The sequence below is a fragment of the Pantherophis guttatus genome, chromosome 1, assembly GCF_059756535.1.
Source record: "Pantherophis guttatus breed Tessera chromosome 1, ASM5975653v1, whole genome shotgun sequence".
Classification (NCBI taxonomy): domain Eukaryota; kingdom Metazoa; phylum Chordata; class Lepidosauria; order Squamata; family Colubridae; genus Pantherophis; species Pantherophis guttatus.
Genome location: NC_142063.1, coordinates 187633589 through 187690553, shown reverse-complemented (window position 1 = coordinate 187690553; position 56965 = coordinate 187633589). Strand labels below are relative to the sequence as shown.

Sequence of the window (56965 nt, the reverse complement as noted above, 5' to 3'; positions counted from 1 at the left end):
AGCATTCCCTAAGTCTTCTGTACAGGGAAATAATGGTGAATATCTGTAGCTTGGGTGTAGGATGAGGGTGAAGGTTTGTTCTCTGAGCTTGTGAGTTAGTTTCCAAACATTTTGTTACCAGGATAAGTAACATCTTCAGCAGAGTTTAGGGGATGTCAGTGTCAGTGTTCTTCTGCTTATAAGGGCTTCAGGTGTGGGTATGTCAAGTGAGGGTCTAGTGATGGGTCAGCTGTGAGTCATCAGTGAGTCTTATGATGGATTTTGTGATGGGTCTTGTGATAAGGAGATTACATCAAGTCAACTCTTCACTAACAAAGCATGCCCAGAAGAAAAATGGCCTCCCCCCCATTATAATTATATCCCATGTTGCAGTTTTCCCCGTCTTCCTCTCTCTAGAAAATTATTGCAGAAGCCCATAAAGATAATCATGCAAGAGTAAGACACTTAAAAAAATTCTGGACAAGCAGGTTTTATTAAGTAATATTCTCATAAATATATATTTACATAGAAAGTCTCCTTTGTTTTTTTCCTAATAAAACAAGTAGCAGAACTGGAAATGTTTCTATAATATAAAAATAAAGTGCTTCTCTTTCTGTAGAGGCTGATAGCACAAATGTTCCAGTTTATTTACAAGGTGATCAGTGCAATTTCATTGCTTTAACTCAGAAGCCAGTCTTGCTAAATTCAATGGAGTTCTTCCCAGGTGAGTATATAATGGATTTTGCCTTAGAAAAGGATGTACCAATGAAGAGAACCACTGAAAATTATATTTACTTCTGAACTGACATCTCTAGGATTGCACTAGCAATTTTTTCACTTTCAGGAAAATAATAAACAAATGCTCCTACAATTTATATGAGCACACATAACTTTTGGGAAGTATATTTGCTCTTGGCAGTGATATGTCTTTCCCATTGGTCCATTTTTAACACTGGATTGGAACAAATATGGCTACATTGAAAGATACTGTAAAATAAATAATGCTGTAAAATAGCATTAGAGCCTGTGTCACAGAACGTCTAGCTTAAAAGATTTCAATTATTTGTCCGTTCATTATGTGGTATACCAGGAAAAAAAAGTTAATTAAAAAGCCACTTCCTTTCCACAATCTGTAAATCTGTAAAGTCAGCATTCTATTATTCACTATTTATTCTGTAGTTATTATTTGAAAAATACTTGAGCTCTTTCAAATATGCAGGTATTTAAAAACTCATGTCAATATAGTATGTGCCTTCGAAGTGCTTTCAGTCAATACAGTTGATGATTCCATAGAAGAGACTTGGTATTTTCCTGTAGAGTAGAGAAGTAAAATGGTAAAAGTCTTGCTTAGTTATTAATTACGGTATAAAGCACAAAACAGTTTCTAAGCCTACTTGCCTTTAAACTGTTCTTTGAGCTCAAGAGGAAACCAAAGAAAACAACAATAAGCCTGCATAAGACCACCAACATTAAAATATGTAGGTTTATAGTAAATTCTAAATAGTCCTCTTCAATTCTTAGCCTGTCAGTTGCAATCAACAACCTTTTTCAAATTGATTTCCAGTGTAACTGCCTGCCTTTCGAGTGTGATAATATCAACCATATCTTGAAAATGCCCAAAGATAATGAAAATACCCACATGGTTTGGCCCAATGGGCCTCATATCAGGACCAATGGAAGAGTTAGCATTGAAGAAGTTACCTAGTTGGGTAGCAAAACATCTTCAAGCAAACCACCAAGTGTAGAGAGCACCAAGGACCCCTCATATCAAGGAGTCAAACCAGAGACTCATTTTATTATCTTTAGCTGTTTTCCAGACATGATGACTGCAGTTATAAGAAACTGAAGTTTCAGAGATCCTGAATGGATTGTTCATTTAAAAGGAACATTTATATTGAATGTATTTGCATACATAACTGAGAAGGCAAATTGTATGCACATTTCAAGGTTACCAAGCCAAAAAGTTGGACTAATTGGATCTTTAATGATTTAATGAAGTTTTTATGTTTCCGAAGGCAAATGTATAAAGAGTTTAAGAATTCTTTAACAGTATAAGTGTTAAGAATTTGACTGCCTATGAAATATATATTTGAGGATTAAGATGATGAAAAAAACTCAAAACAGAATAGCAACAATGGGAAATGAATTGATGCCATATTTTTTCATCACATACCTGCTTTACCAAACAAATTATTTAAAGTTCTTGAAAAAGGTGAATTGATGGAAAGCACAGGAGCCGACATGCCTTGCGATATTGACTACAAAAGGGAAACAAATACTAATAAAAAAGATATCAAAACATGTGCTTGTACATTTTCATTTTGCCAACAATATACACAATTAGAAATAAATCTCTCTCAAAACAACTGCTTTTATTTTCAAATCAGCATGGATTAATTAGTTTTCTTCATCTCCCAACTGCAGAAATAAAGTGACAAATTCTTCTCATGATTCACTTGCAGAGGTGGAATGCTATCTTTGGATCTAAATCCACCATGCCCTGCTCTGGCTAAAGCCAGATACTGTATAGAATAGCCCCTTTATCGACACAAGTCATTTTCTCCATGTAGAAGGATATTCTTTATTTAGAAAGAATATTACCTTTGAGTGTTGTGAACTCCACTTGGACCAAGAATATTTATTCCGTATAGCTTCTCGTACCTGTGCGTTTCAAAGAAAATGAATGTTAATATTTAATCATGTCTGTAGTTGTAGTTGTAATTGTACAATTACAATTATGTGTAATTGTATACATATAATTTTATTACACAATAAAACAATAAACACAAAACAGTAAACATCCTAAAATTATGTTCTTACCTTCCTATCCCAGAGAGTTCCACCCAATAGAATGAATAATCCCTGAAAAATATTCAAAGATTGAAATTACATATTTCAGTTATTACACTACTATACAAAGTATTCAATACATCTGATTTCCTACTAGTATTATTACAGAGGAAAAAGTATGAAATATGAAGAGTATGAAGAAAATTGCCCATTTCAGCATACAGAAATTGCAAACAATCTAAGACAAAATGGAAAAGGGCCGATAACCAAAAGATTGATCCATACTAGAAACGAATTTGCAAATTTTCAGAAAAGAAATGAGCGTTCTGATCACTCCCTGGTCTGGAATATTCAGAAACAATAAATTGTCTCAGGACAGGTAGCTAGGAATCAGGAAAGAGAACATAATTCCCCACAGTTCTTAAGACTCAGAGATCAGAAATGCTACTTTATTTTTTTTTAATTTAATTTTACACTCTGGATGCCATTTAGTTCCAACACTGATTTGTTTAGTTTGGTCATAGACTAGCAAAGTATATGCCAATTAAAATCCAAAGAGATAATTATGATTATTTATTTTGCACAAGGTAGTTTGGCTTATTTCTATGCCAAACCAAAATTCTAGAAGCAGGTAACTGAATTCATTCAGTCATTCAGTCATACAATTTATTCATTTATTAAATTTATTAAAATTTTATGCCACCTATCTCACTGTTACAGCAACCCCGGGTGGCAAAAACTGCTATTAGCTTTGTCATTTTCAAGAACAATGTGTTTTTCCAGAAACTCATGGTTCATCTATAGAATGCTGGTATCAATGACATCATTAGATTGCATGTTATGGAAAGAGCTGCTTGAATCATCCCTCAGTTTAGATTAAGTATGTATTATAACACAGTGAGATACCCAAAGAAAATGTCGATGGTGTTTTTGACATCTAACTATTCCAAATAGCTGATATTATCAATCCACTTACCTGAAAGGCATTGAAAATAGTAAATAGCATATGGAATATTTTGGGACTTCCTGGAACAACTGTGGCCAGTCCAAATCCCCAAGTAAGACCTAACAGTGGTGTCAGTACACCAATGCTCTTGGCAATTCGATACAAAGAACTCTTTTCTTCATTGATGGACTTTTCCCCAATTGAACGTCTTGATATTTTTGCTATAACCACAACAGTAACAATAGTATTAATAGCAACAATGATCATGGCAGGAATCACTAAGGCCAAGAGGGCTTTGCTTTCCTCCCAGTTGAGAAAGCAGCTCTTTTTCCTTGTGTAAGAGGAATATGGAAGGGTACTGGCTACTGTGATGGCTGATATTATTAGAGGACAGACGTATCCCAAGCAGAAGCCAATGGTTTTCATGATAGTCTTGCTTGCATTATGTAGAAGAAAGACCAAGTGATAGAAGAGCATCAGTCCCAAAGCGAGCATCCAAAAGAAAACACAGAGGTAGAAATAGTGAACGAAATAAGTTGCTACTATGCAAAGATTCCCCTCCACTGCATAATTTTGGTCATGTGTCGCAGCAACAACAATGAAGCAGATATCTGCACTCAAGAGAGAAACTGCAATGTTCAGAATGCATACATGGCGCATGTATGCAATTCTTGTTTTAGTGACTGATTTCCACACAAGCAGTTCTATTCCAAGGCAAATAATCAGGCTCACTATAGAAAGGCTCAGGCCAATGTAAGTGATATAAGTCAGTTCATCCAGTGAAGTTTCCTGATTGGAAGACATGAGCATGGCAAAGGAAGTTGTGTGATTGCAAGAGCAAATGACACTGTCCCCATCATCCTTAGTTTCACAGCCTGTACTATCCCAGTCTCCTTCTTCTGCCAAACTGAAATTCCAAAAGACACATTGTGGATTGCTCATGGCCTTTTCACGCTTTGCAAAAGTCATTTTGATCTGGAAATCCTCATTTATTTGGGGATTTATTACCGTCGTCATTACCAAACTATTTACCATTTCCTTTCTATATTGTGGAATGATACGGTCAATTGTCGAATAAGCCACACTGATGATCGTGATTGATTTCTCAATATCAACATTTGCATCCTCAATAAGCACACTTCCCCTGAGGCCTGCAGACTGCAGAAAAGCAAAGCTGCTGTTATAAATGGAGGTACTGCTTTCCCCAAGAACTGTTCCTTTGATTTGAAGACTGTCATGTATGATTGAAGGAACAGATTGATTAATTGGTTGGAGTGATCCTAAAAATTGTTCTACTGAACCAAGTAATTGAGAGCTCCCATTCTGTACATGTTTCCAAGTTTCTGTTGGACTGGTGATAATAGTTTCTACAGTAGATCCAAAGTTCTGCCAAAAAAAAAAAAGGTGGGGGGGGGAGAATAATAATTCTTTTTAATTACCAGGTTGCATTAGAAAATCCTCTTCCTGTCAGTGTATCTCAATCCACTTACCAACTTCCAAAACAAAGATCCTAGTGCTGAAGTCTAAAATTCTTCTCACACTTGAAATATGTTATTAAGTTCAGATATGATAGTATATTATAACAGTGGGGAATTATACAAAGGATTAGTCATTAACCTCCATTAGCATCAGCTAGGCATCTATGAGTAAGGGGCTCCATCAAAATTGGAACCTTGCTCTGATTTTCAGTTTATCATCAAGCTTATCATGAATTTAACATGATCCTCCCCAAATTATCATCATGTCACAGTTATTGTAATTTCAAATGTCCTGCAGTATTTCAAAAAGGAACATTAAATAGAAAGAATTATAAGCACAAAAATCCTATACAGTGCTCTCACTTTGTCATCAGTCAGTCCCAGTCAGGGAGCTTTGACCCACCCAAGAAAATGTGTTTGTGCATGGCCCATTTATGTATCTCTATGCACGTATATGCGTCCATACGTAACCACCAGAAATAGCACTCCAAAAAAGGGCATTGCCAGAAAAAAAAAATTAAATCAGTTTGGGTTTCAGTTGTGTTGACCGAGACCAACTGAGCAGTTAGGAAATTTGGGAGAAAATACTGAAAAGACATTCAGGAGTCCTGGGTGGGAAAAGTTGGTTTAAAAGGTCATGAGGATTGACTCCAGTGGTGGGTTGCTCACGGTTCTGTCCGGTTCTTGAGAACCAGTAGTAAAATCAGTGGGAGGCTCTGCCCACCCGCCCTGACGTCATATTTGGTGATCTGCACATGTGGAGAAACCAGTGGTGGGTTGCTCCCAGTTCGCACCGGTTCACAAGAACCGGTAGTAAAAATTTGTCGTAGTTCGGAGAACCTGTAATAACATTGGCTGTCCACATCTCTGAACCGGTCCCCAGCCCGGTAGCTGCTCGCTTATTCCACCTCATCAGAGGCTTTTTTTTTTTTTTACTTTTAAAAGTATTTTTTCTACAACCTCTTCGGCCGAAAAAATGCTATTAAAAGTAAAAAAAAAAAAAGCCTCTGATGATCCCACGGCTCAGCTGGGATCGGCAGAGGCTTTTAAAAGCATTGTTTTCTGCAACTTCTTTGGCCGAAGAGGTGGTTAAAAAAATGCTTTGAAAAGCATCTGACGATCTCAGCTGAGTTGCCTGATCGGCAGAGGCTTTTCAAAGCATTGTTTTCTGCAACCTCTTCAGCCAAAGAGGTGGTTAAAAAAAATACTTTGAAAGCCTCTGATGATCCCAACCTCTTAAGGTAGAAAAAATGCTTTTAAAAGTAAAAAAAAAAAAGTTGGCCATGCCCACCCAGTCACATTACCCCCCACACACAAGCCACGCCCACAAAATAAGCCATGCCCACAGAACCGGTAGTAAAAAATTTTAGAACCCACGTGCGCATATACTCCCATTGCGAACCGGTAGTAAAGGTAAGTAGAACCCACCCCTGATTGACTCCTTCTGTAGACAGCTTTTCAAGTAGAGCTATTGTATTTCTTATTCTGTTTTCAATACTGATAATAACTCCCTTCAAGTATAAGCAAGTAAAGTACCCCCAAACAGTTTGCCACTTACTGCCATATTCTCTTCATTTGCCTCTACAGGTATGGCTGATACCAAAGTCAGGGTTTCAAGAACAGCATTTAGGTTTGCAGCAGATTTGTTTATTTCCTCCTGTGTCTGCTTGGTGGTTTCTTTCAGTTTTTTAAGGAATGTGGGCAACTTCTTCTGGGACTCTGGACTGGAGGCCAAAGACTAGAATTAGAATTAAACATGTTAAAGACAAATTAGATGGCACGGCTGGATCATCAGCTAAACTGAAGAGCTTTGGCTGCTTGAAAAAAAAGTACTGAATGTTGGGAACTCTGCTTGTGATATGGCAATGAAGGCACATCACTTACATTTCTTCACAAGTTAACAATGCCCAATTGCCACTGAATGGGACAAAGAGATATTCCACTTTGAAGAAGACACCATAGTAATTTACTGTTTTTCCTTTTTGGGCTAAAGAAAAGATAGAATATTTAGCCCTGAATATTCATAAACATGAATATTAACCTGCATACTTAGAAATATGTCTTAATGTGTGATTTCCTTTGTCTGTTAGCTGGAAAGTATGTCTTAAGGCATCGTTCCTGTTTACCTGCACCTTCTGTTCCTCCTACTGAATAGGAACTGAGGTTATGGGGAATAGAGAACTAGGCATTAACAGTACATAGGAAAGGGACACCATTGTAAGATTGTGGTTGGCAAAAGAGCAACGGTGTAACATTGAGGTTGGCAAGAAAACAATGTTGCATAATTATGATCGGAAAAATGGGCAACTGACTCGGTTGCTATGACATTAGGGACAGATCCCAAAAGTCACATGATTTGTGGCTTTAAGGTATAAAAGACAAAGGCAAATAATAGGAAGTTGCCAATCGGCCTCAAGCTGACCCATTTGACTGCTTGTCTGATTGATTGATCCTCATTGCAATGTGATTAATGTAAGTGTTTGATGTTTGCTATGCTTTAAATTCTAATAAACCTCTGAATCCTAAAGTGAGACTTTTTGTGGTGTGCTGTCTGTTCAATTGTTATTACCGGTAAATGAGGCTATGCTCAATAATTAGGTTTTTTTCCTCCTGACAATACTGTTCAGATGCTAGCTCAGTGCCTGTGTAAAAACCTGAGAGGGGAGGGGAGAAACTGGCTGCAACTCAATCCCAGAAAGATGGAGTGGTTACATAATTTTGGCCCCTTAGAGTCAGGACAATTGGTATCTCTGATTCTGGATGGCTCCTCCAAATCTGATGTACAATTTTGGGGTCTTCCTGGACTTATGGCTTCTGATAGAAGAGCTGGTGGCAGATGGGGCCAGGGAAACCCTTGCATAAATTCATATCGTCCACCAATTTCACCCATTTCTGGACTGGGAGGATTTGCTCATGGTCATTTCTGCCTTAGTCACCTCCCATTTGTTTATTGCAATGCATTCTGCATGGAGTTGCCCTCAAAGACTATCCGGAACCTGCAATAGATCCAGAATGCAGCAGCATATAGTTTTGGATGCCTGATAGTTCACCTGAATTCACCAGTCCTGTGTGAGCTTCACTGGCTCCCAGATGCTTCTGGGTGCAATTCAAAGTGCTGGTTATTATCTCTAAAGCTTTACATGACATAGGGCTAAATTATTTGTGGGAGTACCTCATCCTGAAGTAAGATATATCTATCTTACTAGGTTAGGTAGGAAGGGCATGCTTCAGGTCCTTAAATGTTGTCATCTGATATGGTATGCCTTCTCAATGGTCACCCCAATCCTAAAACGTTAGTGGCTACAGTCTGAGGGATCCCTATCCTTTTAGCCTTCCTCCAACATTGAGTTAGGATGAGGATTAACCCAGGAGGCTGTTTGGTCTGTCATCTGCAGAGATGGGTGTTTTTGTTTTTAATATCTATTTTCTTGTTTTGAGACATCTAGAAACATTTAATGAGATAGGCAGCTACAGTATATAAGTTATGTAAATAAATAAAAATGACATGTTAATTAACCCTTAGAGAGAGTGTGATAATGGAACTCTGCTTTTTAACTTTAATGATTCCACAGAGAATCAAAAGGAAAAAGCTGAGCTCACTGATGAACCAGACTGTCAACCTGACACAGACAATAGTCTAATCTAGGACAGAATTCCCGCATATTCTTTAAGAGAGTGGAGATATTTCTTGACATATGCAAATATATGTAAATATATTACTGATATATATGTATGTATTCTTGTGTGTGTGTGTGTCTGTGTATGTGTCTGTGTGTAAAGCCAAATTAATAAAATATGTATCTACATCTAATCTTTATTTATAGCTATAGCTACACACACACAGAGGTAGTTTGCTGTGTAGTTTGCTGAAGTACAGGTAGTCCTTGAATTATGACCATTCGTTTAGTGACCATTCAAAGTTACAACATTGTTGAACAAAGGAAACTTAAAATGTTGCAACATATGTGATATGACACTTTGCGGCCATGTTGTTAGCAATGGCAATTTCAGTCCCATTCAGAAACTGAAGACCACCTGTGCTGTCCAGCTGTTCAAAGACTGTGGAATGAGATGGAAAAATGAATCTATGTTCTTGACCATTAATCAAAGCTACTGAGACCTTGTTCTTTCTAGACAACATCAGTAAAAGAAAGAATCAGTCCTCCCTATGAGGCAGAAAACACTTGGTTCTAACAACCAGGTCGAAGAACCAAAGGGAAGCTCACTCAGGCCTCATCCATTGATCTCAATTCTCAGAGCACTTTGTTTCAACAGACCTCAAATCCCCTGACTTGGCCTGGGTTCACTGTGGAGACTGGAGCATGATTACCTCAGCAGAATTCAAAAGGTCATTGATGGGACCGGCCAAGCAGCTGTTTCTATAAACAGTCCATTTTGTACGTTCACATCTATAAGTGATGTTTCCTCTCACAGAGTTACTTGTCCCATGGAAATTTAAGCAAGGCTTTATGATCTGCGCTTCATTTGCTCCCACACCAATGTCTGAGGAATTGCACACCACATTCTTTGCTGTGGGGAAAAAAAAGGTTTTAAAAATTACATCTTGCTTTCTGAGTCAGATGTCTACTTACATATTTATAAAACTAGCTACAGTTCGTCAGGAATAAGAAATCTTCCATTGCACATATGAACAAAACATCTGCTTCTTAATACATTACAAGGAAACTCCTTTTAACTGAAAAATCCTGTAGTTTATTCCAATGAAAGTGTGTGAAGAGTTGATCATGGATAATTCCCACCCACCGGGGTGAAATGCTCCTGGTTCGGACCGGATCGTCCGATCCAGTAACGATGGCGGCGGGTGGTTCAGAGAATCGGTAGCAAAAATCCCTGTGCCCCCTCCCCCATGCCCAGCTGAGCTGCATGATCATCAGAGACTGTTTTTTTAACTTTTAAAAGCAATTTTTCTTCTAACCTCTTCGGCCAAAAAAATGCTTTTAAAAGACAAAAAAAAGCCTCTGATGATCGTGCAGCTCAGCTGGGATCGTCAGAGGCTTTTAAAAGTTTTAAAAAATACTTTTAAAAGTTAAAAAAAAACCTAGTTGGCCATTCCCACCCAGTCACATTACCCCCCCACCAAGCCACGCCTACAGAACCGGTAGTAAAAAATTTTACATTTCACCACTGCCACCCACCCCCCAATAAGCTTAACTTTTAGATGTTAAAGGAGGATGGCTTTTTTAAGGACAGAATTATGTAGGAATTCAAATTTGGAAGGAAAAGGAAAGTATGACTTCGTATTAAAATTCATGTTTTCCAGTGAGGAAGTACAGAACAAGGTATTTTTGGAACAGAAAAAATATCTCCCCCATTTTTCTACAACGTGAAAGACAGTCTTCAGAGAAAAATACAAAATATAAAAGACCCAGCATGAACAAATTATCCATTATCATTCTCCAGTTATTTTTCAAGCAAACTTGTTCCTACTAGAGCAAAGCAGATAATCCTATATTATAATAAGATTGACTTGCATGCATTAGTGACTGATTTATGCAATGGCATTCTCTCTTACCTGGTACAAAATGTAAGACCATAGCTGGACTCGTCACATTTTGATTGATTTGATTCATAAACATACAATGCATCTGGAGAGCATGCCCTTTGGAATTGCAGTGTATGTCTGTGAAACTTTGTATGGAATAGTAGCAATTGAGATTATTTTTTCTTCTTCTTTCTGCAAAGGAAGAAATTATTTAATGTGGGGTTAAGGTTTCAACATCCAGAGTAAGAAGCTAGTCTCGCACTCTTAACCTAGATATTAGTCAGGTTTATTAAAATAGATGTATTCATATCTAGCTAAGTGAAGACATTTTGTGTTAAATCTCTGAGAAAACAACTTTTTAACTGTTTATAAAAGGCTTGACAGCTTCAGTCGAGACTCTGAGAGCTTAGGCCCTGTTTTCATCCAGTTGCCTTCTATAATGAAGACTCCTGATAATGGAGAATATTTGTAGCTCAGGGTTGAAATGAGAGGTCTTTGGTGCTCTCTGAACTTGGTTTTTTTCTTGCAGACGTTTCATTACCCAAAGTAGGTAACATCATCAGTGTGAGTAAGGAATGGGAATGCTTACTAGCACGGATGATGTTACTTAGTTTGGATATACTACATGAGCACACAATAGATACAAACTTAAAGTGAACCGCTCCAAACTCGATTGCAGAAAATATGACTTCAGCAACAGAGTGGTCAATGCCTGTAATTCACTACCTGACTCTGTGGTTTCATCACAAACCCCCCAAAATTTTAACCTTAGACTGGCTACTGTTGACCTCACCCCATTCCTAAGAGGTCTGTAAGGGGCGTGCATAAGAGCACCAGTGTGCCTACCGTCCCTGTCCAAATGTTCCCTTTAATTGTATTCATTTTATGTATTCAATTCATGCTTATATATATTATCTAATACGTACTCAAATAAATAAATAAAATAAAATAAAGTAAAACAAATAATGAAACATCTGCATGAAAACAGCCAAGCTCAGATAGCACCAAGGAGCCCTTCACATAGACACCTGTACAGATTTTTCCTTCAATACTAATCAACATTAGGAAATTAAGAATGTGGAGATCACTAAGGGAACTGGTGCTGAATCTCAGATTATTCAACCCCTGCTACAAAACTCTGGGACAGTGTTTCTCACCCTTGCTAACTTTTAAGATGTGTGGACATCAAACTCCTGGAATTTCTCGGCCAGCATGAATTGAGGTTCACACATCTGAAAGCTGCAAAGGTTGAGAAACACTGATGTAGAAGCAAACTGTGATTTTCATGGTTGCATTTGACCTTGCCAAACCCCCATTAAGTTTTCAAGAGAAATGGATATCTAGCTATTCATCAGCAGCTCTTCTTCCACCCAGCCTATGATTACTTACCTGCCCTAATCGGTAGAGGCATATTGGGATCATAAGAAAAAAAATAAACAATGTAATTTTCCATCCGGCGTGTACAGCATTCCAGACTTCTTGTTGCTGGACAAGAAATGACCGTCTCTATGGGATCTCTTATGATCTCTTGAGGCCGGAGCAAAGGAATAACTTTAATTGTTATATTTCCAAAGCTGCTCAAAAAACTTTGAGAAAAGTTGCATGTATAGATGCCTAGAAAAATAAAACCAGCAGGTTTAACAAATGCAATGCTAAAGAAATTAACAACAGAAAGTTTAAAGCAGCAGCAACTACCATTCAAGTCCTCTAAAATCAAGGAGTAGAAATGATTGAAAAGGCACTTTAGTAACACGTTATTTCATTGATAAAATTATTTCTCTCATCAATGGGATGGCTGAGTGAAACAATTCATGTTTTGACTCACCAGTCCAATCCTGGTTTGCCCTAGGTACAGTCAGCACAGACGTGGCACCTGTGAAGCTCTTCGTGGTGGTGTACCACATACTATCTATTTCCTTAATAGTCCTGCCATTCTGAATTTTCCAAATGACTGTGTCATAATTTCTCACATCACTCTGGCATGTTAAAAAGAAAGCATCTCCCTCAGAAACAATGTCCTTTGAACTAGAAAGGGTTATTTTTGCTGGTGAAACACAAATAAAGAGACATTATTTAGTATTTCATTATGAGACCAGCATTACAAAAGAGACTTATTGGAGAATTGTGTGATTTGCCTTCCTAATACGAAGATTAGTTCTCATACATTAAGATATTAGTTCTACCACACAACACATGTTCTAATTTTTTATTGACTATTCTAGATCTCAGACCTAAAATGTTTTGCTTCCATCATTTGCTGTGTTCCTTAGCATGGTTTAATAAGGTATTACTCCTTGTATTTTTAAAACAGCTGGCACAAAAATATTTGTTTACGTCATCTTGTTAATGGCTGTGGGTGGTTTTTGATGTCTGCAGTCCAGAATGTTTCATCATATCCTATGAAGATTGTCCATTAGTTAACAGGCATGCTCTAACAAAGATTCAATAGCAGAAAAATTGGAAATCACCCCACCCTTCATCTCTCTCTCTCAATCTCTTTTTTAAAAAAGCAGAAAAAAACCCCCTCCACTCTATAATAGCAGAAGGATGAAAAGGATACAACACATATTTACAAACAATGTGTGGCCAAAAAAAGCAATGTGAAATGAGATGAAAGACTATATGGAGAATTGTATGAGTCAAACCTATATCAAAAATTTAAGAGCAAAGTTTAAAATGAGCAGTTAAAGTTTGAAGAACTTTTAGAATCTAGTGGAGGAACTGAACAAACTTTCCATGGGTCAAAGTCTGGCACTATTGTGTCACAAAAAATCTCCTTCTTGCTTTCTCAGGATCCCGATCTCTTGCCAGAAACTTTGTACAGTTTAATTTTGTCCACATTCATTGATAGTCCATCCCTTAAACTGCAGCCTAGCTAGAAGCATTTATGCAAAAGTGCTAACTTCAATACTGTATTCTAAATCTAGTACTACAGATTTTCTCAAATGATTACTGAATCCATCCACAACAGTCAGAAAACAGGTGCTGTATCCAAAAAGATGCTTACCCACACGAAAATATGTCACTTTGAGTATTTTATTGGCACGAGCACCATAGGTGGTATTTAGCTCACATGTGTAATCAGTGCTGGTGCCAGACTTGTCTACTGGGCACTGAGATTCACTAGCCTGTAGCAAGTAGATGGTACAGTTGTTCATTGAAGTAGTCCTTCCTGCAAAGAAAAGCAATCAATCTGAAAAAGATTGCAAAAAGGCTGATGCTTGAAATAAAGCTATGTAGTATCTCAGTTTCTGCTTCCTATAGCACTTATACATTGCATGCATTGGAATTATGAAGAAGAATGGAAGAGGAATTTGTATGTTGTTGTGATGGTTAAATTTATATCCCATCTTTCTTACAGAAGCTCAAGGCAGTATACATAGTGCTCACTCCTCCATTCCCCCCCCCAACAAAAACCTATGAGATGAGTTGAGCTGAGAATTATGTTCCCTTTACTGAACATGCATACACAGGAAAAGATTGAGTGCACACAAAATAATAGTAACCCGACCTAAGTTACACAAAATAATAGTAACAAATTCAGACATCAGAAAACATTGTTGCTTTAGATAGTGGGATGAGCAGCATATAAATATAATAATTAAATAAATCAACTGTGGGCTCATGACTGCAACAGCAAAGGCTGCTTGGTCTTGCCAAGCTGTAGGACAGTAGGCAGGGGATCCTTTTTTAGCCTCGCAATTGCAGCTCTGGATCGGGTCCAAGTGGAGACACATCGACATAAGTTCAGAGCCTCCTGTACATGAGGAGCCTCCTTCCTCCAAAACAAAGTTAGTATGTGTGGCATTCTGAACAGATAACGTCCATGATCATTGTTAACTTTATAAGCATTTCAAGTTTTAAATTAATAATAATTAAAGTTCAAGAAAGTTCGGAGTACATCCAGAGACGAAGGAAAGAAGGGGAAGAAAGAGTGGTGTCTATCTAAATGCTTTTCATATAATGCTTCCCTCCCTCCCTCCCTCCCTCCCTTTGGAGTCAGACTCTAGGAGTCAACAATGCCTTGAAAAATGTGTGTAACGCATTATTATACCTTTTACTTTCCATATTTTAACGAAGAAATATGTGAACATTTTAACATGTCAATATTGCATGTATTTACAATTTATTCATATACTTGCATTGTGGCACATAAATGTGTCCTTGGCTGGGGAAAAGCTACTCAAAATATATATTTTCCCCACATGGCATATAAGAAATTGGAGGGAACACTGGCTGAGAAAGAATGGTTGGATCAAAACAACCTAGAGAGCTTCAATGCCTGAGGAGGAAGCAGAAATTAAGTTTCCCTGCTTCTCACCGTTAACTCTTGCCCCACACTGGTTCTCTGATCAAAGCATTGGTTTTGATGCATTCAGGAAGGCCTAGAAATAAAGAAAGTGGAGCTCTGGAAACAGGATTATGATTGAACTACTCCAGACATACAGATAATAGAAGTTTGTGTTTGACTGCAATTGACTTTGGGTGTGCCAGTAATATAGAATTTTTTTCCATGCTTTTCCAACAATCGCAAGCTTATAAATTTACTGATTGATGGAATTTATCTCCACTACGAAGAGTCTTGTGGCAGTCTACAACACCCATCAGTCCAGAGTTTAAAAAGTGGTAAAAATAAATCGATAGCCAAGTAAGTCCTAGTGTGTGCTACTTTATAATTGAGGATTCAAACCTTAGAGGTTCAATTTTAACAGCCTGCAGAAGGACAACAGTATAGGGACAAACTGAAACTCTGGTACAGCCAATTCCACAGACCAGGTGCATCAACTGAACACAGTCCCTGCCAGCATCCAGTCTTCTCATTTTCTTCTACAACATTAGGTTTCCCTTTTTCAGGGAGTTATTTGAGCTATTATTTCCTTGAGTGTGTTGTGGGGGGGGATGTCATAAGGAGGTAGTACAGGGCATATATACTCTTCTTCTTCCCCACTTCATAGCCATAACTACTTTACAGTTAACCAGTTGCTCCTAGATGACCAATCCACTGAACATACATATTGGAATTTGCACCAAAAGGTGTGTGAATCTCTATGCAATGTATCTCCACTACCATTCAGGTCTTTTTGATTTCAGAATAGGAATCAGAATAGAGCTGGAAGGACCTTGGAGGTCTTCTAGTCCAGCCCCCTGCTCAAGCAGGAGATCCTATACCAGGAGTGTCAAATTCAATTTGTGTTTGACCTTGGGGGGGTTGGCATGGGCGTGGCCAGGGTGGGTATGGCCAGCTCAACATCATTTGTGTCAGGGACCCCTGTGGTGACCCAAGCATTCTGCAAGCGAAAACAGGCTCCCGAGCTCCGTTTTCGGCTGTGACAGCCTCCTGCAACCCTCTGCCAGTGAAAATGGAACTCTGTTTTTGCTGGCAGAGGCACCGTGGGGAGGTCTTTTGCTGTTTCCAGAGTGGCCCTGTGGGCCAGATCTAAGCACACTGCAGGCCAGATCTGGCCCTGGGCCTTGAGTTTGACACCCCTGTCCTATACCATTCAGATAAGTAACTATCCAGTCTCTTCTTAAAATCCTCCAGTGATGAAGCACCCACAATGTCTGAAGGCAAGCTGTTCCATTGGTTAATTGTCCTCACTGTTAGGAAGTTTCTCAATTCCAGGTTGCTCCTCTCCTTGATTAGTTACCATCCATTGTTTCTTGTCCTGCCCTCTGGTGCTTTGGAAAATAAATTGACCCCCCTCTTCTTTGTGGCAGCCTCTCAATTTTTCAATCTCAATTTTTCTGATAAGGAATGCTACATTTCCCATCAACAGATCAACTACTTTCATTCTCCCCTTTGCAGGCAAATCTGGAACTCTAGGTTTTGTGAAGGAGAAGAGAAAGCAGAAATAGGAAAGCACCTAGTTTTCTGCCCCACGTTTCCAACTGAGATCAAGAGATTGGAGCTCTCCATGACCAAAGATTATTATCTTTTTGGTCTAGGAAGGGAACAAACAGTGAATTTGCTTAACACATAGGCTGGTGCAAGTTAGGCAATGGTGGAGCAAGAGAAAGTTACACAATTTCAATTCAGGTCTTGATTTTGCTTTGATGGAAGAATGTATGAAAGTCAGATTCTGGGCCCATGTTTGTGTCCAGTTTACTGTGAGCCACAAAACAACCCAAATATTGAGAGATAGCTACACTTTCTATATAAAGAGTGCTGGAAAGAGAAAAATGATCAGCTATAATCAGCACTTAGTATAGATGATATTGCTACATACCTGAAATATTTATTGCTCCATTGGGTCTCCAATAAGGAGAGAAAAGTTGTATGTCTCTATCTGTGCAGCAGCTCAGTTCTCTTATGTCCGTACCATCACAGACAATAGAAACATTTTCTGATGGCACAAGTTTAATCTGAGAGACCACTACATTAACTTCAGCTCTGTATATTGAGGACAATTTCGTTGAGTCATCTTTAAAATTGCAACCAAAATTATCTGCAAAAAAGACAAATACGTTATGGGCAAACATAGTTTCCTAATATAACACACTTGTTAGGCACAAAAGCCACTTTTGAAATATAACAATCTTATCACAGTTCTCTAATAAAATAAATGTATGTTGCAGTTCTAATACATGAAGATATATTAGAGAAGTAATCAGTCCCAGACTGAGCATGAGCCAGAAGGGTGAGTTTAAAAAGTATAATGCAGTATTATTTTGCTTTCATAGAATAACCAGTTCAGCTAACATTATAACAGCCAGCAGACCTCTAGTCGTGCAACAGGAATTTGTTTTCCATCCTAAATCTGCTCTTGAGAATTTCCCAAAATAATATAGGCTGGCAGGATAATTTTTGTTAATTTTGCTAAAAAGTTATTCAATAAAAATTATGTAACAGTGACAAAGCATAGCTTGTCTTCATCATTTCAGGCACCACATTTTAAGAATGAGATAAGAAAATTAGCATTGGTTCAAAGAAGGCCACCAAATGATCAATCAAATGAGTGCTGTGAGGAAAACTGGTCAGAAACAGGATTCCTAGGCAACTGTAGTGGGCAGACAAGTGTCAGAGTACACAAAGCCTATGACTTACACATTTGTATTCATCACTGAGAAACAAACATGTAAGGGCAAATTTCACATGTCTTCATTATGTGCCTGCTGTCATTATGTACACTGATGTGGTGCTTATGACTGAGTCTATTGACACTGGACAGGAGAAGGTTGAGAGAGAATGTGTCAGCTCTTTACAGGTCATCTGAAGAACTGTTCCATAAATCAAACCAATAATTCTGAAGAGCAGGGCTAGATTAAATTAGGAAGCACCTTTTAACAATAAGTGTAGGTGGAGCCAATTAGCCAGTGGGGTGGTAGGCTTTCCCTCACTGGAAACCCAAATAACGATTCCCCAGCTATCTGTTGGAATGGTCTAAATTCTAAATCTCCTGCTCTGAGAAGGGAGTTATCCATGATGCCCTGTAATACCTTTCTTTCTGGTCTTTACTGGTTCCATAAACAAAAGGACTGATGTTAAAGTGGCCTAGAGGTGGAGCTCTTGCCTCACAATCAGGAGGTTGTGAGTTTGATCCTAGGTAGAGGCAGATGTAGGGTCTCCTGCTTGGGCAGGGGGTTGGATTCGATGACCTGCAAGGTCTCTTCCAACTCTGTTAATCTGTTAATCCCAGCAAAACCTCCACAGTCTCCCACCACAACTTGGAGACATTGGTTGGAATGACTGACCAAGACCTTTGATATACTGGAGAGGACATGCTGATACTATTGTAGCTATCAGCTCATCCATACATGTTGCTTGCCCTGGCATAAGGCTAACCCATTCACTGTTTTTTTGAGGACAGAAACTCATAAAATAATCTTCAGCCACACCCCAGACCATTACCAAGGCCATCTCCATCCATCTTTCCTTGCTTTGCCTCCAGACTGCTGTTTTCTGACTTTTGCCAGCACAACACAATCAATGCCATGTGTCTGCCGTACAATCAACATCTCAGCAGCCTTCAAAGTTTGCAGAAGGGCAAAATATATTTGGGAAAGGAAAAGGCATGGAACCTGACTAATGATTGGTAGGAAAAATGGAGATCCTGATGGAAATGGAAATGACTAGAGGAGAATAGGAATGCCTAGAATAGTGAGCAGAACACACACTGCACTGAATTTCTGCTTGTTGATTTCAATTCAGCACACAGCTTGGACTGATATTCTGACTCAAGACTAGCTGAAGCTCTGAGCACAGGAGACCTGCAGCTAATCTCACCACTGATGGAGGAAAATTTGCTGAAGCAGGAAGAAAGGTTATTATTGGGAACACATCAGAGCAGGTTCCATGGTGTTGCCAGCATTGATCCAATCTTTTAGTATAGTCTGGCTACAGTTGGTAGACCGGCAGTATTCAAGCGGCAGTAACATTGTATGTCATACTTCAGTAACTTTGCCTAGAGACAGTGATAGCATGTTGTTTTCCCAGCATAATAGAATAAGTGTGTTTGGTTATACTTGCCCAAATTTTAGATCTATGAGGAATATTATTTTCAAACAATCCCAGTTTAAAAAGGGATGTTGTTGGCTCCAACAATGGACAGCAAGGAACATAAATTTGTATCTTCTGTCTGATCCTGCCTTTGTACTGCACTATTTATAAGAAGAAAATATCTGTAGCTTGGGGTGAACTGTGGACTTCTTGGTGCTCTCTGAACTTGATTGTTTGCTTGCAGACATTTTGTTCCCTAACTAGGAAATATCACCAGTGCTAGGAAGTGTGGGGCTTGTTCCCTGTTTATACAGTTTACAATGGCTTACCCTGCTAATGTTGGCGGGGGTGTTTATAAGAATTGTTTCTGATCCCTTGATTGCTGATTATCAGGCAACCCAAACAACGGCTCCAGCACTCTTCTATTTAGAATTCAGAATTACCTGCTTCGTTCAGCTTGATGTTGGTTATTGTCAGGGTTGCTATCTTGCTTCCCTCTTTAACCTCTTCTGTCAAGGTAAGTCTGTCAGGCATGATGACATTATAACTCCAGGACACCTTTCTTGAAATGTATTCTGTCATGCAGGTTATTTTTACTGTATCTCCCTCGAAAATGTGTTCAGGAGAAACAGAGATGTTTACATTACCTAGCATGGCATAAAGAGAGATCTTCAAAACTAGTGGAAAACGAAAGGTTTATTATCACCATATATAATTTAGTGAAATGTATAATTTAATAATTGTACTCTCCTGGACTCCAAAGTATCTTTTGGGGAGTGAAAATGAAACTTTATGTGGTCCTGTAATTCAATATATAGTTAATCTTTCATTCTAAATATCCAGCTAGCCACATATACATATACATCTATACACATATCACACACACAGACACACTGTTTCAGCATGAAAAAATAATAATTTTTCAAAATATGAATTCTAAAATTGATATTCATATGTAAAGTAACATATAATATAAGAGTATTGCTTGTATAATGATCAGCTACTTCATAGTATTATTTTGTACTTTTCTGAACATGTTTTGGAAATCTACTGAAACTACCTAGCAAAATTAAGACATTGGCATGGATATCTTAATTGCCTTAAACATTGATGTCTTCAGTTGAATGGAGCTCTGGTTCAGGAGGTAAGATAATTTTGCATGTGGGATTTTCCAAGGTGATTAACAATAATTTAGCTTAATGAATACAAACATCATTTTGAAACAAAGCGTTGCCAATCAATGACCACCTGTTCACAAATCTGTGGTCCAGACTGAATCTCCAAGTTTGATTCTTCACTACCATAGCTTGGCCTGTGGTTGTAAAATGATATTAAAACTCTAAAGATATTTTCTCACCACCAAGGACAGTAACTGTATTCACCAAAACAGAAATACACATTTTAATAAAAGACATTAAAAAACATTACCAAAGATTTCTGTTGCAAATGTGGAAGATGCTAAGTGGTAGGGATAATGTAAAAGAGCAGCTATCTTGGGATGTGCATTTTCAAGCGGGATCTGCCTTGCTGAGGTTATTTCATAGCCAACCATGATGCTTCCAGGCCTATGTAAAAAGAATATTGTCCAGTAAGTTGAAGCTCATTATGTAATAAATGATACACAATATCGTTCTCCTGCCAACCTAGCAGTTTGAAAGCATGCAAATGCGAGTAGATAAATAGGTACCACTTCAGTGAGAAGGTAATAGCATTCTGTGCACCTTAAGCATATAGTCATGTCGACCACATGACCACGGAAGCATCTTCAGATAATGCTGGTTCCCTCGGCTAAGAATCAGAGATGAGCACTGCCTTCCTAGGGTTGGACATGACTGGACAGGGGAAACTTTTACCTTTACCTTTTTAAATGGCTTTTAAAGCTATATTTTCATGGTAGCTGGAGGAAAAGAAAACCAGATGTGGATTGCCTCATCATTCTCTTCTACGATTCTGCCTTATCTACTCAGAAAGCAGTATAGTCCAATGTGATAGTTTATGGCTAACAGGAGAAAGGGATATTCCACAGTGAACTCGTGCTTCTGCAGTAGATTTTCCATCTTCCTGGGTCTCCAGAATCTATTTCAGATGGCCCACCAATCTTCCTGACAATTGTTTGCTTGTTTGCTTGTTTCTTCTAGTAAATGCTGTCCTTCAATCTCTCCCCACCAAAAAACCACTAGTGAGGGTAACCCGAAGTATCTTAACTGCTATAATTTTATAATGGACTGTAAAGATGAATTAAAATATCCACTGCTTTGTTTTAAGTGCTTACATTGTGTTTGTATGTTTATCTCTGCATTTCAATTATGAAGAGAGATATAATATCCTTATCAAACTCAACTACTGTACCTATATTATAGAGTCTATGTGTCTATATGCTATTTCTTAATTATACAATCAGAACGATGAAAATTTCAAACTGGAAGAAAGTTTTTTTTTCCTGATTGGACACTCCAGAATATAATGGAAATGCCCTTAGAGATCCCTTGCTAATTGGAGATTTGGCATTAGGATTGAGGAAAACAAATTGTATAGGAGCCAAAAAGTAATCCTTGATGGGTGATCATAATGGGAACAAGCTCTTCAACTTAGAATAGGTATTACAACATAGACAACAAAGATATAGCTCTAGAATGGATTTGAGGATTTTTATCATGGACAATATAATTTATTTTGCTTTCTTCAAATATCTATGCAGTTCTTATGATTATTCGAGTGAGTTTTGACTCTCCAGGTGACTATATGCAGTTTACTTGGAAACATTTTTTTTAAAAAGTGGTTGGTTAGTACCTTGTTCATGGATGTTTTTCAACTTTCTAATTCAGGGTGACACTGTGTTTAACCCACTTGGTTTCCATGCAAAGGGGCTTTCTGTTCCCAATACAATACCTTTAACTATGACAAACTTGTCTTTCAATTATCTCCCAGGGGGAGAGCCTTCTCTGTGGGGGCACCTACCATCTGGAATGAGCTCCCCCCGGAGATACGGCGGATCCCGGATCTGCACACCTTCCGCCGCGCTCTCAAGACCTTTTTATTCCATCAGGCTGGCCTGGCCTAATTTTCCCTTTTTTCCTTTTAAAATGTAAATTTTAATCTGTTCTTAATTATTAGGGTGTTTTAAATCTGTCTTGGGCCAAATTGTTTAATTCGGTTTTATTTTGCTTTTAAATTTTGTATTTATGTGTTTTATCTTGTGGCTGTTCACTGCCCTGAGTCCTTCGGGAGTAGGGCAGTATATAAATCAAATAAAAAATAAAATAAAAAAAAATAAAAAATCTGTAGGTTATATTTATAGAGGTTGTATTATCTATAGAATGGTGGGGTTTTTTTGCTGATTTTACTGCAGAAAAGCTTTTCTCTGCATTATAAGTTTGCCCTACTTGAAGCTAATTTTCATTTTAAGCTTAGCATTTATCAGTTGGATCATTATGTGAAGTCGAAACAAATCATTTTTTTCCTATAAACTTTTCAAGTGAAACAAAAAGGTTTTCATACCTGAATCCTGTAACTGTTGCATTTATGAAACCCGGTAAAGTTGAATAGCCCTCAATAAACTGAAAGAAAGCAATACATTTTGCAGAGTATTTATTATTAATTAAGACCATATTATTTCACTTACTATTACAGACATCCTACATACTTTCATGAAACATCAAACAAATATTACAATTTTCACAGTCCTGGTCTCATGGACTAAGGATTCTTTGTCGAATCTAATATAGAAATAATCTACTAAAAGTGGATGAAGAGATATGTTGGATTACAATATCCATAACACTCAATCAGCATGCTTATCAGTTAAAAACACTGTTATCTAAAACAGGGCTCCCCAACTGTATGGAACCAGGTTGTGGAAGTGGTGGGTGAGCGCGAAGCTTCATTTGTGAAAGCGACTAACATGTGCCAGCAACCATCTGCAAGAAAACAACCAATCTCAAACAGCATCAAGGAACCCTCATTTCAACTCAGAACTACAAATATTTTCCTTTATTAAATTAAAGGCTGTATATTGCATATGGAATGCTTCTTCTACTCTTTCACTATGCTATTGCCAGATAATCCCTAGTTCAGTGGTGAAATCTGAACTGGTTTGCCACCGGTTCGCTGGCCACATATGTGTGGTGCGTGCCAAATGCGCACTGCAAGCGCATGCAAAGTGCACATCAAATGCATGCTGCACACACGTGCATGCGTAGTATGCACCAATATATCACCCGAACTAGTGCAAACCGGTAGCATTTCACCACTCCCCTAGTTGAATATATCTATCTTCCATATTAGGAACTTGGGATCCACATATATCTGCAAGCATTTATTACTTTCTGTTATATAGGTGTTTCAATTAAAAATACGTATCTGTTTTTGTAAGTTTGATACTATCAATCCCATAAAAATACAGCACCCTTCATAGATCACTTAAAGTATCAGCTCCATTCCCAACTACACCCAAAAAGCAACTGGACTTACTTAATTTTTATCCTTGAAAACATTTCGCTTCTCATTCAAGATGCTTCTTGGATGAGAAGCAAAACATTTTCAAGGAAAAAAAACTGAGAAAGTCCAGTTGCCTTTTGAAAAGCAGCTTTGGGACAACCATGACTCCCCATAGACAACTAGAGACCATTTTCACAATTTCAGTGTAGTTCTATTATACACTTACAATAATAAAAACCCAACAACCAACAGTGTTGTGGGAGAAAGCCAATGTTTGTTGCTCCAGGAGCTGTGGCAGTTCAGGGGATAACAATTTTTAATCCTCCTATTGGTCATCTGGAAAGAGAACACGTTGGCTTATTGCCTGCTCTGAGCCACCAGAAATGAAGATAATCTAAGGTCAGTTTCAAATTCTTTTGTAACAGGTTGTAAATGGACATGGAGTGAAAACTGTGCAATATGAAAGGCCTACGGAGAGCTTATTTGGGTGGCTTCAGTTAAGAGTTTAGCTGAGGCACTAAAAAGACAAGAAAAAGGGACTTGCATTTGTTTAAATCACCTAAAATATCTAGACACCTTCAAAAGAAATCCTCTTCAGCTAAACAATAAGAGTTTTAAAATATCTTGGCCACGTTTTAGCTGAAGAACCAGCTCAGACTTACTGCCTCCTCAAGATCATGTTTGTATTGTCTGAACAACACAGAGGACGAATTCCATAGAGCATTCTTAAAGGGTATATCAAGTCGGACAGACATTTTTGTTATGAGCACTGAAGGAATATCTGTGGTAAAAAAAGAAGAGAAATAATCTTATTAGCTGAAATAAAAATTTGAAAATAAAGCATCATTTAATCATAAAATTCAGCCTTGGCTAAATGCTTTAGTCCATTCATTTAAAATTCATATTAATTTAGTTATGTATTCTTTTACTGGAGCTTGCATGTGGAGAAGAGAAGATGGGAATAATAATCTGAAATCTGGCAGTGTGAGCAAATGGAACAACATTTACAATAGAGGGATTAAAATCCTGGGACCGGAGTAGGAATAGAATTTTGTTTGATTGCATAGATTATAGAAGCCAAACATTATTTAGATGACATATGACAGATTCCAGAAAGTGAAGAATTGGCAAATAGCTATAGTGTAAAATATAGGCTGAAAAGGCTGTGAGCTGCTATCCTAGTGCATGTAAAACTCAATCAGAACTTTCTAATTTGAAAGTAATTTAAGCTTCCATTTTGGCAGATTACCCATGAAAAGTTATTTTTTCATGAATGAATTGCTGTTGCCCATAAACCACCATTCATCATCATTTGCCACCTTCCCTTACCTTCTGATTGAAGTTGACAAAAGGTCCCTTGAGGGGGAAGCTGCGCAATACAGTTGCAGTTCTCTCCCCCTGCAGTTGTAGTATTATGGCAGACAGGATATGCTTTACAGATCTTGGCAGACCATCCGTAATCAGGCTCACAGAAACAATGAGAATGATTAGTGCCAACTGAGTTGCACACTAATGTGAGAAAAGAGAAAACAAAAACAAAAAAAGACTTAAATCATTGTATCTTACTGATGTTATTAATCTCATTGATTATGTTTACTCTGTATGCATTATTCAAACCTTAAACAAACTTGGAGGGTTGAATATCCAAGATCCTAACCCAGTGTTTCTCAACTTTGGCCACTTGAAGATGTATGGACTTCAGCTCCCAGAATTCCCCAACAAGCCAGGCTTTAAAAATCGCTTTAAGCAATTTTTTTTTTTTTAGTATTGGCTTTTCAAAAGTGTTTTAGGCTATAAACCGTAAATACACTTTGAATATTGGTTAAGTATAAATGAATAATATTTATGAAAACACATCTTTAGCATCACAGGTTGATTCATGCAATAATAAAAAATATTGGAAAAGTCATAAAATAATCAGATTTGTAGTAGCAAAGGTAATGTGTTGAGTCTCTTATTGAGTCTCAATTTCTCTAGCAAATATTAAGTGTGGTTAATCTGTTCATGTATGAATAGATTAATAAGTTAAATCATTACATTGGATATTATTGATTTCAGGGTGTGACATACAAACCCTACGGATTATTTTGCAGAACATCAAATGTCAAGAGGAACTTAAACCTTCATACCAAGGGCTTCCAGTTGTCTCATTTTTCAGGTATAAAACAATTCTTACCAAAGCAGTCTAAATAGGAGGAGGAAGGATATGGATATGGATATGTTTGCTGCTTTGAGTTAATTGTAAAAATAATAAAGATGGGATACAAATAAATAAATGTCTGCAAGTAATCTGCAACCCAACCAAATAACAAAATAATAGAGCTTGGAGGTCTTCTAGTCCAACCCCTTGCTAATAATAATAATTATTATTATTATTATTATTATTATTATTATTATTATTATTATTATTATTATTATTATTATTATTTTATTTCTATACCGCCCTTCTCCCGAAGGACTCAGGGCGGTGTACAGCCAATTTAAAAACACAAGACACAACAATGATTAAAATTTAAAATAATTAAATAGATTTGGCCGGTTTAAAACCCCAAAAATTTAAAATACCCCAATTTAAAATCATTATGTTGATAGTCCGGCCTGGCGGAACAACAGGGTCTTCAATGCGCAACGAAACACCCGGAGGTCGGAGATCTTACGTATTTCCGGGGGCAGTTCATTCCACAGGGCTGGGGCTCCCACAGAGAAGGCCCTCCCCCTGGGTGTCGCCAGCCGACATAACTTGGCCGATGGCACCCTGAGGAGACCCTCTCTGTGGGAACGGACTGGCCGGTGGGAGGCTACTGGTGGCAGAAGTCGGTCTTGAAGGTACCCGGGTCCTATGCCATGGAGCGCTTTAAAGGTGGTAACCAGCACCTTGAATCACACCCGGAAGACCACTGGGAGCCAGTGCAGCTCGTGCAGGAGGGGTGTCACACGGGCGAAACGAGTTGCGCCCATAACCACCCGCGTGGCCGCATTCTGGACCAGTTGGAGCCTCCGAGTGCTCTTCAAGGGGAGCCCCATGTAGAGAGCATTACAATAGTCCAGCCAGGAGGTGACAAGGGCATGAGTGACCGTGCGCAAGGCGTCCCGGTCCAGAAAGGGCTGCAACTGGCAGATCAGGCGAACCTGATAAAAGGCCCCCCTGGCCATGGCCGTCATATGCTCTTCTAAAGACAGCTGTGCGTCCAGGAGGACACCCAGATTGCGAGCCCTCTCTGTGGGGGGCAAAGATTCACCCCCAATAGTCAGCGATGGCACCTGCTGACTATATCGGGACGCCGGCAGCCACAGCCACTCGGTCTTGGACGGGTTGAGTCTGAGCCTGTTCCTCCCCATCCAGACCCGCACGGCCTCCAGGCAGCAAGACATCACATCAAGGGCATCGTTGGGGTGGTCTGGGGTGGAGATGTACAGCTGAGTGTCATCAGCGTACAGATGACACTTCACTCCAAAACCACGGATGATCTCATCCAGCGGCTTCACATAAATGTTGAACAGAAGGGGTGAGAGGACCGAGCCTTGTGGCACTCCCCATGCGAGACGCCTCGAGGTCGACCTCTGCCCCCCTGCCAACACGAACTGCGAGCGGTTGGAGAGGAAGGAGGAGAACCACCGCAGAACGGTGCCCCCTATTCCTAACCCTCTCAACCGCTGCAGCATGATACCATGGTCGATGGTATCAAAAGCCGCTGAGAGATCTAATAGGACTAGGACAGAGGAGCAACCCCTGTCCCGAGCCCTCCAGAGATCATCCACCAATGCGACCAATGCCGTTTCTGTGCTGTGCCCCCGCCTGAAGCCCGACTGGCACGGGTCTAGATAGATAGCTTCATCCAGGTGCCCGGGCAGTTGTCGTGCCACCACACTCTCAACAACCTTCGCCACAAAACGAAGGTTGGAGACGGGACGGTAGTTAGCTAATTCAGCCGGGTCCAGGGAAGGCTTCTTGAGGAGGGGTCTCACCACCGCCTCTTTCAAGGTGGCGGGAAAGGCACCCTCACTCAGAGAAGCAGTTATAATCCCCTGGAGCCAGCCTCGTGTAACCTCCTGGGAGGCCAGTACCAATCAGGAGGGACACGGGTCCAATAAACATGTGGCGGCACTAATCCTACCCAGAACCCTGTCCACATCCTCGGGAGCCACAGGATCAAACTCCTCCCAGATAATATTCTCAAGACCTGCCCTTGTCTCCTCCCCTGGACTCATCCAATCGGAGTCCAAGCCATCCCGAATCCGAGCGACTTTATCATGCAGGAATTGCACAAAATCCTCAGCGTGGCCCTGCAAGGGATCTTCCCGCACTCCCCCCCGAAGAAGGGAGTGGGTCACCCTAAACAGGGCGGCTGGGCGGTTCTCTGCAGATGCGATAAGAGCGGGAAAATGGTTAGATTTTGCCGCTTTTATCGCCACTAGGTAGGTCTTGATATAAGACCTCACCTGTGTCCGGTCGGAATCGGATTGACTATGCAGGAAACCCTATACCATTTCAGACCAATGGTTGCCAAATTTCTTTTTAAAAACCTCCAGTATAGGAGCACCCACAATTTCTGGAAGCAAGTCATTCCATTGATTAATTGTTTTAACTGTCAGGAAATTTCTCCTTAGTTCTGGGTTCCTTCTTTCCTTGATTAGTTTCTATCCATTGCTTCTTGTCCTGCACTCAGGTGCTTTGGATAATAGCTTGACTGTCTCTTCTTTGTGGCTTAGATTTTGGAACACTGTTATCATGTCATTTCTAGTCCTTCTTTTCATTAAACTAGATATACCCAGTTCCAGCATCCATTCTTTATATGTAATCATCTTTGTTGCTCTTTGCTGCACTCTTTCTATAGTCTCAAAATCTTTTTACATCGTGGCAACCAAAACTGAATGCAGTATTCCAAGTGTGGCCTTATCAAGGTATTATAGAGAGATATTAACACTTCACGTGATCCTGATTCTATCCTTCTGTTAATGCAGCCTAGAACAGTGTTGGCTTTTTTGGCAGCTGCTAGCTCACACTGCTGGCTCATATTTGATTGCCCACTAGGACTAAGCTGAGCTGAACTCTCCCTACAGTCCCCCTTACCAAGTAGAGATTCCATTGTAAATGTCATTCTTAGAACAAGGAAGGATTGTGTAAATCTTTTCTGAACAATCTACACTAGAGGTATCAAACTTTATTTCATTGAGGGCCACTTCAGGGTTGTGTTTGACCTCGGGGGGCTGGGTGTGTGTGGCCGGGGGGTGGGGTGGCCAGCTTAATGACATTCATTGAGGCTCCATTTTTGGCTGCGATGGCCTCCTGCAGGGTTCTGCCAGTGAAAATGGAGCTCAGGGAGGCTGCATGTGGCCTCCCTGAATTCGTTTTAGCTGGCAGAGGGCTGCAGGAGGCCATCATGGATGCATGTAGTCCTCCCAGCTCCGTTTTTGCTGGAAGAAGCACCATGGACAGGTCCTTCACTGTTTCCAGGATGGCCTTGTGGGCCAGATCTAAGCAATCTGTTGGCCAGATCCAGCCTGTGGGCCTTGAGTTTGACACCCCTTGAGTTTTAAAACTAATAACAGAACTATCCAATCTGAACTGCAAAACTCCAGATTTTACAACCCAGATATGATAGGTCCGATGCTCACATTTCTCCACTGGATTGAAACAATATGTTGAGAAACAGGGAGGACAAACATTTAAGAACATTAAACAAATTAATGTACCGTTTTGATAAATCAGATTGTTTTACAGAATTTTATCTGTTGCAGGAAGTATTGCTAATTTTTTATAAATATTTTAGACTTTCCTGCCTATCTTAATTCTCCTAAATACATTTTAGTTCTGAGTCCTTTTATAACTTCCAAAAGAAAGTCACCCTCCAACTTCTCATCAGGACATTAAAGGAGAAAGGAACTAAGTGAACGAAATGTGCTTACAACTTCCTGGAACATGAGAACATGAGAAGCTCCTAATAGAACTTCCTGATTCCATTAGGTTGAACTGCAAAGAGCCACCCTATACCGCAAAAACGCTCTTGTGTTTTCAGCAGACTTTCCCCCCTTTTTTTTTTCATATTAAAAGGCATATAAAAGGCATGTCAGGCATTAACAAATGTTTATAGAAAGTGTTTTGTTTCATTTTGAAAGAATAGATAAGTTTCTTGATAGCTATTCCTGAACATATAGTCTTTCCCTTGGCACCTCGACATGGGCTGCCAAAATTGTAAGGTGCCAGCAAAAGTAAAATGGTCAAACATTTAGTGATTGTTTAAAGCAATGGTTCTCTATGGACTCTGGGTCTCTGGGACCTTTTCAAGGGGGGAGGTCTGAAAATTCTATAAAACTATTTTTATAATGATACTAAAATGTTATTTAAGTTTTCCATTCCTATTCTCATAAAGGTAGACTGCAGTTTTTAGGGGCTACATGACAAGTGATGAAGTTATCACTCTGATGGGTAATAACATATGTACTTGTGTTTCCCCATATTTGTTGGGTTTTTTAAGGGAGCAGGTTTAGGATATAAATATGTGTGTTTTCAGAATAACTCAGTTTTAGGGTTAAAGTTAGTTAACATGTAATGGGTTTATTATTATTATTTTAAATGAATAAATAAACCCAACAAACCATAACTGTTTGGTGTCTTCAATAACTTTTAAGGATGTAAAGGAGTACTGAGATTAAACAATTAAGAACTGTTAGTTTAGTTTTGTACCACAGATCTAGCAACCCTGATTAATCATGATGTATCTTAAGCCACACAACACACACACAAAAATACCCCAAAATTAAATTAAACATAGAAAAAGCAAATGTTGATAGTAAATGGTCAAAGACTACTTACCGGTAGTAATATTAATTTGTGAAATGCTTATATCTGAATCAGGGACATTTACTGAAACTGGGAGACTAAAGTTTTTGAAAAATCTTCTGAAGTCCTCCTGGAGTGAGATGTCTACAAAGTTTATCTCAACAGCAATCGTGTATTCTGGCAACATGTCTAACAAGGGAGAAAATGATCTGTCATAATTAATTGTGTAATAAGAGTGACTCAGCCATGTCCTGCTATCTTCTTCTCAATGACTGTCCATGTCAGAAAATCTCAGACCCAGGAGTCAGAAAATCTCTCACAATGAGCATATCTTGTCAAATACCTTGCAAGTTTCATCTAGTACAGAATGCAGCAATGTAAGCAAATACGTGAATTTTTCAATCAGTTCTTGTTGTAACTCTGTTCCAGCAGCTGCATTGGTTGCCAATATGCTTCCAGGTTGAATTCAAGGTGGTGGTAATAAATTCATGGCATGAGGCTGGGTTATTTGAGGGACCACCTCTCACTGGTTACATCTACCCATCCCATCAAGATTGACATGTTGTAGGTCTTGTCCAAGACTCAAGAAGAGAGCCTTTTCTATCATCGTTCCTATCCTTTGGAACATCATCCCCCACACTCACCCGAAAGATTAGATTGGCTGCAAATTCTGCTTGTACCCTCTTTCCTTGGTCTTCCTGTGATTGTGCAAGCACACACACACACATGCCCCCTGCCCCCTGGTCTCCCTGCAATTGCACAAATGCATTCACCTAGCACCTTTTCCATGGCCTCCCTGCAATCACAACTACTCCAGGTCCTCTTTCAACAGCTTCCCTACAATCACACACATGCACATGCACACATACATCAGCTCCCAGGACCTCTCTACCCCCCCACCCCCACATTCCTTACCTGGGACTCCCCACTTAATGACTCACACATCTTGGGTTACAAAAACAACCAGGACTGCCTGAATTGCTGTTGGTAAGGGTCATGTAATATTGTACTTTATGGCCCCCTTACTTAGTGATGGCAGTCCTGGTCCCAATTGCAATTGTAACTTGAGGACTACCTTTATCTCCATTTAACATGTTATACTGTATGTTTACCACAACAAGCATTGGTGCTTTTGAGCTGCCCTGTATCCTATCTATGCATCCCCCAGTGTGATGCCCAATGATCCCAATGACATCTTCCTTGATGACTTTCGGATGCTCTTCCCAGTTTGCTTGAGACTGACCATGCTCAATTGGCATCCTTTTGTGAATAGGCAAGCTCTCATACCAATGTGCTTTAACATTGCAAATGTTGATATACCCATCGAAGTTGACATCCTATGTCTACCTATTAAGAAAATGTCTGCAAGAAAACAAGCAAGCTCAGAGAGCACCAAGAACCCCTCATTTCAACCCTGAGCTACAAATATTCTCCTCTATCGGTATATAACATTGTGCTTAACAATTGCACCTTATTTGTTTCACAACTGCAGCTGGAACTGATGTCATAAGTCAGGCATGGTCAAGTAACATTTTACTTTATGATCACACTGTTAACAACGGAGTTGTCAGGCCCAGTTGCAGTTGGCAAGCAAGGCAGAAATCAGATCATTTACCAAAGCAAAGCGATTGTACAAATTGATGTATATCAGAAGATGAAGCTACTATTTGTAAGCAAAAGACATTAAAAGATATCCACCTACCCTGACGCTTTTGTCTGTGTAACTCTAGTTGTGTGGTGTTCTCCTCTATTTTGCCCCACTTGCTGTGAATCTGAAAGACAGGGATTTTCCTCTTTATAAGAAAAGAATTATACATTGGGAGAGGGTTTTCAAGAAGAACCATAAATATTCATTCCTGGTGAATTAAACACCAGGAATTTCAACCACCTGATGACTCAGCTGTCTGGAGCCAACATTTACATAATAGTTCATGAATGAAGGTGAATATACGTGTCCCAGGATAAAGTTGCAGGACCGAATCTGGGCTGGTCATCAGGACCAGAGGTTTTGTCTTCCGAGCTCAGGGAACTTCTCTCTCTCTCTCCCTAGGCTAGAGATGAGTTCCCTGAAGATGGGCACCAGCATGAGTCCAAAAGCTCGGAAGACAAAACCTCTAGTCCCAGTGACTAACCCAGATTGGATCCTGCAAAACTATACTTGTTAAAAGAATGTTCCATTTTTGAGAATTTGCTGCCTCCAGCAATTAGAGCTTCTAGCATTCCCTATTATGCAGGAGAAGCTATTGACAGTGTGAAAAGGCATAAAATCAAGGTGCTGCTGAACTGCGATATCCAGGATTGCTCCTTGGAGACTCAGTGACACATGCCACTTTCTCTTATTGTAGCCTCTAGATATTCAGAACTATAGATTCTCAGAATTCCAAGTTACTACGTCATGTGTAAGATCTGATCCTCAGCCAGAGCAAGTATGAACATTATAGGTACTCACAGATGAATAGATGAAGGTGTCCAAGATGAAGTCCCATGAAATCTGGGAAGAGGTGTGTACCCTCATGAGAGCGCTGAACATGGCTATCCTCCAAAAGAACATTATTTCCTGTGTTTTGTTGCTGCACCAAAGGAAAACAAGTTTTATTTATGTTCATAAAAAAAGAAACACTTTGTTCTTTACTCAAAGTCAACCCAGAGTAATTAAGCTTACTTTTTAAAAGTAAGTCACGTGATCAAAATTTGAATGCTTAGCAACTAGCCTGTATTTATGATGGTTGCAATGTCCTGAGGACATGTGATCACCTTTTGCAATCTTCTGACAAGCAATGTCAATGAAGAAGCCGGATTACTAATTTAACAACTGCAGTGATTCACTTAATGATTGTTGAAAAAAAAAGTCGTAAAATGGAGGAAAACTCACTTAAGAACTGTTGCTTAGCAACAGAAATGTTGGGCATAATTGTGGTTGTAAGTTGAGAACCACTTGTACAAGTTGTTCAGTTACAATGCATAGCAATTATTGGTCTGCAAATAAATTCCCTCTAATCCCAGAGAGCATCAGCAACACCTTTTGTCCTCTAGTGTTTCTTTCAGCATATCAAAATATTAAATCCTCTTCCGCCACTTGTATCCAATCTAGCACTTTTCTGAATTCCTAATTGAAGGTGGCTTGGGAATTGACCAGATCAGAAATCAATCCCTCAAATAAACTTATCCTGTTCACCTAATGCCAGCTTCCCTTTGGTATCTGAGTGCCTTTTTCTTAAAGCTTTTCCAGCTTAAAAATTAGGGCCTTCTGTTAGATTAGTAACCTTTTAATAAACTCATGCTAACTGCCAAGTTAAATAGGGTTGCCAGGTGTCCACTATTTGAGCGGACAGTCCACTTTTTTCACATTATGTTCACTATTTTTTTTCACAAAACAGTGGACATTTTTTTAATTCAAAAGCTTTATGATGAAATGGTACGTAATCTAAAGCTGTACAGTCTAAGAGAATAAGGATAGGAGAATCGCGTTTTGTCTTTTTTTTCATAAGTTAGAATGAGACAAAGATCGAATGCTCATTGCAATAATCACATTTTACACAACAGCGCAAAAAATGCATTAAAACAGTTATCTTTTGATATCAAAAATGTAGTGCTGAAGGTTTTTGCTGAATTTTCGAATTCTGCAAAGAAACGAGAAGAGTTGAAATCATTTTTTCAGTTTTGCGAGTCAGAATTCCATGAAGTTTTGCGCCATGTTCCAACACGTTGGTTAAGTTTGTTTAAAGCGGTCGAAAGACTTCTTTTAAACTGGATACTTCTAAAATTGTATTTTATTTCTCTTGGATCTGATGAGTGCCATAAGGTTATCTGGAACCTTATTTCGGATCAGGAAAATGAACTCGCAAAGGACGATGAACCAACAATTTCAGAATTGTATTTATATTTCATGCACTTCTTCATGTCAATAATGCAAGACACCCTACTGAAGCTGGAAAGCAAGAAAATTCATGCATGTGATCTTCACATTATCATGTGTAAGCTGCGTGATTCTTTGCAAAAAAAATATGATGAGCAGTTTTTTTGAATGAAAGTTTTATTTGCCTTATGTAAAAAACATTTGCCTGAGAATGCCGTGCAAAAGTTCAAGAAAGAAGCCATCAACGTGTATCAAAGAGCCATTGCGTACCTAGAAAAGTGGTATAATTTCACCAATTCAGTATATGAGACGCTAAGTTGTTTCAATCTAATTGATCGCAATAATCCTACAACTTTAGAAGAAATGACAAACATCTGGTTATTATCACCATGGTGAGAAGAACTTCCACCCAACGCTCTCTTCGATGAAATTTCTGCCTTAGAAGAAGTTTATGTTCATCTGCAGGGCGATTCATCCCTTGATAAGTGGACGTACTTTTTCAAGAAAGAGCCAGCTCCGAGTTTACTGAAACTGTTCCAGTATTGTGCATCAATTCCGGTATCAAATGCAAACGTTGAACAAATTTTCGGTATCATGGGAAATTTGTGGACTGACGAACGTAACCGACTGCTTGTATCAGTTCGAAGTGAACTTTGTATATTTTTTAATATTTCTCAACTTTGTACTGAAATTAAAGAATTATTCCTTAAACACAAAGAATTGATCAAAGCTGCGCAGTCAAATAAAAAATACACATGACAGCAAAGTAAAATGTAATTTAATATTTTAAATATTATTATAATATATTTGATGTTTTGAATTTTAAGTAAAGTTTTGAAGTGATTATTTTAATACGTGTTAAAATGTTTGTAAGAAAATATATAATTTAATTGTATTTTTTTTTTTTTTACTATTTAACACACACACACACACACCCCGCTTGTCCGCTATTTTTTGGAAGCAGACCTGGCAACCCTAAGTATACATAGATTAGGTCTGCTTTGCTGGTCAGTAACCAAAATAAACTAACTGACTGACTGCTTAGGTATCAGAAAACATATACTCTTCCTGAGCAAATCAGTAAAGACAGACTGAGTCTCAGGAAGGACTTATTAGAAGACAGACCATGAAACAATAGAACATCATTGGTTATCATTTACAACTCAAGTCATTCAAGTGCATTATTTATATATATTTAAGCTCTACTGGACAATGTTATTTCATTTTCTTAGGCTGGCTGACAGGTCCATATTTGCATACAGTCAATACCCCAATTTGAAGCAGATTGTCACATGCAACAAGAAACAACAGGACAACTATAGCAACGTGGGAACCAGACTCTGCCAAAAACCCAAATGTCTATTCTGCCTCCCCATCTACTATACATCAACAACAACATCATGGCCCCAACAAATACACATATGAGATTTGTAACACATTATATTTCTTAATTGGTAAGGAACATGAGGTCTGTCATCTGCATAACTATTCTCTCTTCCCCCTCCGCTTCATCCCAATATATTTAAATCCTACATCACTTAAATCACTCCATGCATGTGATGAACTGAGCTGTAGCTCTTGAAAGCTTGTGCCTTACAATAAAATGTATTACTCTTGAAAAGTACTAGCAGATTGCTCTGAAGCTTCCTGACAAGTTTTTTATTCACAGAAAAAGAATGCTCACTTGTCTTTCATACCTCTTCTATATGCATGTTTCAGATTTATTCAATAGTCAAACATTTTCTGTGATTATTAAAATGCAAGAACCTCTATATTTCAACTATTCATATCTTGCATGCAATGCAATAAGGCAAAACCAAATAAAGTCAATCCTGACTTAGGTAACAACGTGAATACAATCACTGATTAACTTGTTGTTTTACCCAAGCCTTTCAACTTTAGGGCAACTAAATAATACAGTACATACAATTGTCCAATTTATCCTCAGAACAACCCTGCTGGGAATGTTAATTAATAAACTACTGGCCCAAATCCCTAAGTAAGTTCCTAAGAATCAGCACAATTCCTTATTTTCCCTATTTTCTATAAGATGGGAAACTCTCCTTTGTCGTTTTGAAACACCTTGTATTTATTGTATATTATTATTTACTATTGCTTGCTTTTGCCATGGGAGCTCAATGCACTATATTTTGATCCTCTTTTTTTTCTCCATCAGACAATTATCAACTATCAAAGGTAAACTAGTGGCTTTTATGGTTAAGAATATGCTGGACATCTGTTGGATAAAATCACTCAGATCTGCTCCCAGTTAAATTCTCGTTTTGGAGTAGGTTCTGTGGAGATACTTCTTGCTTAGTTAGTTACAGTCTTGCTTCATTATCCAGGAGGAATTGGATCCTTTTGGAGCTGAGAAAGCAAATGGGATCCTCATGACTGAGAGCTATATATTAGATGCCCAACCTGCCTTGATGAGGCCACTCGGGATGTGACATGTGGTTGAATTCTTCCATGAGTGAGGGGGCTGGTTCCTCCTCCTTTTAAACAGGCAGTGGTTCAGCCCTTAAGAAGCTAATGCTAGACAGTTTTGCACATTTTTGCCCTCCTTGCTTTCTTTTTTAGGAAAGGTTGTTGAGAAGTTGGTTGCACAGCAGCTTTGGAGGATTCTGAATGAAGAAATTTCCTGGACTCTTTTCAGTCTGGATCCAGGCCTGAGTATGGAAAGGAACAAATTTTTGGATGGTAGACAAAATTGAAAGTAGTGTACACATCCTTGATATCCCAGTGGCTTTCAATACCATCAACCATAGTATTCTTCTGGATCAGTTCTTTATCATGGCCCAGGACTCAGATTCTGAAGAAGCTATTCTAGCTGAACAAGAGGAACGTTATCCTTAGGAGACACTAAGCCAGGAATCACCTGAGGCTGATCCTACTCGGGCACCATTAGAACAGCTGGAGTAGTCAGTTGATGATGTACGGTCTCCAAACTTTCAGAGTTGGCAAGTAGAGCAGACAGCAGAGCAAAGAAGCTCAATGAGGGCCCTCCTCCAAGTAAGGGAGTAATTCTCTTAATAAAAGACAGTTGGCTGCAGCCTAATTTCAGATACAACACTAACACATTTCTCCATTGGAAACATCTATCTGATTTCCTGCTCTGGTATGTCATTCTTGTGAATCTCTGACCTTGGCCTGGCTGACAAATCTGACCTGGCTCTCTGAACTTTGGACTGGATTTGACTACTTTTCAATGTGCTTCTTTTGAAAGCAAAACCACTCAGGAAAGCTTTCTTATCAAGAGACTTTGTTGATTATGTTTTCTTCTTTGTCTGCTACTATTTGCTCAGACTTAAGTAAGTTGCTTTCCTCATCTAGCAACTATGTGAGTTTGAGACCTGAAACAGGACAGCTTCAGGGATAGGATGTTGGTGACATTTTATTGTGCCGGTTCTCTTCCTTCAGCTGGGGTGGTTCCAAGTACTGTTGATTGGCTGGGAAAGGTCTTTCACTGGGCCTTGACTTTGTAGAGTGCCTTACAGTTTGTTATTTTTTCCTCTCTGGTTTAACATCCAGATAAAGCTGCTGGGTGAGCTAATGGGTAAGTATGCTGATGATACCTAGCTTTATATCTCCACCCTTGGACTACTACGTGAAGCTGTGGAGGTCCTACCTTGATGTTTGGAGGCTGAAGGGGAACACACATTCAAACTTGCATGATCGTTTTCAGCTCTTCAAGGTAGATCAGACTAGTATGTCAGGATTATGAATGACAGTACTACTTCTACTAACAGGTTACTGAACAAGGGAGAGGTACTTACTCAAATTACAGGCAGTCCTCAACTTATGACCACAATATGTCCAAAATTTCTATTGCTAAGCAACAGTTGTTAAGTGAGTTTTCTCCCATTTTACAACTTTTCGTGTCACAGTCATTAAGTGAATCATTGCAGTTGTGAAATTAGTAACACAATTATTAAGTGAATCTGGTTTCCCCATTGACTTTGCTTGCAGGTCACCAAAAGTGATCACATGATCTCAGGACAGTGCAACATGATAAATACATGTCAGTTGCCAAGTGTCTGAATTTTGATCACATGACCATGGGGGTGCTGCAACGGTTATAAGTGTGAAAAACTTACAATCATGTCACTTCTTTCAGTGCCAGTATAACTTGGAATATTACTAAATGAATGGTTGCAAGTCAAGGACTACCTATACATTTCTGCCTGAGACTGAGATTTCATCATTTGACTATTCCCATTTCTTGTTTTTTAAAAAATATTATTCATATAAAAAAGAAAAAAAAGAAAAAAGATATGTTGAAATTATAAACACAAATATTAGATAGAAAGTTTGTAGAGTAATATAAGATAAATTAGAAAATATTGCCATATGTTACCAAATCTTTCTTATTGTAATTGTCTTTGAAATAAAAAGGATTTGATAATGATGCTAATGGTGAAATGATAGTATGTATCCTACCAAATTTTAACAGACTTTAATTCCAGAGTGAACCGGTAGCGGCGGCAGCGGGAGGCTCCACCCACCCACCCGGACGTCTCTGCACATGCACAGAAGAGTCATGACTTCTGGTGGCAACGCGTCATCGATGGCAGCTCCTTTCGGAGCGCCAGCCCCGCAATCTCATCAAAGCCGCTAGAACAGCGAAAAACAGCTGTTTAGCGGCTTGAAAATTTTCCCCTCGGGAAAAGAGGGGAAAGAGAGCAGCCAGGCTTGGATAGAGCTCCCCAAGAGTCCCAGGAATAATTCCTGGGGCACGAAGGGTGAGAGCTCCCTAGAAGCCGGACACAAGCTCCGGACCCAGGACACTTCTGCATTTAGCAGAACAAGACGCCGCGACCATCCCTGCAACATTTTAACACCATTTTGGATACAAAAGCAGGCAGAGCAAAGTCAGGAGGAACTCCAATTGCAAATATTAAACTTTAATTCCTGTGTATTGAATACTTCCTTCTTGACTGCTGTGGGAAGAAAGTGAAAGGAAATGGCGCCAAGCCTTAATTGGGTGTGGTAACAAAAGTTAACTTTAAAGTACTCATCTGCGCTGACAGTCTCTGCTGCTAATAAACGGAACTTGTTTCAAAAGAAAGAAGAATTAAATTGGACTGTAGAGAAATTTAAATTTACTGAGGACTGAAACTAATTGGAAATTGAGTTAATTTCTGGGATTGGTTGTTGTAAAAGTTTTAATCTGGAACTGAAAATTGGAAAATGGCTTCTAAGCAAATAAAGATTGCTGGGGCTAAAATTACTGTGAGTTTCCCTATTCTACCACCCAAACCGCAATCTTTGACAGCTCCAGCAGAACCACAAGTTTTAACCCTGGAAGCCTTGCAGCAAGCCTTAAAGCTGCAAGCCTTCTCTTTAGAAGAAAAAATTACTTCTGTTCTTGATGAAAAAATGAAAGTGGTGACTGATAAAATGGATGAAGTAACTGGAGAAGTGACAGAAATCAAGGATGAAATTCAAGCTCGAAATAAGGCAATTAGAGAAGACATTATTTTTGCATTTAAAGGTTTGGCAAGCCATATTGAAGGGTTAGATGAAAGATTAGAGGAAGTTAATCAATCAAACGTGAATTTGGAGAATAAAATGGGAGAGGTTCAGACTCAGATAGAAAAAGCAGACTCAGAGGTGATGATGATATAATATAGATCGATGGAATTTGCTATAAGAGTAAGAGGCCTGAAAGAAAATACCCAAGAGAATTTGAGAGAGATCTTTGCAGAAGCCTTTGCACAGATAACTCAAGAAAGAAAGGAGGATCTGGATTGGCAAATGGATAAAATTTATCGCGTTAATTCATGGGTGGTCAGGCAGAGAAATTTACCAAGAGACATTGTAATTTACTTTACAACAAGAAGGCTAAGAAATATGATATTGCAGGCTTCCTACAAAAATAAACTTCAAGTGGCAGGGCAGGAAGTTTTAACATTAAAAGAAATCCCTTCCAAAATGTTGAGAGCAAGGAAGGACTATGCTTTTGTGGTGGATGAACTCAGAAAACGTCAGATACAGTATAGATGGGAGATTCCAACTGGATTGGTGGTGGATTATTCAGGACAGAGATTCCGTCTTAATACATTATGGAAGACAAGGGATTTTTACTTTAATGTATTGAAGGCTGGAGGTTCTTCTTCTCCAGAAATCAGAAGAAGACAGGAAATAGAGGAAACAAGAGTGGGAGTGAAAGAAATTATCCAGGCTCAGGCAGAGGCTCAAGGAGGGGCTTCGATTGTTGAAGAAGATTTACTACAATTTACGAGCTCTGCCCAAGATATGGAGTTATATGGCAAAGTAGAAGAGCTGAGGGATCAAAGACAGACTCGAGCAGCAAAGAAACGCCAAGAGGAATTAAAGGTGCAGCAAGCTCAGATCAAAGCACAAGAAACTACAAAATCAGAAGCAGTGGGAGGGGCAAGGCCGAAGATCAAAGTGAAAGATGACCTTCAGCTAATGCTTGAAAAGCTTCAAATTGCCAAAAATGGCAAGTAAATTTCTAACCTGGAATGTCAATGGATTAAACTCACCGCAAAAGAGGAGGAAAATATTTCATTATCTGAAACAGTATAAAAATGACAGTATATGCCTTCCAGAGACACATATTAGAATGCAAGATCAAAAATATTTAACAAATGCAAGATTGGGGACACATTTTATAGCATCTGCACCGGAAAAGAAAAATGGTATAGTTATATACCTAAAAAAAGGCTTAACAGCTAAATTAATTGAAGCAGATCCACAAGGAAGATATATTGCAATTGCAATCTTAATAGAAGGGAAAAAAACATTATTGATTGGATTATATGCACCAAATCAGCAACAAGAAAGTTTTTATAAGACTTTACATGCTAAATTAATACAGTGGAATTATAAAACACATATAATGATGGGAGACTGGAATGGAGTTTTGGATATTAAAAAGGACAAAAAAGGATCTCTACAAAATATTCAAACACGTGCTAGATTGCCTAAATCTTTTTTGATATGATGGAGGATATGGAGCTGATAGATATTTGGCGTGAGAGGAACGGAGAAGAGAAAGATTTTACTTTCTTCTCTGATAGACATCAGTCATTTTCCAGGATTGATTTTATATTAATTTCTAATGAATTTTTTTCTAGGGTGAAGAAAACGAAAATATGTCCAAGAACATTAACAGATCATAGTCCAGTTTGGATGGAATTAGAATATGAAAAGGCACCCAGGAAGTCCTGGAGGCTGAATGAAAATTTGTTCAGATATGAGGAAAATGTGAAAGAATGTAAACAATTTATGAAAGAATTTTTTGTTATGAATTTGCATAAAGGTACACCTATGGAGATGGTTTGGGATGCAAGTAAAACATATATGAGAGGTATTTTAATTTATTTGAATAATAAATATAGACGTAAACAGGAAAGGAAATGGAAGGAGTTAGAAGAAGAAATAAAAAATAAAGAGCAAGTATTAATTTTAAACCCAACTGATAAGAAAACAAAAGAAGCAATTAATTTATTGCGAGGACAATTTAATATGTTGATGGCAGACCAGGTAGCAACTAATTTGCAATATGCCAAACATAACTCTTTTTGTAATGCGAATAAGGCAGATGGTTGGCATATTTGCTTCGGAAAAAACAAAAGCTACGTACTATAGAGAAAATAGAATATAAGGGTAAAGAGGTGTACCAGCAAAATATGGTTAAAAAAGCATTTTCAGAATTCTACACGAAGTTGTATACTAGTGGTAAGATTCAAGGCATAGATATAGATAAATATTTACAGAGGGGGAATATCTCTATAATCTCAGAAGAACAAAGGGAAGGTTTGAATCAATTGATAACTGTTGAGGAAATTATTTTAGCAATTAAACAATTGAAGGTGGGAAAAGCCCCCAGGACAGATGGGTTGACAGCAGTTTATTATAAAAATTTGCAGGCAGAAATGGTGGAACCACTTAAAGAACTATTTAATAAAATACAAACTGGAGGACAAGTGCCTCCTTCTTGGAGAACAGCATTTATTTCCCTGATTCCAAAGGAAGACCAAGATCATACTCAGCCAAAAAACTATAGGCCTATATCATTGTTAAATACAGATTACAAGATCTTTACTAAAATATTGGCAAATAGGTTGATGCCAGTTATGCAACAAATGATTCACAATGACCGAACTGGTTTCATTAATAGGCGATACATGAAGAGTAATGTAAGACAAATAGTTAATATATTGGAGTATTTGGGAAAAAACAACCAGGTCCCTGCGGTGCTCATATTTTTAGATGCGGAAAAAGTGTTTGATCGATTGAACTGGATTTTTTTATTGAAAATAATTGAAAAGATGCAATTTGGAGAGTATTTTATACAATCTATTAAGGCAATATATCAGCAACAAACAGCACAAGTAATAATTAATGGTAGTTTAACGGAAACTTTTAATATAGAAAAGGGAACAAGACAAGGATGTCCTTTATCTCCATTATTGTTTATTTTGACTCTGGAATTTTTGTTGAATAAAATACGTGGTTCAGATAAAATAAGGGGAATTAAAATTAGGAATGAGGATTACAGGGTACGAGCATTCGCAGATGACCTGGTTGTGACTTTGACCCAATCAATAAATTCATTATAGGTTTAATGGATATAATTAACCAATATGGACAAGTCTCTGGATTTAAAATTAATGCAGGGAAAACAAAGATAATAATTAAAAATATGGTTACAAGTCAAAAAGAAGAAATTGAAAGAATAACAGGATTTGAATCAGTTAAGAAGGTTAAATATTTAGGGGTTTATATTACAACATCAAATGCGAAATTATATAAGTGTAATTATGAATTACTGTGGCAAAAAATCCAGAAAGAGATGGAAAGTTCGAAAAAAATGCAATTATCATTGCTGGGAAGGATAGCTACAGTGAAGGTGAATATTTTGCCCAAGTTCTTATTTCTTTTCCAAATGATACCAATACTGAAAAAAGATGGAAATTTGAACGAATGGCAGAAGGGTATTACTAATTTTGTGTGGGCAGGAAAGAGACCAAGGATAAAACGGAAAATAATGCAAGATATACGTGAAAGAGGAGGTCTCAAAATGCCTAATTTAAGATTGTATTACGAGGCAGCTGTGCTCTCAGCAATTAGTGATTGGATTAATTTAACAGAAGAGAGAATATTGAATATTGAAGGGTATGATTTGTTATATGGATGGCATGCATATTCACTATATGATAAAAAGGTGGATAAGAATTTTAAAAGTCATATATTAAGAAATGCATTATTACGTGTATGGAAAAAGTATCAATATAAATTAAATAGTAAACTACCTGTTTGGACAATACCTAGACATATGATAGAGAATAAAAGTGTGGAGCAGAAACAAGATGTGACTACTTACAAAGAGCTTCTTATTCTGGAAAGAGGTATATTGCAATTAAAATCTTTAGAGGTATTAAAGGAAGAAAGGAAAATTCAAACCTGGTTTCAGTATGGGCAATTGTATACTAGGTGGAAAGAAGATCAGAAAATTGGCATTTTGCAAAATGAAGAAAACTTAATAAAACAAATTAGAGATCAAAGTCCAATGCATATTAAAAGGTTGTATAATGCATTGATAGAAATAAATTCAGAAACTGAGTTAGTGAAGGATTGTGTGATAAAATGGGCACAAAACTTTGGGGAATCAATATCTATGGATGTATGGGAGAAAATATGGGTTAGAAATGTGAAGTTTACTCAAGCCCAAAATCTAAGAGAAAATTTCTACAAAATGTTTTATAGATGGCATTTAGATCCCCAAAAGTTAGCCTGTATGTATCTGAGTTTACAACCTACATGTTGGAGATGTAAATGTGATGATGCAACGTATTTTCATGTATGGTGGACATGTAAGAAAATTAATGCATTTTGGATTAAGATATGGTGGATTATACAAAATATTCTTAAAAGGAAGATAAAATTTACTCCACAGTTGTTTTTACTGGGTATAATTGAAGGATGTACAGTTATAGAGACTAATCTGATTTTGAATTTAATAACTGCAGCCAGACTTTTGGTGGCGCAATATTGGAAGAAGGAAGAAATGCCTACTATTGAAGAATGGACATTAAAAGTAGCTAATTTGGCAGAAATGGCTAAAATTTCTGCATATTTGAAGGATTGTTCGAATGAAAGATACATATTGGAATGGAGAAGATGGATTGACTATATACAAAACAAATATGGGACTAAAAAGTTGCAAATAGCTTATGAATGAAATATTTAGATGATTTTTCTTTTTACTTTGATATTTTAGTACCTATGGCGGAGTTAAAGAGTAAGGGGAAGTTAAGAGTTTATAGTTAGTTTGCTTACGTTAGCTTATGTTTGTTAAATGCAATACCCTGTATTTTGCTCTGGGAAGTCGGGGGGGGGGAGGGAGAGGGTAAGGGATGGGGGAAGGGGGGGAAATTTGTTTGTAAAACATTTTAAAACTTTTCAATAAAAAAAAAGAGTCGTGAGTGCACGTGCACTCACGAACGAACCAGTAGCTGCCAAAATTGAAACCCACTACTGCATACATACATACACAAAAACGGCTCCTTTTATCATTGATATTCTGCTTTTAGGAAAATTTATCCATTCTGTTTTTAATTATAGACAGTTTACTATATTATATAATCTGAGATTGGAAAAAACTATACCAGTCTCTTTTAAGTCTTGCAAATTAAGTTTTGAAATTCACTCTTGGCTCCTTTTTTCCCCACTCCATGTAAATATATTAATTGTTCTTTGCTAATGTTGCAATTTTTTAATCTGTGACTTGAATTGGTGATATTTGAATTGAAAAGTTTATATTGGGTAATACAGTCATTTTTAGCCTTTTTACGTTTCAAGACCTTGCTTTATTTCCTTCCATAATTTGTTGTTATTGTTTTGAAATACATCTTTACCGCATCCTGTCATGTAAAATTCTATACATTTCAACATTTATTTATTTATTGTTCTCCCACAACTGGTCACTTTTTTTACATTTTTTCCTTTGGAAGTTAAATGCTTTATTATTTTGTTGTGGGCTTTTTTTTTCATTGATTTTGCATCTGGAAAAGCAAACAAAATATTTGAGTAGTTTTATTGTATAGAGCCATGATGTCGAACCTATGGCAGCGCGTGCCAGAGGTGGCATGCAGCGCCCTCTCTAATGGCATGCGAGCCATTGCCCCAGTTCAGCTCTGCTGTGCATGCATGCACATCTTCCACCGGCCAACTGGGGGCTGTGCGCGCATGCACAAGGGGAGTCAGGCGTGCATGCATGGGGGCAGGGAGCCACGCATACATGCGCAGAAGCAGGGTACGTGTGGGGGGCTCACATGTGCATGGGAGAGGGGTGCATGCACAGGGTCTACACGCACATTCCATTTTGGGGGTTTGGGCATGTGCATTCATGTGAATGCACGTGCTCTTTGGGCACTCGGTCCGGAAAAGGTTAGCCATCACTGCAGTGGTGGGTTGCTACTGGTTTGCACCGGATCAGGCAAACTGGTAGCAGCAGGAGGCTCCGCCCACCCACTCGGATGCTTCTGCACAGAAGCGCTGCACATGCGCATGAGCAAACCAGTAGTGACGGGATTTGGAATCTGCCCCTGCATCACTGGTATAGAGCTTTGTGGTTTTACAATTGTTAATACCAGATCATCTGTATAACATTTCATCCTGTATTCCTCTCCTTGAATTTTGATCCAAATTCCATATTTATCGTTCCAGATCTTGTTCACCAAGACTCCCAGAACAATTACAAATACAAATACAAGTGGACACTTTTGCTTTGTGACTCTGCTAAGTGAAACGTTTTCAGAGAGGGTTCTTATTTAAACCCTCCTTTAAATAAACCTTTGCGGTTTATTGTTGGCATGTACTCTCCTTCCAAGTTTTGAATTCTTTTCTGGGATATATTTTGTTTAAGACCTCCGATTAAAAAAAAAGACCATTCCAAATTGTCAAAAGTTTTTTCTGCAGAAATAGTACTGTAGCTTTTTTTTCTCCCAATGTTGATAAATTCTAGTGCATTTATGAAAATGCACTAGATGATTATGATTGTTTTTATAAAACAATCTGATCCCTGTGTATAATTTTGGGAATGTATTTCCTCATACATTCAGCTAATATAACAGTGCATATCTTGAAATCAATATTCAAAAAGAATTTGGTTTACATGTTTGAGGTTTCTTCAGGTCATTCCTTTTTTGTATTATTATACATGCCTCCTCCCATAAATTTGGTATTGTTTTTGTTGTTTTAATTTCTTTCATCATCAGTCATGGTACTGCTAGTTTCTCTTCTATGTATTTTTTTTAGTGCTGACAGCCTACCTGTGCCAGTCACCCTACCAATTATAATTTTCTTCTTTAATCTCTTTCTTAATTGCTTCTTTAATCTCTTAAATTGGTATAAATTTCTGCCCTTCAAAGTTGCTCATGCTCAGAGATCAGACAAGTCACCTCATGGCTTGACTACACGCATTATGGCTTCCAAGTCAATGAGGATTAATAAGATTTGTCTGGATAAGCCTTAGAAGGATGTTTTCCATGGTTTGTCTTCTTCCTGGAAGGAAGTGGTGTTTAAGGACTTGAAACAGAAAGTTGCCTTATGGCCATGTTGGATGCCTAAGCATTCCATCTTATTCCCATGCTTGTTAAGATAGACTCCTAGAAAAAGCCAGCCAGAGCTTTAAATTAAAATGCAGTTGATGTCTGCTCCTCTTTTCATTTCCATCTTCAAGGGGGAAATGATACGTAGCATAGTCCCAGTGGGTTTTTGTTTGTTTGCTTCTTTATTTATAGATTTGTATGGCTGCCCACCTTAGATCATAACTCTGAGCAGTTTACAACAATAATCTCAAGGGTGCTGTAGGAATACTGAATAGGTGTTTAGTTCCTTTACAAAATAGTGATGACTTAACGTAAGAAATCAGTATTATAAGAAGATGTAATTGTGATGAAGTGGATGACAGATATAGTTTTCTCTTCAATAGCATCTGCTCCAAATGCAGAGTTAGTCAGATAAAGGAAGGTGAGGAGCAAGCAACGAAAGAGCAAGACACAAGAAACAGAAGACCTGTTTTGACTTATTTGGGACTGGGAAATATTTTGATATAAAATGTGTTCTCTCAGAGAGTAATATTCAACCTTTTCAATTATCCTACTTTTTTTTTCAGTTACAACAAGGAAAAAAGCAGGGTGACAAATCCACATGGAGCATTGGAGCAAATCAGGAAGCAATGGCTTTCTACTTCATTTTGGGTAGGCTGCCTTTGTCCACGCAGGAACAGATGGGAGCCATGCACAGAGGCGCTGATAATGCAAATGTTTGACTTTTATAGAAATCAGAGCATCACCCCATAGACCCCTACCTTCTTGCATCATCTTAGGTAAGTTAGGAGCAAACTGATCTTTGGCTATGTCCTGATCTGTGCTCTGTTGGAAACAGCATTATGAAACTGAAAACATTGAAAAAAAAAGAGAACAATAGTGTTCAAAGCATGGGAGCTTTTGAGAATGGAGTGAGATTTGTGTACTTACAAACACAATAAAAATTGGATGCAAAACTGTTCAGGAGTAAAACAGTTAATACAATACAAATACAAATACAAAGATTTTCCCAAGGGACATTCAAAAAATGCTCAAATAGAAAACCAAGTATTCAGCTGGGACTGCTGAACAGCAGTGTGGGGCCAATCTGGTGCTGGGGGGAAGGGCTTCCTCAAACCATTGTATTTCAAAAGAAAAAGCTTTGTTCCCCTTTCCAGATAATGCATTTTGCCCAGTCATGAGGCCTTGAGGTTAGTTTCCTGCCCACATCATAGATCTTAATATTGGGGCAGAAAAAGTGTTACCTAAGTATGAAAGTCCAAAATCATCTAAAGGATCCTTCAAACATCAATTCAGCCTCTATATCATATTCAGGAACAGACCTAGATAAAGTCCTTGTAGAAATATATACAACAGGGGTCTATTTGTGTGATGCAGGCAGCACATGAAACCATGCCCCCTCCAGTCCACAGAAAAACCTCTCTCCACAGAACCAGTCCCTGGTGCCCAAAAGGTTGTGGGGCTAAATGTTGACAGAGCAGAACCACCACAGCCTGGCCACCCTGTTTAGGAAAGGTATGCAGCTGATAAACTAGTTGCAACAGGTTGCATGATGCCCAGTGGGCCACCAAGGTTCCTTGTGCCTCAGATGAATGAGGTGAAGTCAGGAAAAGAGTACAGTCACATACTTGTTCTTTCATAAGTGTTTACAGAATCTGGGACTTTATTTAAAGTAGTTTTCAAATGCAAATTCATGAATTTTTCAGCTATAAACCCTAGTACTCAAATTAGTAAGCTTCCTATTTCCATTAGTTCAGGAATAGGAGAGTGTGATTGGTCTTGTAGCCTTCACATAGGCATCTGATTTGCTATTTTGGAAGGAGAAAGCTAATTCACAGATATGCTTAATACTGTTCTGTCTCTGGTATTGTCAAAAGTTAATAGAATAGAATAGATTTTTTATTGGCCAAGTGTGATTGGACACACAAGGAATTTGTCTTTGGTGCATATGCTCTCAGTGTACATAAAAAGACAAGATACGTTCATCAAGAATCATAAGGTACAACACTTAATGATAGTCATAGGGGACAAATAAGCAATCAAATCATATTAGGAGACAGTCAATATAAATTGTAAGGATACAAGCAACGAAGTTACAGTCATACAGTCATAAGTGGAAAGATAGGAACGATGAGAAGATTAATAGTAGTGCAGAGTTAGTAAATAGTTTGACAGTGTTGAGGGAATTATTTGTGATAGCATTTGGGAAAAAACTGTTTTTATGTCTAGTTGTTCTGGTGTGCAGTGCTCTATAGGGTCGTTTTGAGGGTAGGGGTTGAAATAGTTTATGTCCAGGGTGGGAGGGATCTGTAAATATTTTCACAGCCCTCTTTTTAACTCGTGCAGTATACAGGTCTTCAGTGGAAGGTAGGTTGGTAGCAACTGTTTTTTCTGCAGTTCTAATTATCCTCTGAAGTCTGTGTCTGTCTTGTTGGGTTGCAGAACCAAACCAGGCAGTTATAGAGGTGCAGATGACAGACTCAATAATTCTTCTGTAGAGCTGTATCAGCAGCTCCTTGGGTGGTTTGAGCTTTCTGAGTTGGCGCAGAAAGAACATTCTTTGTTGTGATTTTTTGATGACGTTTTTGATGTTAGCTGTACATTGTAGATCTTGCGATATGGTAGAACCTAGAAATTTGAAGGTCTCTACTGTTGATACTGTGTTGTCTAGTATTGTAAGAGGTGGAAGTATGAAAGGGTTTCTCTTAAAGTCTACTACCATTTCTACAGTTTTGAGTGTGTTCAGTTCCAGATTGTTCCAGTCGCACCACAAGGCTAGTTGTTCAACCTCCCGTCTGTATGCGGATTCATCATTGTCTCGAATGAGACTGATCACTATTGTGTCATCTGTGAACTTCAGTAGTTTAACAGATGGATCGTTATAGATGCAGTCATTGGTATACAGAGAGAAGAGAAGTGGGGAGAGCACACGGCTTTGGGGACCCCCTGTGCTAATTGTACAAGTATCTGATGTGATTCTGCTTAGCTTCACCTGCTGCTTACTGTTTGTTAGGAAGCTTATGATTCACTGTGTGTCCAGTGTGTTCAGGTAGCTCTAGCTGGTTTAGCTTAGTTAGAAGAATATCTGGAATGATGGTATTGAATGCTGAACTAAAGTCTACAAAGAGGACCCTTGTGTAGGTCTTTGGAGATTCAAGATGTTGTAGGATGTAATGCAGAACCATATTAACAGGATCACTTGTTGATCTATTTGCTCAGTATGCAAATTGCAAGGGGTCTAACAGCAGATCCGTGATGGTTTTCAAGTGGGACAGCACTAGCCTTTCAAAGGTTTTCATGACTACAGATGTTAGAACAACTGGTCTGTAGTCATTCAGTTCCTTGATGGTGGGCTTCTTCGGCAGTGGGATGATAGTAGAGGATTTGAAGCAAGAAGGAACATAGCACATCTCTAGGGATTTATTGAAGATTTGGGTGAAGATGGGGGCCAGTTGGTCAGCCCAGACTTTTAAGCAAGAAGGAGTTATCTTGTCTGGGCCTGGAGCTTTTCCTGGCTTTTGTCTGTGAAATAGGTCTTGCACTTCCTTTTCTGTGACCATTAGGGGTTGTGAACCCAATGGGATGGGGTCAGTTGTAGGAGGCTTGGCTGTTGTTGGTGTGTCTGAGATTGGGGTTGTGGAGATAGGTGGATGTAGTTTCCTTTCAAACCTGCAGTAAAACACGTTCAGGTCATCTGCCAATTGTTGATTTCCTTCAGCCTGGGAAGGAGGTTTGCCATAGCCGGTTATATTTTTAAGAGTTTTCCACATGTTTGCTGGTTCATTTGTTGAGAACTGATTCTTTAGCTTTTCAGAGTAGCTTCTTTTTGCTGCTCTGATCTCCCTTGTTAATATATTTCTGGCCTGATTGTACAGCATTTTACCACCTCAGAGTCTTATATTAGGAAAATATTAGAATGTGCAGAAATGAATAGGTTAATACTTGAAATTAAAGGGAAGGAACAATTTGATTATTATAACATATGGGAACTATTTTACCAATGGTTAGTAAATAAATATGAACAGTGGCAAACAGCAGAGGAGTGAAACAGAGAAAATGTTTTAACAAAGTTAAATAAGTTAAGAAGAGGACTGTTATAGTATTAGGTATGGTATCTATTACTATTAGTATTAAGTTAAGAATAGATAAAATAATAAATATGGTTGTAAATTGTAATTGTTATTGTATAAAATACTTGCACAAAATATTTGTACCCAGATGACACACTGTTTAATGGAAGATGATGTTTGAATTAAAATAAAATTTAAAAAATTTAAAAAATACTGTTCTGTCTCTAGTATTGTCAAAAGTTACCACCTCAGAGTCTTATATTTATTCCTATTTCCATGATTTTTCACATCTTGTACTGAAAGGCACCTCAGTTTAGTATTCAGAGTAGCAAAAAGCTATTGCCCTCAAACCCTCAGGAAACAGACTGAGAGCTGCAAAGCTATTACATTTAGGCTTTACGCATCTAAAATGAAAGACATGCTTCTTAAAAGGAAATAGGAAATTTTTGTGATAAGTCACAATTCCTCTGGTTTTACCTGGCTAACTTCCCAGTGTCTCACACAATATTAACCTTTTAATCTAAATAGTCATATGTCTTTACCCAGTCGTTAAACAATTATGCAACTGAATGGATGGTCAGTAAACTATGAAAGTAATAACTGGTTTCCCATCCCAGTCATTGTTTTCAATTTTTTTTCTGCAATAAAAACACAGATAATTTTCATCTAGAATCCAGGCCTGTGCAACCGAATTATTTTACAGGGGTGGAGGAAGGGCAACATATAGCCATCAAAATATGATTAGAAACTATGGTAATTGAACATCAACAAAAGTCTATCTTTGACTCACAGAGATAAGAAGAAACATGCTGTCTGTTTATCTATCTGTCTGTCAATCAACATACTCAGTGCAAAGCATCTGGATTTCTATAACAATATCTAAATCCTTAGATATATTTTTCTCCTTAGGATGAACTTTTTTTTAGTCACCATGTACATTTTAGTTATTTAATCTACAGTTGTATGCATTTTGAATCATAGTTAACAATTGTGAGTAAGACCCATTAAAATCAAAGAAGTTTATATCTGAGTAAAATTCTGCACTACTAATTGGGAGGAAATTCCACTATTACCTATGAGTAGATTAGGTTGCAACATTCTACAAGAACTACTGATAAGAATATTTTTGTAGAGATCAACGCAATCAAAGCAATAATTTCAAAGGCCGTACCAAATACAGTAAAACTTGAAAATATTTTGGAGTTTTAAAACACATGCGCACACAGAGAATAACAAAGTCCCTTTAAAAAGTAATAATCAAAAGTTGCAATCAAGTTTCAGATTCAAAGAAAGGGTCAAAAATATTACTTTGTTCCTAATCTAGCTCTTTTTCAAAAGTATCTATATCGGATGACTGATTTTCAATGTAACTTTGATTTTTGGATGTCTTTGAAGAGATATGCTCTCCTGATTTTTCCTCAAATGTCAGCCACTTAGCCACCTACAAACTTGATTTCTGAGTGAAGACTCTTAATGTGCATAGTACCTCCTACAAATCCCTAATCCATTCTTTATTTCCTGCTCAGACTTGTCACATTCTTGTCTGTATTAACCTGAGCGAAGGTACAACAAGAACAGTCTATTTTAAATTTCATTTCTTCACAAATTAAATTAAGTACATACACAAATTCTATTCTTACGTTCTTACCTGCCAGCTTGTCCTGGACAGTTCTTCTAAACAAAGCTGGGGTGATTGTATATTCCTTCTCCTGTTCGCTGCTGTGATCCTTGTTTTGCTGCAGATTGAAAGGAAGTTACATCAAATATAGCCTGTTCGTGAAACTGAATGGGGCGTTGCTGCTTAGACAACAAATCTAAACAATGGAAGAAACTGAATGTCACTGTCCCTAAAGCAAGAACACTGAGTTTCCTGATGCCATTTGCACCAGCAAGAATCTGCCTTTCCCAGCAGCGGATCAAAATCTTTCAGTTCATCTGAAGTGATAATGGATCCTACCCACTGGCATTGCCTCTAGAATGTATAAATGAGATAAAGACAATTATCATTTTTATATTGTTTTCACTTCAGAAGTAGAATAGAAGCCATAAATTAGCAGGGGATATAAAATTAATTGCTCTGCTTTTGATTTTTGTTTAGGCATTTCAAACAATGCCTAAACCCTTGAAAGGCTTGATTCACATTAAAAGGAGATTATAGACATTAATTGGAAATCATCAATATACTGATAATGTCTGGATTGTCAATATCCCCAACAACAATAATGTTAAAATTAAACACATTTCTTCTATCAACATCCCTCCTAGAAGCAGATTTATAATCTGTGTGGTGTTTTTATACCAGGAATAATCCTTATAGGGACTTAAAGGAGGAGGCTAAATGTTATTCAATAGGGTTGAAACCGTCTGCCAGGAATTGAACACACAAAACTTTGCACTTTAGTCTAGGTGACTACTGTATTATATACAGCGCATTCGCTTTATCCAGATCCTGGTGCCCAATTGCTGTAGGAAGAAATATATAGAATTTATCAGAATGTTACATGCAGCCCACCTTCTCCTGAGCTCTTAGACCATAGAAATACAGATGCTGTACTATGTCTACAGCAGTGTTTCCTAACCTTGACAACTTGAATTTTCTACATAGCTACTAGCTTGAGAATTCTGGAAATTGAAGTTCACACATTTTCAAGTTGCCATGTTTGAAAAACACTGGTCCATAGTGACTATACCTCCTTTATTATAAAGGACAGTCCTTTTCCCCCCCAGTAAACTGTCCTTTAGATTTATTTATTCTTTAAATTTTTCATTTTTTCTTTTAGTCATTTAACGTGTATCATACACGTACCATACCATTTAATGCACAATTTTTCACATTCATGCAAAAAGTATGGTGATTGAATTATCTTTTAAAATTATATTAATATACAATGCTTGATTTAGATATTTTTATTAGACTATACATTTTTGTAAAGATTTTCTTGGGGTTTTTTTCTTGAATTTTGCTTTATAAAGCAAAGTTGTAAACATAAACAATTGAGATTTTTTTTCTATATGAACCCCTTTCAGATTTGCTCCTTTTTCAGGTTTCTCCTTTATTTTTTCCAAAGAAGTATGGTTACCCTAAATATATTGTACTCCAAGGATGAAACTGGTCATATAGTGCCTGCCTTCTTATGGTTAATATGACTAAAAGTAAAACATTAGTCAAAACATATAATAAATGCTTAGTTTATACAACTGGCTTCGGTTGGTAAAGATTCCAGTCAGGGTCATTCCAACAAGACAAATGCTAGGCTAGGACTGAAGTAGAGGAAGAATACAAGTATCTTTATTATAGATTTGTAATATTAGTGATCATTGTTTTTCTGTGAAAAAGTAGACAGACTCATGTACAACAACTGAGCCTATCAGTCTTTTCAGGCTCTGCAAGAGTGGAGGGAATAGCCTATTAATTTATGTATCTTGCCTTTATTATTTTTTATAAATAACTCAAGGTGGCAAATATACATAATACTCCTTCCTCCTTTTGTGTTTCCCCCAACAACAATCTGTATTCCAGGGAAGTAAATCTCAATTGACACACAGGTGATTGCACTCTTATTGCAATGATAAGCCACTTTTCATTTCACAAAGAACAAATTATTCATCTTTTATTAATTAAATATTTAAAAATGAGATACTTTCTTTTACTAAAGGAAGCATTTTAATTGAGAAAGAAGGACCATGAAGGAGGGAAGAAAACCCACCTCAAATGTATTTCATTTTAATTAGGGGTTAGAGGTGAGAAAGGAAAATGGATCTCTGATGAGAGGTCATGGGCTGGGGGGGGCTTTTGGTCAGGGTCTGTAAGATCTTAGATATTTTTATGGACTCTGACTAAGGGGTCTCACAGGTTGCCAGTTTTGACCAATAGGTTAACATGAAAAGTCTATTTTAAAGACAGAGTATGGATAGAAAAGATAGAATATTTAGCCTTGAGTATTTATAAGAAAATGAAACATGAATATTAACCTGCATACTTAGAAATATGTCTTAATGTGTGATTTCCTTTGTCTGTTAGCTGGAAAGTATGTCTTAAGGCATCGTTCCTGTTTACCTGCAACTTCTGTTCCTTGTTCTACTGAATAGGAGGAACTGAGGTTATGGGGAATAGGGAACTAGACATTAATAGTACATAGGAAATGGACAACATTACAAGAACGGGGTTGGCAAAAGAGCAACGGTGTAAGATTGAGGTTGGCAAGAGAAGGTAGGCAAAGTTAATATGCTTTGCATTAACTATAGCTCAGTAATTAGGTTTTTTTCCCCTGACAAAGATAAGGTTTAAAAATCTTCCAACTTCATTTTTATAAGCATTTTTTTTCCAAACTGGTATGCTTTGCATTAACCATAGGCAGAGAAAAGGCAGTCTGATGCATGAGGACCAGTGGTGGGTTCCTCCCTGTTCCGCCCGGTTCCGCCTAGCCGGTAGCAGTGACGATATGACATCACCGAACCGGTTCTGGGGGGCCCCCGCCCCCCACCACCCCTGCCTCCGCCACCCACCCCCTGCATTATTCTTACCTTTTATATGGCCCCACCCCCAATCTATTGCTGCCTCCTGAGTCCCAGCTGATGGCTAGAGGGGAAAAAAACTGTTTAAACTCTTGCCACCGGGCTTCAAAGGGCCGCCCTACAGCTGATCAGTGTTAAAAGAAAACAAATGAGTAGACCGGTGCCTGCAAAAATAAATGGGTAGACCAGTGCCTGCAAAAATAAATGGGTAGATCGGTACAGCTCTGCAAGCAGTTAAAAGCCTGGTAGACCAGTACCTCTGTTAAATCCTAAATAATTGTCACATGACCATCAAGCTACGCCCAGAAAATAAGCTACGCCCACAGAACCAGTAGTAAAAAAATTTAGAACCCACCCCTGATGAGGACCAAAGGATTCAAAAAGCAAATCACTTTTACCTCCACCTGTACAGGTACCTGCATCCCTATATGATGGCTCTAGGTCAGTGATGGTTAACCTTTTTGGTGCTGAGTGCCCAAAGTGTGTGCGCAAGCATGCAAATGCACACATGCGTGCCCAAACCTCCAAAATGCAATGCAAGCACCCCCGTACATGCACGCACGTCCCCCACGTATTTGTACGTGTCCCCGTGCATGCCCAACAGAGACCTGGTGGGAGGTGCACACACATGTGCGGTAGAGCTGGGCTGAGGCGATGGCTGGCGTGCCCGTAGAGAGGGCTCTGCGTGCCACCTGTGGCACACGTACCATAGGTTCACCATCACAGCTCTAGGTATATAAGATTGGGCTGATAATGCTGATGAGAAATATATAATACCATCTGCCCAAGCTGCCAGATTCATGGAAGAGCAGCAGCACAATTTTGTAGACTGTGATTCCATAATTCTGTAGAATTGTGAATCCCATCCATATTCCTATAACAGTGAGAGCCCAGTTTTATAAACAACTAAATTATTTTAGTTTAGCATAGTGGTGTTGGAAGAAATATCCATCTTGTTCAGTTCCAAGCTGGGAGAAAGACACTGGAAACATGGAGGCTGATTGGAAAGGTGGTTTACTGATGAACAGGACCACATGGGTTTGAGGCAGTGGTGGGATTCTGCCGGTTCTAGGGGGTTCGACGGAACCGTTTGTTAAATTGCTGGCTCGCCCTGCCCCTTGCTCCGCCCCTCCGCACCACTGGGTGAGGGGTGGGCGAGCCAGCAATTTAACAAATGGTTTGGTGTTTTTTTATAATTTTATTGGCCTCGCAGCTGCCGGGGCTTCAAAGAGCCACCCTACAGCTGATCAGTGTTAAAAGAAAAGAAATGAGTAGACCGACGCCTGCAAATATAAATGGGTAGACCCAGTGGTGGGATTCTACTTTGGTAGAACCAGTTGTTAAGTAGTTAAGCCAGTGGTTGCCAAAGTGGGCGGTAAATGACAAGGGGGGCGGCAAGAGGGACGCTAGAGGCAAAGGGGGGGCGACAGGAGGGCTAAGTGCAAGGAGGGTGGCCCCCCCTTTGACCTGTGCCTTGCAGCACTTACCTCCTTGCAAGCAAACAGCAAGAAAAAAACAGCCTCTTTCAGTTTCAGCATAGGTTAATTAGCATGATTAGATCGGCCTCCGACTCTCAGCTGATTCGCTCT

General features: G+C 38.4%; 2 protein-coding genes across 2 annotated transcripts; one reads left to right on the top strand and one right to left on the bottom strand.

Moving 5' to 3' along the window:
* Positions 1-453: 453 nt before the first annotated feature.
* ADGRF5 (adhesion G protein-coupled receptor F5) lies at positions 454-52628 on the bottom strand. The gene is made up of 21 exons (XM_034426813.2): positions 52510-52628; positions 32801-32921; positions 32054-32123; positions 30385-30540; positions 24900-25079; positions 24233-24351; positions 22632-22690; positions 20562-20698; positions 19577-19780; positions 16924-17142; positions 13704-13868; positions 12522-12740; positions 12086-12310; positions 10727-10888; positions 9524-9723; positions 6752-6931; positions 3746-5101; positions 2800-2841; positions 2581-2640; positions 2153-2237; positions 454-1290 (listed from the first exon to the last, which is right to left on the bottom strand). Exons 2-21 carry the CDS (start codon positions 32900-32902, stop codon positions 1211-1213), a joined length of 4020 nt encoding a protein of 1339 aa, XP_034282704.2. The 5' UTR covers positions 32903-32921; positions 52510-52628; the 3' UTR covers positions 454-1210.
* On the top strand, positions 39398-40681 carry LOC148116694 (uncharacterized). Its single transcript, XM_087887779.1, has 3 exons — positions 39398-39787; positions 39893-40316; positions 40374-40681. Exons 1-3 carry the CDS (start codon positions 39398-39400, stop codon positions 40679-40681), a joined length of 1122 nt encoding a protein of 373 aa, XP_087743905.1.
* Positions 52629-56965: the final 4337 nt, after the last annotated feature.

Coding starts and splice junctions, on each gene's coding strand:
- LOC148116694 (XM_087887779.1), top strand. CDS start 39,398: ATGGCTTCTAAGCAAATAAAGATTGCTGGGGCTAAAATTACTGTGAGT. Junction 39,788..39,892: donor TGGAGAATAAAATGGGAGAG/GTTCAGACTCAG, acceptor AATACCCAAGAG/AATTTGAGAGAGATCTTTGC. Junction 40,317..40,373: donor TAATGTATTGAAGGCTGGAG/GTTCTTCTTCTC, acceptor CAAGAGTGGGAG/TGAAAGAAATTATCCAGGCT.
- ADGRF5 (XM_034426813.2), bottom strand. CDS start 32,902: ATGTTCTTTTGGAGGATAGCCATGTTCAGCGCTCTCATGAGGGTACAC. Junction 24,352..24,899: donor TTGTCAACTTCAATCAGAAG/GTAAGGGAAGGT, acceptor TTTTTACCACAG/ATATTCCTTCAGTGCTCATA. Junction 12,741..13,703: donor AGTGACATATTTTCGTGTGG/GTAAGCATCTTT, acceptor GTGTTTCACCAG/CAAAAATAACCCTTTCTAGT.